The sequence below is a fragment of the Triticum urartu genome, chromosome 2A (genome assembly GCF_056163025.1).
Source record: "Triticum urartu cultivar PI428250 chromosome 2A, HENAU_Tu73, whole genome shotgun sequence".
NCBI classification, from domain to species: Eukaryota; Viridiplantae; Streptophyta; class Magnoliopsida; order Poales; family Poaceae; genus Triticum; species Triticum urartu.
The window spans coordinates 466,648,169-466,720,257 of record NC_141874.1 but is presented as its reverse complement, the minus strand read 5'-3'; positions in this window follow the sequence as shown (position 1 = coordinate 466,720,257).

The window sequence follows — 72,089 nt, the reverse complement described above, 5'->3', positions numbered from 1 at the left end:
CTCCTTTAGCAGATATGTTCAAATTTTGCCAATGCAAAACATCCGGGCACTTCTTCTGAAAATTCCGGGTCAATAGACCAGCTTCATAGTCAATTTGTTGACATTTGCTTGTTGCAGAAAAATATTGTAAAGCATAATCCATTTGACTCAGCTTCCAATGCTTAATAAAAAATATTGGTCTTGAAATACTCATGTGATTTTCAGCCGGCTTGTAGAACTTGCCAGTTTATCATTGCCAAAATTGCCGGTTTGTAAATATTGATGGCACCGGGTCATAATTATTGCTAACATCAAGCTTGAAAGCGTACCTTCCTTATATGCATATCACTTGTAGCCCCCAAGTCTTAAGAAGGGAGCGCAGTAACAACTTAAGACTTGCTTTAATATAAATGTTGCAACCTTGAAGAAATCCAGGTTGTTCATCTCAATCACTAGTCAAAATTGAATATTCCACATATGTAGGCCCCAAGTGCCGAGTTGTCATGCTTGCAGCAACCTGGGACTTGTAATTGCCTGATTCTCATAAAAACTTCAACCAGTGTAGCCCCCAAGGGACCGGGTCATTATGCAATAATGAGCAGGGACTTTGCAGATATGATCATTGAAAATAACATCATATGATGTATCCTCCATCATAGGTCTAGAACCCATGACCACAAGGTTAAGAGTCTTGTGCTCTACCAACTGAGCAATGGACCCTTCAATATAATGGATTAAAGCTTGTGTACTTTGAATTTTTGACAGGAGCAATTAGTAGCCCCCAAGGGCCGGCTCATTACAATGTGATGAGTCGGGTCTTCAATAAGGCGAGCAAAAAATGACTTTGCATTAGCCCCTAAGTGCCATGGTGCATGCTGGCAGTGACATGGGACTTGCATATTTGATGTAATCTCAATTTGAATAATGTAGCCCCCAAGTGCCGGGTCGTAAGCCTGCAGCGACTCAGGACTATTCCTTCCATTGTAGAATAAATCATATCCATTGATAAAATTAATAGCCATTGCGCTGAAGCGACTTTGAAAACCTCAATCATAATCCTGGTTATTGGTAACCATAATAAAAATCCAGCCATGTTGGCTATTCAAGATTTGAATAACACAATTCGGTATGAAAACATCAATCATTCAATATCATCATGACAATCTAGCCAAGTTTGGCTATTAAAGATTTGAATACCTTATCGGTTGACAAGTAAATTCAGAGTTCAATACAAAGCGACTCTTGGCCGATGGCGACTTAATGCGCATCCATTGTACTCCGGGATTTTTGTAACCCAGTGGCTTATAACCTTTGTAAAAATCAATAATTGATAGTCCTTTTGAAACACCAATTTCAATCTTTGATGATGGGCTTGAACTTAATCATTTATGTAAGTCATAGCTCTTCAAATCCTGCACAGAGTTTAAACAACATATGCCCTGGCGACATAACGTCAAAAGCCAGGGCGGGTAACAACCCAAACATAATATAGTCTTATGCAATTATGGAAAAGACTAGCATTAAGGCCATTCAAGCCTAAACATACTAGCAACTTTAAATTAAAAGCCAGGGCAGGTTATCAAACCTCGCATATTCATATAACCAGGAAAACATACCTCTAGGATTGATTTATACTGCTGGCTTACATTGCCATACCCAGTGAAGGTAACAATCCAATGATTTATAAGCACATGATTCCAATGGCGCAATTCAAAATATACTGGCAACTTAACGTCCAAGGCCAGGGCGGGTTATCAAACCTCACATATTCATCCATCAATTTAAAAATATACCTCGAAGATTGGCTCAAATTGCCGACTTACATCGCCACATCCAGTGAGGGTGTCAATCCCAAATATTTATAAGCGCGTAACTCCAATGGCGCAATCCAAATATATACTGGCGACTTAACGTCAAAAACTAGGGCGGGTTATCAAACCTCGCATATTCATCCAACAATTTAGAACATACCTAGAGAATTGGCTCAAATTGCTGGCTTACAGCGCCACATCTAGTGAGTATGACAACCCAAGTATTCATAAGCACATAATCCCAATTGCGCAATCCAAAGTATTCTGGCGACTTACAGTCCATAGCCAGGGCGGTTTACCAAACCCAAAATACTCATACGATTATTGAAAGACATACCTATAGATTAATACCATGGTGATGCCTTGATAATTATAATACGGAGCCAGTATCAACCGGAAGTTATGAAATATCATCATTTTGATTGCTCAAGGCAAAATATCCTGGCGACCAGGTATTTTCAGAAGCAGCCGGCATCTCATTGTGATGGAAGTCCAGAGCTGACCACGACAAGGGCAGCCTCAGCAAGGGCCGGTTCGTCGCAGAGGTGACACCATATTGGAGAAGTGTGCAAATAAGGCCGTGGCAGAGCTCGTACTTAGAGGCAGAGGCGCAATAGTTTTGAAGCGGCAGAGCCCATGCTCAGAGGCAAAACGACGAACCGTTGAGAAGCCGTGGTCTGACGAGGCCGCTACGACAGAGGTGGGTCATAGCATATGTAAATCGACATGTCAACCACATATTAATAGTGCTATCATTTGGTTTAGAGGCTTCTTCAACAACAAGGAACAGACAGGGCTGCGTGCATGAGGTCATGGAGGCTTGAAAGCAGCGGCTCTAGGCCGAGGCCAGCAGAGGCGGACACGGTGGACCAGAGCAGGGACGAGTCGGAGCGGGCCGGAGTGGGAACCACTCGGAATCGAAGTCCAATGGCTCAAGTCAGGTGGTGGCTTACTACTGCGATGCGTGGCGGAGGTGATCCGACGACGAAAACTAGTCGGCGACGGTGACTTAGGGGAAGCGAAGTTCGTCAGCGACTTCATGGGAGGCAGCTCGCGACCCGTGGTTGCAAAGGGCGGAGCTGCGACTTGGCGGCTCGAACCATGGTCCCAATCCTGCAGGTCAATATTGGTTTGACCATAGTCTTCGTGTGGAAACAATGATAACTTGTCCGTGACTACTTCATTGGCGACTTGCAGTATGTTGATCTCGGCGACTTGTGGTGGCGTGCAGACGCCGCCTTCCTTCTCAAACCGACGCAACCCTAGCTTCTCAAGAATTCTTCTTCATCTTCGCGAGCTTCTCGATCTCCGAAAGAAATCCCTCCAAGAACTCAACACCACCGTGCGCAGGCCCCACGGTGGGTGCCAACTATCATGGATTTGTCACGGCAGATGTCCTAGTGTGAGGACTCAGTCGTGAGGCCAACGCATCTATGTGGTAGCTTGAGAGGGGTTGAGTGGGATGAGAGACATGAGGTTTTTTACCTAGGTTCGGCCCCTCGCGGTGGAGCTAAAAGCCTACATCCTGCTTCATTGATATTAATCATGATGAACTTGATTACAAGGGTGCTCCATCAACTGAGCTATTGACTTGTTTGCCTAACCCTAATCTATCCAACTCATGGAGCTTGTCCCTCTTGGGGTGCCCTGTCCCTCCTTATATAAGTTGGAGGGGCGGGTTACATGTGGAGTCCTAGTAGGACTAGGACTACTCTATTACAAGTGGAATCCCAATCTTGCTTCCTTTGTAAGAGAATATTCCTTATGCCTTAAACCGGCCGACCATAACATGAGTTGGCCTTCCATGAACCGCCTTCTGGGCCACCGGGTCTTGTCGCTCCTCTGACCTGCCCTGCCGGGTCACCAATGAGCCGCCAACTCTAGGCGGGTTACTAGTCAGTCGCCCGGTCAGGGCAGGTCACCAGTGAGTCGCCAAGTCCGGCCGGGTCATACATCCGGTCGGGTTACACCGCGGGGTATATCCCCGACATAGTGTAGAGGCCAACAGAAAAATAAAAGCACATGAGTAGACCAAGGATTGGAATTCAAAAAGGACTGCTGAGTGTAAAGAAAGTACATCCAAGTAGAGGTTCATTTTATATTGATTAGATTTAATTCTTTCTTAGTAGAACAATTTCCATGAAAAAATGGATGGAGGGACACACACATCAAGAAATGATGAGTGAAAATGATTGGAATTCAAAAAGGACCGCTGAGTGTAAAGAAAGTACATCCAGGTAGAGTTGCATTTTATATTGATTAGATTTAATTCTTTCTTAGTAGAACAATTTCCATGAAAAATTTGATGGAGGGACACACACATCAAGAAATGATGAGTGAAAACTAGGGATTAGTGTAAAATGTTAATGGTGTTACAAATCAATCTCGAACCTCAATACAAGTGCTCTTCAACTATCAAACACTTCTATGAGAGTATGTTCATATTTTCACCATGTCATTCCTTTAGCTACAGTTTGTCTACAATGTGATAAAATTCCAAAGCTAATGTCTTAACAAATCAAATCGCATAACGAGTTTCAAGAAATGAAGTGTTGAACAAAAGCACCGAACATAAGATTGTATGTTAAGTTTAGCCGCGCAAATGCGTGGGTCACAACGCTAGTTATTCAAAACAGGGAAGCCACTAGCCGGGTTGCTAAGTGGGCAATTGAGCTGGGACCTCATAATTTGAAGTATGTGCCAAGAACAACCATCAAGTCTTAAGCTTTGGTGGACTTCATAAATTACTAGACAGAGTTGCAAACACCCGAGGAGAGACCTGACAACACATATTGGACAATCCACTTTGATGGGTCTAGGCAGTTGGAAGGCTCGGGGGCTAGAGTTATCTTGACTTCCCCACGGGGTGACAAATTTTGTCATGTTTTAAGGTTAATGTTTCCTTGTACTAACAATGCGACTGAGTATGAGGCCTTGCTCCATGGGCTTCGTATGGCCAAGGAGATCAATTTAAGTTGGGTCAGATGTCTGGGCGACTCAGACTTGATGGCACATCAAGTCTCAGGAAAGTGGGATTCTAAAGACCCGCTCATGGTGGCTTATCGCCGGGCGGTCGATAATATTGCTGGTCACTTTAAAGGCTATCAGGTGGATCACCTTAATCGACGGAAAAACGAGGCGGCTGATGCACTGTCCCGGCTTGGATCTCAATGTAAGCCGATGCCCCCGAATGTGTTCCTTAATGTCTTACACAATCCTTCTAAGTTACCATCTAAGGAGGATCTTGCTATACCTAACCCGAAAGGATAGTTGGTGGCGGCTCTTCATGCTATTCCTGACTGGATGCTGCCTTATCTGGCTTATCTCACTCGTGGTGAGTTACCTGAGGATGAAAACTTGGCACGACAGATCACACAACGCTCCAAGGCTATGACTATTATCAATAGCGAGTTACATCGATGTAGTGTCACTGGTGTCTTTCAATGTTGTCTCTCTCCTGAAGAGGGCCATGAGATTTTGCAAGAGATACACATAGACGACCGTGGTCATCATGCCGAATCACGATTGCTGGTGGCTAAGGCGTTTCGTCATGGATTTTTCTGGCTGACAGCTCATGCAGACATAGAGGATATTGTTAGTAAGTGCAATGGATGTCAAAAATTTGCAAGACAAGCTCATGTGCCAGCTCAAGAATTACAAATGATCCCAATCACTTGGCCGTTTGTAGTCTGGGGGATTGATATGGTTGGAACTTTCAAGAGGTCTAAGGAAAGAAGACCCACCTTCTGGTGGCGGTTGACAAGTTTACCAGGTGGGTTGAGGCAGAGCCGGTCAGTAATTGTGAGGCGGCTACAGTGGTTCAATTTGTCAAAAAGCTGATTTTTTGCTTTGGTTATCTTCATAGCATCATCACTGATAATGGGACGAATTTGTCTAAGGGTGCCATGAAAGAATTCTGTCAAAGAGAGCACATCCGGCTTGATGTTTCATCACTTGCACATCCTTAGTCCAATGGTCAGGCATAACGTGCTAACTAGGAGATCTTGAGAGGAATCGAACCCCAGCTCATGGTTCCCTTAAAAAGGACTCCAGGTTGTTGGGTGGAAGAGCTTCCTTCGGTTCTTTGGATCATCAGGACCACTCCCAACAGTTCAACGGGTTATACACCCTTCTTCATGGTTTATGGTGCTGAAGCAGTTCTCCCAAGCGATATTCGTCATGACTCGCCCAGAGTGGCGGCTTATGTGGAGGCTGACAATGGGATGGTGCACCAGAACGCTTTGGATGCTCTTGAGGAAGAGGCTTATCTTGCGGCGGCTCGTTCAACAATCTATCAGCAAGACCTACATCGCTATCACAGCCGTAGGGTTCGAAGCCGGACCTTTCAGGAGGGTGACTTAGTGCTCCGTCTGATTCAAGATCAGACAGGGATGCATAAGCTTTCACCTCCTTGGTAAGGACCCTTTTTGGTCAGCAAAAACCTCAACAATGGTTCATACTACCTCATTGACATACGTGAGAACAAAGATTCACGCACATCTGACACTACAAAAAACACTTCCATGATGATACATGTTTGTCACGGTAGGTCACGTTTTCTGTCATGCATGTACATCCATGACGATTTTATGACAGAATCAAGATAGTCATACCTGTTTTGTCGTAGAAGTGTTCCATGACATTAGCAAAATTATCATCACGGAAGTGTCCACTTCCACGACGATAAATCACGCGTCATAGAAGTGCTTTCGTCAAGGGTGACCAACACGTGGCATCCATCGTAACGGGTCGCCGTTAAGCTATTGGGTTCCGGTTTGGATCCGATAACCCGTTAATAGCTGGGACCAATGAGGATTTTCCACGTGTAAAATTATCATTGGCTATAGCAACCACATGTCAGCACCCGAAAAGGACAGATGTCAACTGCCCAATGGATAGGAGACGCCTATGATACGTCGACATGTTGCAAGGCCCAACAACGGCCCATTTAGGTTAAAAAGGCTGGCCTAGTCAAAATTAGCGGCCTGGGCCATTAACGGCCTGCTTGTAGATGGCCCATTCGCAGTTAAGGCCCGTACCTCTATTGTCAAATCGGCCCATCAACGACCCATTCTAAACTAGTCATCATCGCGGCCCATGGTCACTTCTGGCCCATTAACAGTCCGCTAAGTATTTGGGCCAAATTATGGCCCGATGTGTTTCCAGCCTATTAAAGGTCCTGCTTCATTTGGGTCAATTTATTGGCCATTGAAAGTTTCGGCCCATAAATGACCGTGAAGGATTTGGGTCATATTTGGCCATGTCTGACATTCGGCTTGTTAGAGGCCCAATGTAGATTTGGGCCACTTCTAGCCTGTTGTGATTTTCGGCCTATTAACATCAGACGAAATCCATGGGCCATATGTGGCCCAATGTCACATCGGGCCTATTAACGACTCATATAAAACCGATACTAATCAAGCCTGACCGAACTTCTGGCCTGTTAAAGGCCCATGTAGTAGGTCGGCGCATTTATGACCCGTCTAAATTTCGGCCTGTGAATGATCCAGATTGCAAATGGGCCACCACGAGCTGAGATACATTTCAGCCTGCTAATGACCAGTGGGTTATTTGGCACAATTAGGGCCCAATCTCACTTTTGGCATATTAAAGGCCCATGTTATTTATGGGCTCGAGATATTTACACATGTTAATGACCTATTGTTACTAAGGGCCCAAATTATGTTTAGGCCTGTTAAAGGCCCACTAGGGGCACATGCCTACCAAAAATATGAAAGCTTATGCTGATTTAGGCCCAGATATTTTTAGTGGGCTACATGAAAATTACGACACATAATCGTTTTTAGCCCAATTGGAATGGGCCTAACGAATGTTGGCACATTGGGATCCTACGGAGCTTTCGGCCGATTACATTACTAAGATAAACCTACACTATACAAAAATAGCGTCATAATTTCTACAATGTTTGGCAGCACGATAAATGTTGTATCACAACCAAAATAAATTCCAGCCATACAACAAAAGGCCTGTTGGCATAAAGTTTACAGTCCTTGTAGATAAAAGCACCATCAGATGTATAGAAGCACAAATCATTTGACCTGAGTGCTAATGTTTCAGGCTGTAGAATCTGATCGAGCAGCATGATCTTCCCCTTTTTCCTGCCATTACTCTTGAACAACGGAGTAGATGTCTGATAGTCTGGTTTCAAAACCATTCATATCTTGACGACATTTGTCAACCAATATTCTTGTTTCCGAAACGACGTCCATTAGGGATTGGACTTGTGTCTGAAGCGCAGATATATCACTCTGTCTAGCCAGAAGATTTTGTTCAGTAGGCAATTTGGATGAGGTTACCTTGATAACCAACCCAGAATTAGGCAGGAAGGTGTTTTTTGCACTATTAGTGGAGAGGTACTGACGCACTGCAGCAAGAGGTGACATTGTGCCTGTGGTAGCCTCGTCACCTTCAGGTGGTTGTGGCTGTTCAATCATTTTTTCCATAGCTTGCTGAAAGTTTGAAATAGTAGATTAGTGTACCAGATAAGTTACTAATGAGACAAAAACAAACAAAGTAGGTTTCACATTTATACATAACTTATTTTGGTGAACTACTGTAATACATTGGCATGTATTGTAGTGCCAACTACATAATAAAATCACTTTCGGAACATATGTCCATGTAGCATGCCTACTGTATTGTCCATTTCCTCACACTCATTGACATGTAAGGTTAAAGAGACATGGTTTAAAGTAAGATGAACATAGTATGACATCATTCATATCATGGTCAAACAAATATAAAACAAACAAGCTATTGTATCATTGTGTGGGCACGTGAACATGACAACTAGATTACAGATCAAGACCAAAAGAATATCCTTCATCCCTTTTAAACCGTGTAAGGTGAAATGATACGTTAAGAAAATTGTGTATAAAAGTGAACAGAGTAACTGACATTGGCTGCAAACCAAGCAGTTAAATGAACACGTCATAGTAACAAGCAGTTCAAAGGCAGGAGGAGTAAGGACTTACAATAGCGGCTTGAACTGGTGTGCTCATGCCCTTCATCTTGCTGGTGTGGCAATCCTTAAAGATTTGCACTACATTCGGTTCAGGTTCTTTTTGGTCCGCACGGGCTTTTCTCTGTATTTGGAACAAGTCAATATATATACGATAATATGGCACAGAAAAAAGAAGGAAGTAGCAGCTATTTACAAGAGCCTCGCAGTGTGCAATATAGCTACGAGATCTTGTTGCCTGTTGAAATTTCACTTTAGAAAGGTTGGTCTTGTTCTTCAAACAGTTAGCCTAGAAGAAGATACATTTGTAAGGCACATACGTAAATACAAGTTGAATATGTGATTTGATCACATACATATACCCTACCTGATACTTTGGATCAGACCAGTGTTTAACAAGGGTTGTCCAGTCTTCATATGTAATATATTCCACTAGAGATGTTTGGGCGATTTCATTGTTAGCCTTGCCTTCAAAGTGAGTTTTTCTAAGGTGATATCAATACTGTCGTAGAGCAGACTAAAAATATGAGTGCATGCTTGTTTAGTTGCATCATCTTTCGGATCCAACTTGAACCTCATCTCTTGAAAAAAGAATGTGAGTCTTATTAGGAGGAAGCTAGAAAGTATGGGACAAAGCAAGACAATATTACAAATTGCGATGAATAACATTACTTACGGATAAATGGTCACGGAAGGTGTTAAACTGGGTATCGTCTTTCTCATTCATGTACTGGATCCACGTTGGGAGGTTACGTGCATGACACCTAACGGCAACAGCTGCCTCTGATACTAACTTGGTTGACTCTATAGCATCATGTTGCCTTTTTAAACCTGCCTCAAAATGGATCTCCATTCTTCCTCCTTTAGATTTTGTTAATCTGTCAAGCATTATCCCTAATGCTGTTTCCGCTTGCACTGTGGTGCTAGTTCAACAGCGAATATGGAAAGTGTTAGTGCACATCAAACTGTGAGAGTACATATAAAGGAGCATGCAACTGCAACTTGACTCGATTAGGTACCGTCTTGGTGTTGATGCTCATGAGGTTCATCTGATCTTGCCAAGTCATGTTGTGTCAGCAGTGCTTCGGAAGTAGTGTTAGGTGTGAAGTGATAACCCGCAAGTATAGGGGATCGCAACAGTTTTCGAGGGTAGAGTATTCAACCCAAATTTATTGATTTGACACAAGGGGAGCCAAAGAATATTCTCAAGTATTAGCAGCTGAGTTATCAATTGAACCACACTTGGAAACTTAATATCTGCAGCAAAGTATTTAGTAGCAAAGTAATATGATAGTAGTGGTAACGGTAGCAAAAGTAACGGTAGCAGTTTTGGTTTTATAGTGATTGTAACAGTACGTAGCAACAAAAAAGTAAATAAGCGAAGAACAATATGTGAAAAGCTCGTAGGCAATGATCAGTGATGGATAATTATGTCGGATGCGATCAATCATGCAACAGTTATAACATAGGGTAACACAGCACTAGCTCCAGTTCATCAATGTAATGTAGGAATGTATTCCGAATATAGTCATACGTGCTTATGGAAAAGAACTTGCATGACATCTTTTGTCCTACCCTCCCGTGGCAGCGGGGTCCTATTGGAAACTAAGGGATATTGAGGCCTCCTTTTAATAGAGTACCGGACCAAAGCATTAACACATAGTGAATACATGAACTCCTCAAACTACGGTCATCACCGGTAAGTATCCCGATTATTGTAACTTCGGGGTCAATGGATCATAACACATAATAGGTGACTATAGACTTGCAAGATAGGATCAAGAACTCACATATATTCATGCAAACATAATAGGTTCAGATCTGAAATCATGGCATTCGGGCCCTAGTGACAAGCATTAAGCATAGCAAAGTCATAGCAACATCAATCTCAGAACATGATGGATACTAGGGATCAAACCCTAACAAAACTAACTCGATTACATGGTAAATCTCATCCAACCCATCACCGTCTAGCAAGCCTACGATGGAATTACTCACGCACGGCGGTGAGCATCATGAAATTGGTGATGGAGGAAGATTGATGATGACGATGGCGACGGATTCCCCTCTCCAAAGCCCCGAACGGACTCCTGAGAGAGTTTAGGGCTTGGCGGCGGCTCCGTATCGTAAAATGTGATGAATCCTTCTCTCTTATTTTTTCTCCCCGAACATGAATATATAGAGTTGGACTTGAGGTCGGAGGAGCACCAGGGGGCCCACAAGGTAGGGGCGCGCCTAGGGGGTAGGCGCCCCCACCCTCGTGGACAGGGTGTGCGCCCCCTGGCCTTGATTCTTTCGCCAGTATTTTTTATATATTCCAAAAATAATCTCCATTGATTTTCAGGTCATTCCAAGAACTTTTATTTCTGCACAAAAATAACACCATGGCAATTCTGCTGAAAACAGCGTCAGTCCGGGTTAGTTCCATTCAAATCATGCAAGTTAGAGTCCAAAACAAGGGAAAAGTGTTTGGAAAAGTAGATACGTTGGAGACGTATCAACTCCCCCAAGCTTAAACCTTTGCTTGTCCTCAAGCAATTCAGTTGACAAACTGAAAGTGATAAAGAAAAACTTTTACAAACTCTGTTTTCTCTTTTTGTTGTAAATATGTAAAGCAAACATTCAAGTTTTCAGCAAAGATTATGAAATAACCATATTCACAATAACATTTAGGTCTCATGTTTACTCATATCAATGACATAATCAACTAGCAAGCAATAATAATAAATCTCGGATGACAACACTTTCTCAAAACAATCATAATATGATATAACAAGATGGTATCTCGATAGCCCTTTCTAAGACCGCAAAGCATAAATGCAGAGCACCTTTAAAGATCAAGGGCTGACTGGAAATTGTAATTCATGGTAAAAGAGATCTAGTCAAGTCATACTCAGTGTAAACTAACAACAATACATGCAAATGACAGCGGTGCTCTCCAACTGGTGCTTTTTAAGAAGAGGATGATGACTCAACATAAAAGTAAACAGATAGGCCCTTCGCAGAGGGAAGTAGGGACTTGTAGAGGTGCCAGAGCTCGGTTTTGAAATAGAGATGTATAATATTTTGAGCGATATACTTTTATTGTCAACATAACAACTGAGAGATCTCGATATCTTCCATGCTACACACATTATAGGCGGTTCCCAAGCAGGATGGTAAAGTTTATACTCCCCACCACCAACAAGCATCAATCCATGGCTTGCCCGAAACAACGGGTGCCTCCAACTAACAACAATCCTGGGGGAGTTTTGTTTGCAATTATTTTGATTTTATTTGAGCATGGGACTGGGCATTCCGCTGACCAGCCATTTTCTTGTGAGTGAGGAGCGAAGTCCACTCCTCTTGAGAATAACCTGCTTAGCATGGAAGATACAGACAACCCTAGTTGATACATGATCTATTCAAGCATACAAAACAGAATTTTTATTTGAAGGTTTAGAGTTTGGCACATACAAATTTACTTGGAACGGCAGGTAGATACAATATATAGGAAGTTATGGTGGACTCATATGGAATAACTTTGGGGTTTATGGAGTTGGATGCACAAGTAGTATTCTCGCTTAGTACAAGTGAAGGTTAGAAAGAGACTGGGAAGTGACCAGCTAGAGAGCGACAATAGTCATGAACATGCATTAAAATTAATCAACACTGAATGCAATCATGAGTAGGATATAATTCACCATGAACATAAATATCATGGAGGCTATGTTGATTTTGTTTCAACTACATGCGTGAACATGTGGCAAGTCAAGCCACTTGAATCGTTCAAAGGAGGATACCACCCTATCATACCACATCACAACCATTTTAATAGCATGTTGGCACGCAAGGCAAACCATTATAAACTCCTAGCAAATTAAGCATGGCATAAGCAACTATAATCTCTAATTGTCATTGCAAACATGTTTCATTCATAATAGGCTGAATCAGGAATGATGAACTAATCATATTTACAAAAACAAGAGAGGTTGAGTTCATACCAGCTTTTCTCATCTCAGTCAGTTCATCATATATCGTCATTATTGCCTTTCACTTGCATGACCGAATGGTGTGGATAATAATAATAGTGCACGTGCATTGGACTAAGTTGGAATCTGCAAGCATTCAATACATGGGAGAAGACAAGGTAATATGGGCTCTTTGTTAGATCAACAATAATGCATATGAGAGCCACTCAACATTTTCATTATGGTCTTCTCCTCTCGACCCCCAAAGAAAAGAAAAGAAACAAAACTATTTACACAGGAAAGCTCCCAATAAGCAAAAGAAGAACGAGAAATCTTTTTGGGTTTTCTTTTTAATTATTACTACTATAGGCATGGAAAGTAAAATTAGCTAAAAGTTACAACAAATGTTTTTCCTGTTTTTCTTAAGGTTTTTCAAACACACAAGAAGAAAGCTTAAAAATAAAATAAACTAGCATGGATTATACAATGAAAAAGTATGAGCACTGACAACTGGCATGAGTGTGTGAACATGAATGTAATGTCAGTGAGAAATACATACTCCCCCAAGCTTAGGCTTTTGGCCTAAGTTGGTCTATGCCCGTGGATCAAAGTTGTAGCTGGGGTCGTACTGAGATGCAGTGGCAATTGCCTCATGAGCTGTAGCTTCGAGGCGAGCTGCCTCCGTCCTCCTCTCATACTCGCTCGCCTCCTCCCTGGTTATAACATATCTCCCTTTTGTCTAAAAGTCAAAGAAAGTAGGAGCAGGGAGAACAACGTGGAAGGTGCGCCGTCTGTCATAGATTAGTCGGTACTGGAGGAACTGACCGTTCCTCTCAACAAAATGATGACGAAATTATAATCTAGATAAGCAGGAGGAAACTCAATATCATCCCCACGTATGGGTATACCAAGAAAGTTAGCTACACGAGTTGCATAAATTCCACCGAAGAAATCTCCATTAATACTATTATTATGCAACCTACGTGCAACAATGGCCCCCAAGTTATATTGTCTATCTCCTAATACAACACTCTTGAAAACACTAAGATCGGGAATGCACATGTTACATGCCTCGTCCTTACCGTTAATGCATCTACCTATAAAGAGAGCAAAATAATGTATGGCAGGAAAATGAATGCTCCCTATGGTAGCTTGTGTTATTTCTCTAGATTCCCCCACAGTGATACTAGCAAGAAATTCTTTAAATTCATATTTGCGAGGTTCACTAGCACTACCCCACTGTGGGAGTTTACAAGCAGTATTCAAATCTTCTAAGTCCATGGTATAAGATTTATCATAAAGATCAAACAGGACAGTTTGAGAATTGCGTGATGATGTAAATTTAAATCTTCTCACAAATGAATCAGTTAAGTAGAGGTATTGCCGGCACTTATCTGCCTCGAAGCTCTCCAGATCAGCGTTACACACATATGCGTAAAATTCTTCCTTGATGCCTGCCCGAACCATGAAATCCTCTGACGGCCATTCACAAGGCCGCACTTGAGCCTCCCTTGGTAGTTCATTATCCGGCTCGCGTATTGTGGGCCTCAGGCCTTGGTTCCTTGAGGAACCACCTTGGTACATTTTCCTAAACATATTTCTTCCTATGAATTTTTTCTGAAATATTTAGTGTCTCAAAATAAAAGTGAACCAAACTCAACAAAATTGATAGTAACTACTCCTACAAGTGCCTAGAGGCTATATCATGCATTAAAACTACTTTTGACCACATAAATTTGACATGCAAGCTCAAGAACAGGGTCACCTAAGAAGCAAAAAAATTGCAATAAATAAAACACTAGAACAAAAACTAATTGGACCATTGGAGGAGTCACATACCAAAGAACAATCCCACGAAGTAGTTTTGTGAATGGAGCTTTGAGCAAGGAGATCGAAAATGGCAGCAAAATGAGCTAGAACATGGGTTTGAGCTGGTGGATGATTTTTTCTAGAGCAAGACGAAGTGTGTGGGTGCAAGGATAAGTGGAGGGGACCCATGTGGGGTCCACGAGGCAGGGGGCGCGCTCGGGGGGGGGGGGGGTAGGCGCGTCCCCCTGATGTGTTCTTCGTGCCAAAAATTCTTAAATATTCTGGAAAAGAATCATGTTTCATTTTCAGGGCATTTGGAGAACTTTTATTTTTGGGGTATTTTTTATTGCAAGGATAATTTAGAAAACAGACAGAAAATACTATTTTCACTTTATTTAAATTAAATAACAGAAAGTAAAAGGAGGGTGCAGAAGGTTGTGCTTTCTAACTTCATCCATCTGATGCTCATCAAAAGGAATCCACTAACAAGGTTGATCAAGTCTTGTTAACAAACTCATTCTGAATCGCATGAAACCAGAGAAATTTTGAATAAAACTAGGTTACCTCAACGGGGATATGCATGTCCCCAACAATAAGAATGTCATATTTCTTCTTGATAGTAGGAATAGGAAATTCAAAACCTCCAATAGTAATTGTTGAAATTTTTCCAATAGAATTGATACTGTGGACTTGAGGTTGTTTCCTCAGAAAGTATACCATATGCTCATTACCATTAACATGAAAAGTGACATTGCCTTTGTTGCAATCAATAACAACCCCTGCAGTATTCAAAAAGGGTCTACCAAGGATAATCGACATACTATTGTCCTCGGAAATATCAAGAATAACAAAGTTTGTTAAAATAGTAACGTTTGCATCCACAACAGGCACATCCTCACAAATACCGACAGGTATAGCAGTTGATTTATCAGCCATTTGCAAAGATATTTCATTAGGTGTCAACTTATTCAAATCAATTCTATGATATAAAGAAAGAGGGATAACACTAACACTGGCTCCAAGATCACATAATGCAGTTTTAACATAGTTTCTCTTAATGGAGCATGGTATAGTTGGTACTCCTGGATCTCCAAGTTTCTTTGGTATTCCACCCTCAAAAGTGTAATTAGCATGCATGGTGGAAATTTCAGCTTTCGGTATATTTATTTTATTAGTAATAATATCCTTCATGTATTTAGCATAAGGGTTCATTTTAAGCATATCAGTCAAATGCATACGCAAAAAGATAGATCTAATCATTTCAGCAAAGCGCTCAAAATCCTCATCATCCTTTTTCTTGGATGGTTTAGGAGGAAAAGGCATGGGTTTCTGAACCCATGGTTCTCTTTCTTTACCATGCTTCCTAGCAACAAAGTCTCTCTTATCATAACGTTGATTCTTTGATTGTGGGTTACCAAGATCAACAGCAGGTTCAAATGTCTACATCATTATCATTGCTAGGTTGAGCATCAACATGGACATCATCATTAACATTATCACTAGGTTCATGTTCATTACCAGATTGTGTTTCAGCATCAGAAATAGAAATATCATTGGGATTCTCAGGTGTGTCTACAACAGGTTCACTAGAAGCATGCAAAGTCCTATCATTTCACTTCTTCTTCCTTTTAGAAGGACTAGGTGCATCTACATTAGTTCTCTGAGAATCCTGCTCAATTCTCTTAGGGTGGCCCTCAGGATAGAAAGGTTCTTGAGTCATCTTACCCCTGCTAGTCATAACTCTAACAACATTATCATTTCTCTTATTATTTAATTCTTTGAGCAAATCATTCTGAGCCTTAAGTACTTATTCTACTTGAGTGGTAACCATAGAAGCATGTTTACTAATAAGTTTAAGTTCACCTTTAACTCTAGACATATAATTACTCAAGTGTTCAAGAATATCAGCATTGCGATTCAATTGTCTACCAACATAAGCATTGAAGTTTTCTTGTTTAACAATAAAATTATCAAACTCATCTAAGCATTGGCTAGCAGACTTATAACAAGGAATATCACCTTCATCAAATCTATAGAGAGAATTTACCTTTACTACCTATGTCGGGTTATCAAGACCATGTATTTCTTCAATAGGTGGTAAATTCTTAACATATTCAGCTTTAATACCTTTTTCTTTCATAGATTTCTTTGCCTCTTGCATATCTTCAGGACTGAGAAATAGAATACCCCTTTTCTTCGGAGTTGGCTTAGGTGTTGGTTCAGGAAGTGTGCAATCATTTTCATTACTCAACATATTATTCAATAGCAATCCAGCTTTATCAACAGTTCTTTCCCTGAAAACACAACCAACAAAACTATCTAGGTGGTCTCTGGAAGCATCGGTTAGTCCATTATAAAAGATATCAATTATTTCATTTTTCTTGAGAGGGTGATCAGGCAAAGCATTAAGTAATTGGAGAAGCCTCCCCTAAGCTTGTGGGAGACTCTCTTCTTCAATTTGCACAAAATTATATATTTCCCTTCAGGTAGCTTGTTTCTTATGAGCGGGGAAATATTTAGCAGAGAAGTAATAAATCATATCCCGGGGGCTACGCACACAACCAGGATCAAGAGAATTAAACCATGTTTTAGCATCACCCTTTAATGAGAATGGAAACAACTTAAGGATAAAGTAATAGTGAGTTTTCTCATCATGAGTAAACAGGGTGGCTATATCATTTAATTTAGTAAGATGTGCCACAACAGTTTCAGATTCATAGCCATAAAAAGGATCAGATTCAACCAAAGTAATTAACTCAGGATCGACAGAGAAATCATAATCCTTATTAGTAATAAAGATAGGTGAAGTAGCAAAAGCAGGGTCATGTTTCATCCTAGCATTCAAAGACTTTTCTTTAAGCTTAGCTAATAACTTCTTAAGATCAGATCTATAATTGCAAGCTAAGAAGTCTCTAGTAGTTTCTTCATCCATAACATAACCCTCAGGCACAACAGGCAATTCATATCTAGGAGGAGAATCTTCATCATCACTGTCGGTGTCAAAACCGGCGGATCTCGGGTAGGGGGTCCCGAACTGTGCGTCTAGGCCGGATGGTAACAGGAGGCAAGGGACACGAAGTTTTACCCAGGTTCGGGCCCTCTTGATGGAGGTAAAACCCTACGTCCTGCTTGATTAATATTGAAGATATGGGTGTTACAAGAGTAGATCTACCATGAGATCAGAGAGGCTAAACCCTAGAAGCTATCCTACGGTATGATTGTATGTTGTGATTGTTGTCCTACGGACTAAAACCCTCCAGTTTATATAGACACCGGAGAGGGTTAGGGTTACACAAGGTCGGTTACAATGGAGGAGATATCCATATACGTATTGCCTAGCTTGCCTTCCACGCCAAGTAGAGTCCCATCCGGACACGAGACGAAGTCTTCAATATTGTATCTTCATAGTCTAACAGTCCGGCCAATGGAGATAGTCCGGCTGTCCGGAGACCCCCTAATCCAGGACTCCCACAGTAGCCCCTGAACCAGGCTTCAATGACGATGAGTCCGGCGCGCAGTTGTCTTCGGCATTGCAAGGCGGGTTCCTTCTCCGAATACATTACAGAAGAAGTTGAATACGAGGATAGTGTCTGACCCTGCAAAATAAGTCCCACATTTCACCGTAGAGAGAATAATGTTTTTTCGCAGATCTAATTTGCTGGCTTGTTTTGACAGCATGACGTTATGTCATGGCCCGGTGATTATTCGAATCGTTTCTTTTAACCAGCCCTGCGCATAACGCAAGGCAGTTTTTTGACACGTCTTGTCAAAGCAGAGATCGTGTCCCCTTATTACGGGATTCTCATCAATACGGGCGTGGGTAACCCAACTGCGCCATCAATTGCGGTGCTTGGGGGATAAGCGAGTTTTACTAGGCAAGTGGGGACGTTTAATTTTATCCGCCCATATAAAGGGATAAGGATTCGCCTTTCTATCCACGCCTTCTTCCTCCTCTGCTCATCCGCTCCCGCATACTCGAGCTCTAGCGCCCAAGTCCTCACTTCCATCTCAACCTTCTCCAACCATGTCCGGAGCAGGAGGCAAGTGGATGGTCTCCTCCGTCACGGAGGGAGACATCAAGAAACTGAGGAGAGCCGGATACCTGCACGACGACATCACGCACCGGCTCCCAGATGAGGGATAGCTCATCCCCACCCCCGAGCCCCATGAGAGGGTGGTATTCCTCACCCATTTCCTCCGCGGACTAGGATTCCCTCTCCATCCCTTTGTCCGGGGGCTCATGTTTTATTATGGCCTGGATTTCCATGATCTAGCCCCAAACTTCATCCTCAACATCTCGGCGTTTATCGTCGTGTGCGAGGCCTTCCTCCGCATCAAGCCCCACTTTGGCTTATGGCTGAAGACCTTCAATGTCAAGCCGAAGGTAGTGAGCAGCCGCCAGGCGGAGTGCGGAGGCGCCATGGTGGGCAAGATGCCCAACATCACATGGCACGAGGGCACCTTCGTGGACACCATAAAGGGGTGGCAATCGGGGTGGTTCTATATCACCGAGCCGCGCGACCCCGCATGGGTAGCGGCCCCCGAGTTCCGATCCGGCATCCCCATGCGGCTCACCTCCTGGAAAGAGAAGGGCCTGTCCTGGGGTAATTCAAAAGAGCTGACCGGACTCCAGTCATGTATTCAGAACATGGTGGATAAGAAGCTCAAGCTTGTCAACATAGTCCAGGTTATGCTCGTTCGCCGGATACTCCCGTGCCAACAACGGGAGTTTACCTTGTGGGAGTTCAATCCGGCGCAGCACCAAACTCTGAACAGGCTCTTCGACACAACTCATGAAGATGCCTGGAGGGTGCTGTTCAAGGGCGCCGCGGTCCGTCCCCCCATTACCGAGGATCGCGGATTCAGCGTGAAGCGCCACGCTAGTGCGGTAAGTTGTTTTACCTCTTACAGGATATTTGTTATATATATATATAGATTGGCTCTATGCGGGATCTAAACTCCCGTAATTTTGACAGGACTGGCAGAAGATGGCTAGACAGATCGACTGTCCGGCTCCCTTGCCCGAAGGCCCCGCAGACGCTCTTCTGACGAAGATGTTGACTCCAGCCCCCTATAAGGTGCCGGAGAATACCAAGAAGGCCAAGGGAGCTCGAAAGAGTTCCCGACGCCAGGTGTCGTCGGACTCACCGTCCGATGACTCTGCGGCGCACTCTTCCCCCGAAGACGAGGAAGAGGAAGAAGAGGCTCCCCCACCGACTGGAGGAGATAGGAAAAGGAAGGCCGCCCCAACTGGGGAGGCCGAAGGGTCCAAGAAGGGAAGGACGCTCTTTCCGGACAGCTCCACCGCCGCCGACGACAGTGAAGACGAGTGGTTGCCTAGGGGCAAGCCCCAGGGGAGATCGTAAGTGTTCGGATACCAAAGTAACCCATAGGATTCCTTTGTCGCATTGCTTTCCCGAATGCCGAACTCAATTGTACAGGCCGCCCCGAGCCAATATCGAGGTATCCTCGGACGGCTCCCTGGGTGCGTCGGACATGGATAGCGATCCAGTCCCGACGGCCACCTCCCCTCATCCAGCCGATGACACCGAGGTGATGTCTCAAGAGGCACCGGATTGAGGGGGGACATTCCCAGAGGCGCCGCAAGGCGACCTTTCGGACTCCGGGAGCCGAGGGGACGGGGTCCCCGAGAGCTCCGAGTTCGGCCCTCAGCCGAACACCGTGCCGGACCCTCCAACGGATCCGAGCTTGGGCAGGCGGTCCCCTTCTAAGGAGGGTGAGACGCCTGTGCCGGTGACCTCTGTCCACCCAGAGGTGCTGGACACTATGTTGGAAGCGCTTCGCAGTGCTTCCATCGAGGAGGAGCACCGCACTATCATGAGTGCGGTGATCCAGAAGGTTTATTCTGCCAAGAGCGGATTGACTGAAGCCTGTACTAGCCTTCTAACAGGCTTCGAGGTAAGTGTTTTAAAATGTAGTAGAAGTGTTACCGCATAGAGAGTAGCCCCTGATGCTTTGTGTGGTGTTCACAAAGAAAAGCCGAACAGAGGATCAAATAATATTGCAGCAGTCTAATATAAGTATGTCAATATGCATATGCACGCTTCGCTGCTGGTGTCCGCCGCACTAACTGCGGAGGTCGCCGTACTAAAGGAGGCCCTCGAGGGGTCCCAGAAAGAGCTCGGCCTTGCTAAGAGGCAGCTCGAGGAGAACAAGGGTAAGTAATACCCCGTCTATAGATATATGCATATAAAAAGGAATGCGATTGCAAAATGACAGGATCATTGTATGTTTTGCCAGGGGCCACGACCGAGGTGGTGTTGGAAATATGCCCTAGAGGCAATAATAAATTAGTTATTATTATATTTCCTTGTTCATGATAATCGTTTATTATCCATGCTATAATTGTATTGATAGGAAACTCAGATACATGTGTGGATACATAGACAACACCATGTCCCTAGTAAGCCTCTAGTTGACTAGCTCGTTGATCAATAGATGGTTACGGTTTCCTAACCATGGACATTGGATGTCGTTGATAACGGGATCACATCATTAGGAGAATGATGTGATGGACAAGACCTAATCCTAAGCCTAGCACAAAGATCGTATAGTTCGTATGCTAAAGCTTTTCTAATGTCAAGTATCATTTCCTTAGACCATGAGATTGTGCAACTCCCAGATACCGTAGGAATGCTTTGGGTGTATCAAACGTCACAACGTAACTGGGTGACTATAAAGGTGCATTACAGGTATCTCCGAAAGTGTCTGTTGGGTTGGCACGAATCGAGACTGGGATTTGTCACTCCGTGTAAGCGGAGAGGTATCTCTGGGCCCACTCGGTAGGACATCATCATATGCGCAATGTGACCAAGGAGTTGATCACGGGATGATGTGTTACGGAACGAGTAAAGAGACTTGCCGGTAACGAGATTGAACAAGGTATAAGGATACCGACGATCGAATCTCGGGCAAGTAACATACCGCTAGACAAAGGGAATTGTATACGGGATTGATTAAGTCCTTGACATCGTGGTTCATCCGATGAGATCATCGTGGAACATGTGGGAGCCATCATGGGTATCTAGATCCCGCTGTTGGTTATTGACCGGAGAACGTCTCGGTCATGTCTGCATGTATCCCGAACCCGTAGGGTCTACACACTTAAGGTTCGGTGACGCTAGGGTTATAGAGATATTAGTATGCGGTAACCCTAAAGTTGTTCGGAGTCCCGGATGAGATCCCGGACATCACGAGGAGTTCCGGAATGGTCCGGAGGTAAAGAATTATATATAGGAAGTGCTATTTCGGCCATCGGGACAAGTTTCGGGGTCATCGGTATTGTACCGGGACCACCGGAAGGGTCCCGGGGGTCCACCGGGTGGGGCCACCTGCCCCGGGGGGCCACATGGGCTGTAGGGGGTGTGCCTTGGCCTATATGGGCCAAGGGCACCAGCCCCAAGAGGCCCATGCGCCAAGAGAGAAAAAAAGGGGAGAGTCCTACAAGGGGAAGGCACCTCCGAGGTGCCTTGGGGAGGATGGACTCCTCCCCACCCTTGGCCGCACCCTTCCTTGGAGGAAGGGGCAAGGGCTGCGCCTCCCCTCTCCCTTGGCCCTATATATAGTGGGGAAAAAGGAGGAGCAAACCAATCTAAGGCCTGGCGCCTCCCTCTCCCTCCCGTGACACATCTTCCTCCTCCCGCAGCGCTTAGCGAAGCCCTGTTGGAATCCCGCTACTTCCACCACGCCGTCGTGCTGCTGGATCTCCATCAACCTCTCCCTCCTCCTTGCTGGATCAAGGCATGGGAGACGTCTCCGTTCCGTACGTGTGTTGAACGCGGAGGTGCCGTCCGTTCTGCACTTGATCATCGGTGATTTGAATCACGACGAGTACGACTCCATCAACCCCGTTCACTTGAACGCTTCCGCTTAGCGATCTACAAAGGTATGTAGATGCACTCCCCTTCCCTCGTTGCTAGTCTCTCCATAGATAGATCTTGGTGACACGTAGGAAAATTTTGAATTTATGCTACGTTCCCCAACAGTGGCATCATGAGCTAGGTCTATTGCGTAGATTCTATGCACGAGTAGAACACAAAGTAGTTGTGGGCGTTGATTTTGTTCAATATGCTTGCCGTTACTAGTCTTACCTTGATTCGGCGGCATCGTGGGATGAAGCGGCCTGGACCAACCTTACACGTACTCTTACGTGAGACCGGTTCCTCTGACAAACATGCACTAGATGCATAAGGTGGCTGGCGGGTGTCTGTCTCTCCTACTTTAGTCGGATCGGATTCGATGAAAAGGGTCCTTATGAAGGGTAAATAGCAATTGGCATATCACGTTGTGGTTTTTCGTAGGTAAGAAACGTTCTTGCTAGAAACCCTAGCAGCCACGTAAAACATGCAAACAACAATTAGAGGACGTCTAACTTGTTTTTGCAGGGTATGCTATGTGATGTGATATGGCCAAAAGGATGTGATGAATGATATATGTAATGTATGAGATTGATCATGTTCTTGTAATAGATGATCATGGAGCCCCAAGATGGAGATCAAAGGAGCTACATGATATTGGCCATATCATGTCACTATTTGATTGCATATGATGTTTATCATGTTATGCATCTTGTTTACTTAGTACGACGGTAGTAAATAAGATGATCCCTCATTAAAATTTCAAGAAGTGTTCTCCCCTAACTGTGCACCGTTGCTACAGTTCGTCGCTTCGAAGCATCACGTGTTAATCGGGTGTGATAGATCCTTTCGTTCACATACAACGGGTGTAAGAAGTTTTACACATGCAAAAACACTTAGGGTTAACTTGACGAGCCTAGCATGTGAAGACATGGCCTCGGAACACAGAGACCGAAAGGTCGAGCATGAGTCGTATGGTAGATACGATCAACATGATGATGTTCACCGACGTTGACTAGTCCGTCTCACGTGATGATCGGACACGGCCTAGTTCACTCGGATCATGTAATCGCTTAGATGACTAGAGGGATGTCTATCTAAGTGGGAGTTCATAAGATGAACTTAATTATTCTGAACATAGTCAAAAGGATTTTGCAAATTATGTCGTAGCTCACGCTATAGTTCTACTGTTTAGATATGTTCCTAGAGAAAAAAATTAGTTGAAAGTTGATAGTAGCAATTATGCGGACTAGGTCCGTAAACCGGGGATTGTCCTCATTGCTTCATAGAAGGCTTATGTCCTTAATGCACCGCTTAGTGTGCTGAACCTCGAACGTTGTCTGTGGATGTTGCGAACATCTGACATACACGTTTTGATAACTACGTGATAGTTCAGTTAAACGGTTTAGAGTTGAGGCACCAAAGACGTTTTGAAACGTCACGAAACATATGAGATGTTTTGAGGGCTGAAATTGGAATTTCAGGCTCATGCCCACGTCAAGAGGTATAAGACCTCCGACAATTTTCTTAAACTGCAAACTAAGGAGAAAAGCTCAATTGTTGAGCTTGTGCTCAGATTGTCTGAGTACAACAATCACTTGAATCAAGTGGGAGTTAATCTTCCAGATGAGATAGTGATGTTTCTCCGAAGTCATTACCACCAAGCTGCTTGAGCTTCGTGATGAACTATGATATATCAGGGACATATATGATGATCCTTGAGATATCTGCGATGTTTGACACCGCGAAAGTAGAAATCAAGAAGGAGCATCAATTGTTGATGGTTGGTGAAACCACTAGTTTCAAGAAGGGCAAGGGCAAGAAGGGATACTTCATGAAACGGCAATTCAGCTGCTGCTCTAGTGAAGAAACCCAAGGTTGAACCCAAACCCGAGACTAAGTGCTTCTGTAATAAGGGGAACAGCCACTGGAGCATAATTACCCTAGATACTTGGTAGATTAGAAGGCTGGCAAGGTCGATAGAAGTATATTGGATATACATTGTGTTGATGTGTACTTTACTAGTACTCCTAGTAGCACCAGGGTATTAGATACCGGTTCGGTTGCTAAGTGTTAGTAACTCGAAATAAAAGCTACGGAATAAACGGGGACTAGCTAAAGGTGAGCTGACGATATGTGTTGGAAGTGTTTCCAATGTTGATATGATCATGCATCACACGCTCCCTCTACCATCGATATTGGTGTTAAACCTAAATAATTGTTATTTGGTGTTTGCGTTGAGCATAGACATGATTGGATTACGTCTATCGCAATACGGTTATTCATTTAAGGAGAATAATGGTTACTCTGTTTATTTGAATGATACCTTCAATGGTCTTACACCTGAAATGAATGGTTTATTGAATCTCGATCGTAGTGATACACATATTCATGCCAAAAGATAGTAATGGTAGTACCACCTACTTGTGGCACAGCCACGTAAGTCATATCGGTATAAAATGCATGAAGAAGCTCCATGTTGATGGATCTTTGGACTCACTCATTTTGAAAAGTTTGAGACATGCGAACCATGTCTATTGGTGTGTATGCATGAAGAAACTCCATGCAAATGGACCGTTTGGACTCACTTGATTTTGAATCACTTGAGGCATGCAAATCATACCACATGGGCAAGATGACTGAAAGCCTCGGTTTCAGTAAAATGGAACTAGAAAGCAAATTGTTGGAAGTAATACATTTTGATGTGTGCAGTCCAATGAGTGCTGAGGCATGTAGTGGATATCGTTATGTTCTTTCTTCACAGATGATTTGAGTAGATGTTGAGTACATTTACTTGATGAATCACAAGTCTGAATTATTGAAAGGTTCAAGTAAGTTCAGGGTGAAGTTGAAAGATCGTCGTGACAAGAGGATAAAAGATCTATGATATGATCATAGAGATGAAAATCTGAATTACGAGTTTGGCACAAAATTAAGACATTGTGGAAATTGTTTCACAACTAATACAGCCTGGAACACCATAGTGTGATGGACCATAGTGTGATGGTGTGTCCGAACATCATAACTGCACCCTATTTGGATATGATGCATACCATGATGTCTCTTATCGAATTACCACAATAGTTTATGGGTTGAGCATTAGAGACAACCACATTCACTTTAATAGGGCACCACGTAATTCCGATGAGATGACACCGTATGAACTATGGTTTAGAGAAACCTAAAGCTGTCATTTCTTAAAAGTTTGGGGCTGCGACGCTTATGTGAAAGAGTTTCAGGATGATAAGCTCGAACCCAAAGCGGATAAATGCATCTTCGTAGGACACCCAAAACAGTTGGGTATACCTCCTGTCTCAGATTTGAAAGCAATAAAGGATTGTTTCTAGAATCGGGTCCTTTCTCGAGGAAAAGTTTCTCTCGAAAGAATTGAGTGGGAGGATGGTGGAGACTTGATGAGGTTATTGAACCGTCTCTTCAACTAGTGTGTGGCAGGGCACAGGAAGTTGTTCCTGTGGCACCTACACCAATTGAAGTGGAAGCTTATGATGGTGATCATGAAACTTCAGATCAAGTCACTATCAAACATCGTAGGATGACAAGGATGCGTACTACTTCAGAGTGGTACGTAATCCTGTCTTGGAAGTCATGTTGCTAGACAACAATGAACCTACGAGCTATGGAGAAGCGATGGTGGGCCTGGATTCCGATAAATGGCTTGAGGCCATATAATCCGAGAGAGGATCCATGTATGAAAACAAAGTGTAGACTTTGGAAGAACTACTTGATGGTCGTAAGGCTGTTGAGTGTAGATGGATTTTAAAAGGAAGATGGACAATGATGGTAAGTATCACCGTTGAGAAAGCTCGACTTGTCGTTAAGATGTTTTCCGACAAGTTCAAGGAGTTGACTACGGTGAGACTTTCTCACTCGTAGCGATGCTAAGAGTCTGTTGGAATTATATTAGCGATTACTGCATTGTTTATGAAATCTTGCAGATTGGATGTCAAAACATTGTTTCCTCGACGTTTTTTGAGGAAAGGTTGTATGTGATACAAACCGGAAAGTTTTGTCAATCCTGAAAGATGCTAATAAGTATGCAAAGCTCCAGCAATCCTTCTAGGGACTAGAGTAAGCATCTCGGAGTTGGAATGTATGCTTTGATGATGATCAAAGATTTTGGGTGTATACAAAGTTTATGAGAAACTTGTATTTCCAAAGAAGTGAGTGGGAGCACTATAGAATTTCTGATGAATATATGTTGTTGATCGGAAATGACGTAGAATTTCTGGAAAGCATATAGGGTTATTTGGAAAATGTTTTTCAATGAAAGCCTGGATTAAGCTACTTGAACATTGAGCATCAAGATCTATAAGGATAGATCAAAACGCTTAATAGTACTTTCAAATGAGCACATACCTTGACATGATCTTGAAGGTGTTCAAGATGGATCAGTCAAAGAAGGAGTTCTTGCCTGAGTTATAAGGTATGAAGTTAAGACTTAAAGCTCGACCACGGCAGAATAGAGAGAAAGGACGAAAGTCGTCCCCTATGCTTAAGACATAGGCTCTACAGTATGCTATGCTGTGTACCGCACCTGAAGTGTGCCTTGCCATGAGTCAGTCAAGGGGTACCAAAGTGATCCAAGAATGGATCACAGGACAGCGGTCAAAGTTATCCTTAGTAACTAGTGGACTAAGGAATTTTCCCGATTATGGAGGTGATAAAGAGTTCGACGTAAAGAGTTACGTCGATGCAAGCTTAACACCTATCCAGATAGCTATGAGTAGAGATACCGGATGCATATAATGGAGCAACAATTTAGAATAGCTCCAAGTAGAACAGTTATTTGGAATAGCTCCAAATAGAACGTGGTAGCTACATCTAGGAGATGACATAGAGATTTGTAAAGCACACACGGATCTGAAAGGTTCAGACCCGTTGACTAAAACCTCTCTCACAAGCAACATGATCAAACCTAAAACTCATTGAGTGTTAATCACATAGTGATGTGAACTAGACTACTAACTCTAGTAAACTCTTGGGTGTTAGTCACATGGCGATGTGACCTGTGAGTGTTAATCACATGGCGATGTGAACTAGATTATTGACTCTAGTGCAAGTGGGAGACTGTTGGAAATATGCCCTAGAGGCAATAATAAATTAGTTATTATTATATTTCCTTGTTCATGATAATCGTTTATTATCCATGCTATAATTGTATTGATAGGAAACTCAGATACATGTGTGGATACATAGACAACACCATGTCCCTAGTAAGCCTCTAGTTGACTAGCTCGTTGATCAATAGATGGTTACGGTTTCCTAACCATGGACATTGGATGTCGTTGATAACGGGATCACATCATTAGGAGAATGATGTGATGGACAAGACCTAATCCTAAGCCTAGCACAAAGATCGTATAGTTCGTATGCTAAAGCTTTTCTAATGTCAAGTATCATTTCCTTAGACCATGAGATTGTGCAACTCCCGGATACCGTAGGAATGCTTTGGGTGTATCAAACGTCACAACGTAACTGGGTGACTATAAAGGTGCATTACAGGTATCTCCGAAAGTGTCTGTTGGGTTGGCACGAATCGAAACTGGGATTTGTCACTCCGTGTAAGCGGAGAGGTATCTCTGGGCCCACTCGGTAGGACATCATCATATGCGCAATGTGACCAAGGAGTTGATCACGGGATGATGTGTTACGGAACGAGTAAAGAGACTTGCCGGTAACGAGATTGAACAAGGTATAAGGATACCGACGATCGAATCTCGGGCAAGTAACATACCGCTAGACAAAGGGAATTGTATACGGGATTGATTAAGTCCTTGACATCGTGGTTCATCCGATGAGATCATCGTGGAACATGTGGGAGCCATCATGGGTATCCAGATCCCGCTGTTGGTTATTGACCGGAGAACGTCTCGGTCATGTCTGCATGTCTCCCGAACCCGTAGGGTCTACACACTTAAGGTTCGGTGACGCTAGGGTTATAGAGATATTAGTATGCGGTAACCCGAAAGTTGTTCGGAGTCCCGGATGAGATCCCGGACATCACGAGGAGTTCCGGAATGGTCCGGAGGTAAAGAATTATATATAGGAAGTGCTATTTCGGCCATCGGGACAAGTTTCGGGGTCATCGGTATTGTATCGGGACCACCGGAAGGGTCCCGGGGGTCCACCGGGTGGGGCCACCTGCCCCGGGGGGCCACATGGGCTGTAGGGGGTGTGCCTTGGCCTATATGGGCCAAGGGCACCAGCCCCAAGAGGCCCATGCGCCAAGAGAGAAAAAAAAGGGGAGAGTCCTACAAGGGGAAGGCACCTCCGAGGTGCCTTGGGGAGGATGGACTCCTCCCCACCCTTGGCCGCACCCTTCCTTGGAGGAAGGGGCAATGGCTGCGCCTCCCCTCTCCCTTGGCCCTATATATAGTGGGGAAAAAGGAGGAGCAAACCAATCTAAGGCCTGGCGCCTCCCTCTCCCTCCCGTGACACATCTTCCTCCTCCCGCAGCGCTTAGCGAAGCCCTGTTGGAATCCCGCTACTTCCACCACGCCGTCGTGCTGCTGGATCTCCATCAACCTCTCCCTCCTCCTTGCTGGATCAAGGCATGGGAGACGTCTCCGTTCCGTACGTGTGTTGAACGCGGAGGTGCCGTCCGTTCTGCACTTGATCATCGGTGATTTGAATCACGACGAGTACGACTCCATCAACCCCGTTCACTTGAACGCTTCCGCTTAGCGATCTACAAAGGTATGTAGATGCACTCCCCTTCCCTCGTTGCTAGTCTCTCCATAGATAGATCTTGGTGACACGTTGGAAAATTTTGAATTTATGCTACGTTCCCCAACAGGTGGCGACCCTGAAGCAAGCACTGTCCCAGGCCGAAGAAAAGGCGGCCCAGGAGCGCACCGAGCGAGAGAGGCACGAGGCTCGGGTGGGCGAGGTGCAGCAAGAGCTCCAAGCTCTCGTGACGAAGCACGAGGTATTGGAGCTTGATTTGAAGACGAGAGAGTCTGAGCTTGCCGCGGCCCGTGAGAGCGCGAAGAGTGCCAAGGCCGAGGCCTAGAAGGCCCTTCAGGAGATCGACGCGATGAAGAAGATAGCGGCGGGTAAGGATTTCTATATGCAAAGCAAGCATGCAATGGTGAATTACCGATTACTTACCCGAATCCGGAGCTCTTCAGGAGCATTCGCAGATTTGCCCCGCAGTGTGTCCGATGCCACACTATTCTACCAGGCCGAGGACGGAAGCTCGACAGAGAAGCTGTTCTGGTCTCAGTATGCTGAGGCCGAACATCTGGTGCCAATGAGCGACCAGCTGAAGCATATGGCCGAGCTACATAAGGCGGCCGATCAGGCCATGAAGGGCTTCATAGTCCCGTTGTGGCCTGGCGACGCCCTTCCGAACAACTTCTTCGGCCTGGTGAGGCGGCTTGTGGATGCCTGCCCACGGCTGGAGGTCGTCAAGCGATCCGTCTGCATTGAAGGTGCACGCCGGGCCTTCGCCCGTGTGAAAACGCAGTGGGTTAAGCTAGACGCCGTGAAGCTTATCAAGGAGGGGCCGCCGGAGGGCAAGGAGCACCGCCACCCCGAGATGTACTACGAGGGTGTTCTGCCGAGCGTCCGTCTTATCGCGGATGAGTGTTCGCAAAATGTAATATTTGAATGACACTTGCTCGTTTTGTCCTGTATGTATGAAAACTTGTATTGTTTTTGCTATGCAACGCTTGTGTGAATTTAAAATATTACCTTCTATTTGGCTATTATCCAATCTGAGAGATGGCTAGTCCTCGGCTTCTGCCCCCATGCCACGAGTGCCGGGGTGTTCGGGATAAACCTGAGCACTCTTGTTCCCATGTTTGGGTCCTTCGAGGGAGGTGCTCAACACAACGAACAAGGGAACCAGACTAATAATGCTTTATCGCTCTCACTTAGCCATAGAATTCTATAATTTTAAATTTCGGCGAAGCCCCTGGTATTCGGAAGGCCGAATTCGGGGCGTGATACACGCCTGTAAGCCGGACGGAGCCGGCCCCTCACCCTAAGCGGCATAAGTCTTTAGCGACTCGAAAAACCTCGCCGAACAGGGACCAGTCTCCCGCCTTATCATGACAGTCAGTTTTAGCTTTCTCTACTGAGGTGCTCGGCCTGGCAGAACCGGGGCACAATCATAGTAGTTCTCCTAGCGCTACCTTAGCCGATAGAGCGGAACGTAAGGTACCAAAACATAGGAGCCGGGCAAACCCAACATTTGACCAAAGACATGATTCGGAGCTGATGCATATAATGCTATAAGTTCGGGGTGCCGCACTTGTGAAAGTGTTCAGACTTTTCACACCATATTGTGGGTACGTAAGCCCCGGGTGCACTGGCCGTACCAGAGTGTACGGTTGCTAGGCGTCATTAATGACACATAGATATGTATACATATAAAAAAATGCGATAATAATCATAATGTCATGCATTGTATTAAAAAATTGCATTAAAGCAGAGCGATACAGATAGTGTAATGAGCAGAAGAGTAGGACTATGTCCCTTCCAAGGGCGAGCTGAGGAATTATGTGAAATCTGTAATCCACCTGGGAATTCCATAGTCGTCGGCCTCCTTGGTTGCTGTATCATGTGTTCAGCAATAGAGCTGCCGGACAGTGTTTCCAGAGATTGAAGTCCTGAAAGAAAAAGAAAAGTAACCAAACGGGAAGCCCCTGGTGCGGTTTAGGCCGCATTTTGGGACGTGCAGTAGTTGTGCCTCCCCCTCCCCATCTGTGCACATGGTATTTTTAATGCATAATGATGTATGCGCGGCATGAACAACGTCGTTGGGCTGGGCTTGGGGTGGCCGCCGTATTGCTACGCGAGCTCAGTTCGTGCCAGGCGGTCTGTTTGCCGATTTCCTCGAGCACGCTTGAAGGTGTCCGGGCTTTGAAACGCCGAACTGGTAGATTGCCTTGAAAGGCTGCTTTGCGCTTCTGCTACGAGGGCCGCGGTGTGCTCCTCTGTTCGGAGAGAGCGCTCTGTGTTTCCATTGACTGTAATAACTCCGCGAGGTCCTGACATCTTGAGCTTGAGGTATGCATAATGTGGTACCGCATTGAATCTAGCGAATGCGGTTCGTCCGAGCAGTGCGTGATAACCACTGCGGAACGGGACTATATCGAAGATTAACTCTTCGCTTTGGAAGTTATCCGGGGATCCGAAGACCACTTCCAGTGTAATTGAGCCTGTGTAGTGGGCCTCTACACCTGGAATGATGCCTTTAAAGGTCGTCTTTGTGGGTTTGATCCTTGAGGGGTCTATACCCATTTTGTGCACCGTGTCCTGATAAAGCAGGTTCAGGCTGCTGCCGCCGTCCATGAGGACTCGAGTGAGGTGAAATCCATCGATTATTGGGTCTAGGACCAGTGCGGCGAATCCGCCGTGACGGATACTAGTGGGGTGGTCCCTGCGATCAAAGGTGATCGGACAGGAGGACCAAGGGTTGAACTTCGGGGCGATTGGCTCCAGCGCATATACGTCCATGAGCGCACACTTCCGCTCCCTCCTCGGGATGTGGGTTGCGTATATCATGTTCACCATCCTCACTTGTGGGGGAAACCTCTTCTGTCCTCCAGTGTGCGGCTGCCGGGGTTCTTCCTCGTCCTCGCTATGCGGCCCCTTGTCCTTGTTTTCGGCAGTTAACTTGCCGGCCTGCTTGAACACCCAACAATCCCTGTTGGTGTGATTGGGTGGCTTGTCTGGGGTGCCGTGTATTTGACACGAGCGATCGAGTATACGGTCCAAGCTGGACGGACCCGGCGTACTTTGTTTGAATGGCTTTTTCCGCTGACCGGGTTTAGAGCCTTTGAATCCGGCATTGACTACCGTATCCTCAGTACTTTCGCTGTTAATGCGGCGCTTATGCTTGTTGCGACGTGACCTGCTGTTGCCGTCCTTGGTATCTGAGGTACCATGGTTCTTTGATATGTTGTTACTGCGAGCCAACCAGCTGTCTTCTCCCACACAAAAGCGGGTCATGAGCGTCGTGAGGGCTGCCATAGATTTCGGCTTTTCCTGACCGAGGTGCCGGGCTAGCCACTCATCTCGGATGTTGTGCTTGAAAGCCGCTAAGGCCTCCGCATCTGGAAAGTTGATGATTTGGTTTTTCTTTGTAAGGAACCGAGTCCAGAATTTCCTGGCCGATTCTTCTGGCTGCTGAATTATGTGGCTCAAGTCATCGGCGTCTGGTGGTCGCACATAAGTGCCCTGAAAGTTGTCGAGGAATGCGGCTTCCAGATCTTCCCAACAGCTAATGGAGTCCGCTGGCAAGCTATTAAGACAATGCCGTGCTGGTCCTTTGAGTTTTAGTGGGAGATACTTGATGGCATGTAAGTCATCACCGCGGGCCATGTGGATGTGGAGGAGGAAGTCCTCAATCCATACCGCGGGATCTGTTGTGCCGTCGTATGATTCAATGTTTACAGGTTTGAAACCTTCTGGGAATTGATGTTCCATTACTTCTTCTGTGAAGCATAAGGGGTGTGCGGCGCCTCTGTATTGGGCTATATCGCGATGCAGCTCGTATGGGTCCTGCCCACTATGTTCGGCCCGACCGGATTTGCTTTTGCAGTATCCGGCGTGACGATTACCGTCTCGTAGAGTGGTGCGCCCTCGTGATCCATAGATCGATATTGAATGCTTTGCTTTGTCCTCCAATATGTCTCGCAGGTCTGACGTATCTCACCATGCCTTTTTATTTGGATGGCGTTGGGGCGGAGGCTGAGCTTTCGACATGAGTGCCTCTCTGTCGCGGCCACGAGGTGGCCAATCAACCATATCATACGCTTTTTCCTCCAGTCGAGGTAGTAACATGCGCCTTGGGTAACTCTTGGAGGGACGCTCGAGTTTATATTCCTCGGCTGCGAGGACTTCAGTCCATTTGTCAGCTAGCAGATCTTGATCAGCTTGAAACTGCTTCTGCTTTTTCTTCAGGCTATTTGCCGTGGCCATAAGCCTGCGCTTGAAGCGCTCTTGTTCGACGGGATCCTCTGGTACGGCGAATTCATCGTTGCCGAGGCTTGCCTCGTCTTCGGAGGGGCGCATGTAATTGTCATCCTCCTCCTCTCCGCCAGCCGCTCTCTCAGGAGAGCTGGCTCCTTCATCCTCCTGATCTAACTCTTGCTGGAGGGGGTTTTCATTGTCTTCGGCGCTATCCGGAGTGTTATTATCTCGTGTGCCGGTATCACCACTTTTGCTTTGGCGGGACTTAGAGCGGCGCCGCTGACGTCGGCGCTTGGGTTGCTTCTTGGAGGGGTCATCCCCCGCTATCTCGTCGCCGTTGCCTTCGTTGGGTGTATCCACCATGTATATGTCATACGATGAGGTGGCTTTCCAGTGCCCTATAGGTGCTGGTTCATGTTCGTCTCCTACATCGTCGTCCATACCGTCGATGTCTTCAGAGTCAAAGTTGAGCATGTCGGTTAAATCAACGACAGTGGCTACAAAGTGGGTGGTGGGTGGGCATCGAATTTATTCGTCGTCCGCATCCTAGTCCTGTTGGCCATGATCCGACCAGGGCTCTCCTGACAAAGAGAGAGACCTTAGTGAATTCAGAATGTCGCCGAATGGCGAGTGCTGAAAGATATCCGCAGTGGTGAATTCCATGATCGGTGCCCAGTCGGATTCGATTGGCAGGGGCGCGGATGGTTCGGGGTCTGGAAGAGAGTCCGGCACCTTGGAGTCACGGGCTGCGCAGAGGATTATGCTGGTGTTTGGCTCGATCGCCGTCGAGATTGCAGCCCCTGAGGCGGTGTCTAGCCACCCGTTCTTGATTGGCGCAGTTGGCTCCGAGCTAAGGGTCGGAGCTGGTGTGGGCGCGGCCTCTGGAGTACCGTCCGGTGGCAGAGCTAGGTCATGCCCATCGAGACAGTGCGGCGCGCCCGGCTGTGGCTCGAATCCGTCGAAGATCAAGTCTCTGCGGATGTCGGCCGTGTAGTTCAAACTTCCAAATCTGGCCTGATGGCCAGGGGCGTAGCTTTCAATCTGCTCCAGATGGCCAAGTGAATTAGCCCGCAGTGCAAAGCCGCCGAGCACGAAGATCTGTCCGGGGGAAAAGTCTCACCCTGGACCGCATCGCTATCGATGATAGTAGGAGCCATCAAGCCTAACAGCGACGACACAGAGGAAATCTCAATGAAAGCACCAATGTCGCTGTCAAAACCGGTGGATCTCGGGTAGGGGGTCCCGAACTGTGCGTCTAGGCCGGATGGTAAGGCAAGGGACACGAAGTTTTACCCAGGTTCGGGCCCTCTTGATGGAGGTAAAACCCTGCGTCCTACTTGATTAATATTGAAGATATGGGTGTTACAAGAGTAGATCTACCACGAGATCAGAGAGGCTAAACCCTAGAAGCTAGCCTACGGTATGATTGTATGTTGTGATTGTTGTCCTACGGACTAAAACCCTCCAGTTTATATAGACACCGGAGAGGGTTAGGGTTACACAAGGTCGGTTACAAAGGAGGAGATATCCATATACGTATTGCCTAGCTTGGCTTCCACGCCAAGTAGAGTCCCATCCGGACACGAGACAAAGTCTTCAATCTTGTATCTTCATAGTCTAACAGTCCGGCCAATGGAGATAGTCCGGCTGTCCGGAGACCTCCTAATCCAGGACTCCCACAATCACTTTCTTCAATATTATCAGTTTCAATAATTTCATTCTCTCTAGCCTTAGCAAGTTGTTCATCAAGAAATTCACCTAGTGGCACATTAGTATCAAGCATAGAAGTAGTTTCATCATAAATATCATGCAAAGAAGAAGTGGCATCATCAATAATAAGCGACCTATCAGAATCAATAGCATGTGTAGGTGTTGCAAGTTTACTCAAAACAGAAGGTGAATCAAGTGCAGAGCTAGATGGTAGTTCCTTACCTCCCCTCGTAGTTGAGGGAAAAATCTTGGTTCTTTGATCTTTCAAGTTCTTCATAGTGATCAGCAGATATAAATCCCAAGTGACTCAAAGAGTAGAGCTATGCTCCCCGGCAACGGTGCCAAAAAATAGTCTTGATAACCCACAAGTATAGGGGATCGCAATAGTTTCGAGGGTAGAGTATTCAACACAAATTTATTGATTCGACACAAGGGGAGCCAAATAATATTCTCAAGTATTAGCAGCTGAGTTGTCAATTCAACCACACCTGGAAACTTAATATCTGTAGCGAAGTATTTAGTAGCGAAGTAATATGATAGTAGTGGTAACGGTAGTAGTTTTGGTTTTATAGTGATTGTAAAAGTAGCAACGAAAAAGTAAATAAGCGAAGAACAATATGTGAAAAGATCATAGACAATGGATCAATGATCGATAATTATGTCAGATGCGATCAATCATGCAACAGTTATAACATAGGGTGACACAGAACTAGCTCCAGTTCATCAATGTAATGTAGGCATGTATTCCGAATATAGTCATACGTGCTTATGGAAAAGAACTTGCATGACATCTTTTGTCCTACCCTCCCGTGGCAGCGGGGTCCTATTGGAAACTAAGGGATATTAAGGCCTCCTTTTAATAGAGTACCGGACCAAAGCATTAACACATAGTCAATACATGAACTCCTCAAACTGGTCATCACCGGCAAGTATCCCGATTATTGTCACTTTGGGGTTAACGGATCATAACACATGATAGGTGACTATAGACTTGCAAGATAGGATCAAGAACTCACATATATTCATGAAACCATAATAGGTTAAGATCTGAAATCATGGCACTCGGGCCATAGTGACAAGCATTAAGCATAGCAAAGTCATAGCAACATCTATATCAGAACATAATGGATACTATGGATCAAACCCTAACAAAACTAACTCGATTACATGGTAAATCTCATCCGACCCATCACCGTCCAGCAAGCCTACGATGGAATTACTCATGCACGGCGGTGAGCATCATGAAATTGGTGATGGAGGAAGGTTGATGATGACGATGGCGACGGATTCCCCTCTCCGGAGCCCCGAACGGACTCCAGATCAGCCCTCCCGAGAGACTTTAGGGCTTGGCGGCGGCTTCATATCGTAAAACGCGATGAATCCTTCTCTCTTATTTTTTCTCCCCGAACACGAATATATAGAGTTGGATTTGAGGTCGGAGGTGCACTAGGGGGCCCACAAGGCAGGGGGCGTGCCCCCACCCTCGTGGACAGGGTGTGGCCCCCCTGGCATTGATTTTTTTGCCAATATTTTTTATATATTCCAGAAATAATCTCCGTTGATTTTCAGGTCATTCTAAGAACTTTTATTTCTGCACAAAAATAACACCATGACAATTCTGCTCAAAACAACGTCAGTCCAGGTTAGTTCCATTCAAATCATGAAAGTTAGAGTCGAATGGAAGGGCAAAAGTGTTTGGATAAGTAGATACGTTGGAGATGTATCATGAAGGCAGCTTGGGAACTGGCCAGTTGCGGAGCAAACGAATGAGTAACTCGCTGAGATGCCGGTACAGTTGAAGCGGATGCTGCAGCTGGTGGAGCAGGTGATATTGTGTTTGTAGATTTAGCCGATGGACTTGGACCTTCTACTGCACTATAAGTACCAGCAGAATCTTGAGGGTAGATCCTTTTCCATTGCACCTGACGAGGAACACCATTCCCTACTATATTCTTTTCCTTGCTCTTTTTTGACTTTGCCATGTCAAGCCGTACCCACAACACAAAAGAATAAAACCGCTCTTCAGAACTCATTGATGCATGATACAGACAAGCAATACTTTGATTTAAGACAACTGTATGAGGATGGAATATGTAAGAAAAACAGGACGGCATGACATATTCACAGCTATGGTGTGTAAAGTAAGTAGAAGGATTTTCAAGAAAATAGAAGTAATGCAAGCTAGACACCATATGAAAGATGCAACCAATATCACTCTTCCAAGTTAAAAGTGTCTTGTCATAAGTGGCATTTCGAAAAATTAGAAGCAGTACAACCTAGAAATCAATGCAAGATGCAACCACTATCAAACTGCCATGTTAAAAGCATCCAATCATGAGTGACTGATGCAGGACACACAACAGCAATACTTTGATGTAAGAACATGGTATGATAGTGTGACGCCCCTAATTTGACCGTACACTAATCATACACGCAAACGTGTACGATCAAGATCAGGGACTCATGGGAAGATATCACAACACAACTCTACAAATAAAATAAGTCATACAAGCATCATATTACAAGCCAGGGGCCTCGAGGGCTCGAATACAAGAGCTCGATCATAGACGAGTCAGCGGAAGCAACAATATCTGAGTACAGACATGAGTTAAACAAGTCTGCCTTAAGAAGGATAGCACTAACTAGGATACAGATCGAAAGAGGCACATGCCTCCTGCCTGGGATCCTCCTAAACTACTCCTGATCGTCGTTAGCGGCCTGCACGTAGTAGTAGACACCTCCCGAGTAGTAGTAGTCGTCATCGACAGTGGCATCTGGCTCCTGGACTCCAACGTCTGGTCGCAGCAATCGGGTATAGGAAAGGGGGAAAAGGGAGAGCAAAGCAACCGTGAGTACTCATCCAAAGTACTCACAAGCAAGGAACTACACTACATATGTATGCATTTGTATCAAACGGAAAAGGGGTAACATATGTGGACTGAACTGCAGAATGCCAGAATAAGAGGGGGATAGCTAGTCCTGTCGAAGACTATGCTTCTGGTAACCTCCATCTTGCAGCAGGAGAAGAGAGTAGATGGTAAGTTCACCAAGTATCAGCACATAGCATAATCCTAACCGATGACCCTCCCCTCGTCGCCCTGTGAGAGAGCGATCACCGGTTGTATCTGGCACTTGGAAGGGTGTGTTTTATTAAGTATCTGGTTCTAGTTGTCATAAGGTCAAGGTATAACTCCGGGTCGTCCTTTTACCGAGGGACACGGCTATTCGAATAGATCAACTTCCCTGCAGGGGTGCACCACATAACCCAACACGCTCGATACCATTTGGCCGGACACACATTCCTGGGTCATGCCCGGCCTTGGAAGATCAACACGTCGCAGCCCTAGCTAGGCACAACAGAGAGGTCAGCACGCCGGTCTAAATCCTATGGCGCAGGGGTCTGGGCCCATTGCCCTTTGCACACCTGCACGTTGCGAACGCGGCCGGAAGCAGACCTAGCCTAGCAGGCGTTCTAGTCCAATCTGGCGCGCGCCGCTCAGTCGCTGACGTCACGAAGGCTTCGGCTGATACCACGACGTCGAGTGCCCATAACTGTCCCCGCGTAGATGGTTAGTGCGTATAGGCTAGTGGCCAGACTCAGATCAAATACCAAGATCTCGTTAAACGTGTTATCTTGAAATAACCGTGAACGCCGACCAGGGCCAGGACCACCTGTCTCCTAGATGGTCTCAACCTGCCCTGTCGCTTCGCCACAAAGATCCACACAGAGGGCCGTTGGGACAAAGGTCCTTTCAGCCCCCAATCCGTGAATCACTCGCGGGTGCTCCACGAGCCGACCCGACTTTAGTCACCACATGTATCATGTATAAAGTATATAGTATATACCTGTGATCACCTCCCGAGTGATCATGGCCCGATAGTATAGCATGGCAGACGGACAAGAATGTAGGGCCACTGATGATAAACTAGCATCCTATACTAAGCATTAGGATTGCAGGTAAAGGTAACAACAGTAGTAGCAAGGACAGGCTATGCATCAGGATATGATTAACAGAAAGCAGTAACGTGCTACACTACTCTAATGCAAGCAATAGAGAGAAGAGTAGGCGATATCTGGTGATCAAGGGGAGGGCTTGCCTGGTTGCTCTGGCAAGAGAGAGGGGTCGTCAACACCGTAGTCGTACTGGGTAGAAGCGGCATCAGTCTCGTAGTCTAGCGAGAGAAGAGGGGGAAGAAACAATAAATATTAAGCAAACAGATGCATAGCGATGCATGACATGACAAGTAGCGGTGCTAGGGGTGCCCTAACGTAGTACTAGGTGATACCGGGAAAGGGGGAAACATCCGGGAAAGGATTCCTGGTGTTTCGTGTTTTCGGACAGATGAGCCGGAGGGGAAAGTTGCGTCTTCGCTATGCTAGGGATGCGTGGCGGACGAACAGGCTGCGTAACCGGATTCGTCTCGTCATTCTAAGCAACTTTCATGTACAAAGTTTTTCCATCCGAGCTACGGTTTATTTTATATTAATTTAAAAAGGATTTAACCATTTTTAGGAATTAACAGATTTAATTTAATCCAAAAATAGGTTTACTACATCAGCATGACGTCAGCATGACATCAGCGGTCAACTGTGACCGTTGACCGGTCAAACTGATAGGTGGGGCCCGTTCGTCATTGTCTTAGACTAACTAAGCAGGTTTAAATAGTTTAATTAAGTCATTAGGTTAATTTAGCAGATTTAATTAAGTTAATTAATTCTCTAATTAATTAATATTTTTATAATTCTTTTTTCTTTATCCTAAAACGTTCAGGGGCGGGGCCCCACTTGTCATTGGCCTATAGGCCAAAGCGGGCATGCGGGCATGCGGGTGCGGGCGAAGCCGCAGCTGCTACATCTTGAGCTTGCGTTGGTTTTCCCCGAAGATGAAGGGATGATGCAGCAGAGTAGCATAAGTATTTCCCTCATTTTTTGAGAACCAAGGTATCAATCCAGTAGGAGGTCATGCTCAAGTCCCTCGTACCTGCACAAAACGATAGCTACTCGCAACCAACGCGATTAGCGGTTGTCAATCCCTTCATGGTCACTTACGAGAGTGAGATTTGATAGATATAATATTTTTGGTATTTTTGGTATAAAGATGCAAAGTAAAAAGTAAAAGCAAAGTAAAAAGCAAAGCAAGATTAAAGTGATGGAGATTGATATGATGAGAATAGACCCGGGGGCCATAGGTTTCACTAGTGGCTTCTCTCAAGAGCATAAGTATTGTACGGTGGGTGAACAAATTACTGTTGAGCAATTGACAGAATTGAGCATAGTTATGAGAATATCCGGGCATGATCATGTATATAGGCATCACGTTCGTGACAAGTAGACCGAAACGATTCTGCATCTACTACTATTACTCCACTCATCAACCGCTATCCAGCATGCATCTAGAGTATTAAGTTAAAAACAGAGTAACGCCTTAAGCAAGATGACATGATGTAGAGAGATAAATTCATGTAATATGAAATAAACCCCATCTTGTTGTCCTCGATGGCAACGATACAATACGTGCCTTGCTGCCCCTTCTGTCACTGGGTAAGGACACCGCAAGATCGAACCCAAAGCTAAGCACTTCTCCAATGGCAAGAACTACCAATCTAGTTGGCCAAACCAAATGGATAATTTGAAGAGACTTGTAAAGATAACTGATCATACATAAAAGAATTCAGAGAAGATTCAAATATTATTCACAGATAGACTTGATCATAAACCCATAATTCATCGGTCTCAACAAACACACCTCAAAAAGAAAATTACATCGAATAGATATCCACAAGAGAGGGGGAGAACTTTGTATTGAGATTCAAAGAGAGAGAAGAAGCCATCTAGCTTCTAACTATGGACCTGAAGGTCTGAGATAAACTACTCACACTTCATCGGAGAGGCTATGATGATGTAGAAGCCCTCCGTGATGACGGCCCTCTTCTGGCGGAGCTCCGGAACAGGCCCCAAGATGGGATCTCGTGGATACAGAAAGTTGCGGCGGTGGAATTAGGTTTTTGGTTCCTGTTCTGATCGTTTGGGGGTACGTGTGTATATATAGGAGGATGGAGTACGTCGGTTGTGCACCGAGGGGCCCACGAGGCAGGGGGCGCGCCCTAGGGTGGGGGCGCCCCCCACCCTCGTGACCGCCTCTTTTGTTCCTTGGAGCAGGGTCCAAGTCTCCTGGATCACGTTCGGTGAGAAAATCACGTTCCCGAAGGTTTTATTTTGTTTGTACTACGTTTGATATTCCGTTTCTTCGAAACACTGAAATAGGCAAAAAACAGCAATTCTGGGCTGGGCCTCCGGTTAATAGGTTAGTCCCAAAAATAATATAAAAGTGGAAATAAAGCCCAATATAGTCCAGAACAGTAGATAATATAGCATGGAGCAATCAAAAATTATAGATACGTTGGAGACGTATCAGGCATCCCCAAGCTTAATTCCTGCTCGTCCTCGAGTAGGTAAATGATAAAAAGAGAATTTTTGATGCGGAGTGCTACTTGGCATAATTTCAATGCAAATCTTCTTAATTGTGGTATGAATATTCAGATTAGAAAGATTCAAGACAAAAGTTTATATTGACATAAAATAATAATAATACTTCAAGCATACTAATAAAGCAATTATGTCTTCTCAAAATAACATGGCCAAAGAAAGTTATCCCTACAAAATCATATAGTCTGGCTATGCTCTATCTTCACCAGACAAAATATTTAAATCATGCACAACCCCGATGACAAGCCAAGTAATTGTTTCATACTCTAACATTTTCAAAACTTTTTCAATCTTCACGCAATACATGAGCATGAGCCATGGATATAGCACTATAGGTGGAATAGAATGATGGTTGTGGAGAAGACAAAAAGGAGAAGATAGTCTCACATCAACTAGGAATATCAATGGGCTATGGAGATGCCAATCAATAGATATCAATGTGAGTGAGTAGAGATTGCCATGCAACGGATGCACTAGAGCTATAAGTATATGAAAGCTCAAAAAGAAACTAAGTGGGTGTGCATCCAACTTGCTTGCTCATGAAGACCTAGGGCAATTTGAGGAAGCCCATCATTGGAATATACAAGCCAAGTTCTATAATGTAAAATTCCCACTAGTATATGAAAGTGATAACATGAGAGACTCTCTACTATGAAGATCATGGTGCTACTTTGAAGCACAAGTGTGGTAAAAGGATAGTAACATTGTCCCTTCTCTCTTTTTCTCTCATTTTTTTATTTGGGCCTTTTCTCTTTTTTATGGCCTCTTTTTATTTGGGCTTCTTTGGCCTCTTTTTTATTTTTTATTTTTTTTCGTCCGGAGTCTCATCCCGACTTATGGGGGAATCATAGTCTCCATCATTCTTTCCTCACTGGGACAATGCTCCAATAATGATGATCATCACACTTTTATTTTTCTTACAACTCAATACTTAGAACAGAATATGACTCTATATGAATATATCTGGCGGTGTACCGGGATATGCAATATGACAATGATGAATGTGTCATGATGAGCTAGATGGTGGAAAGTTGCATGGCAATATATCTCGGAATGGCTATGGAAATGCCATAATAGGTAGGTATGGTGGCTGTTTTGAGGAAGGTATATGGTACGTGTATGATACCGGCGAAAAGTGCGCGGTATTAGAGAGGCTAGCAAAGGTGGAAGGGTGAGAGTGCGTATACTTATTGCAAAAATCTAGAAGTTATCAAAGAAAAGTATTACGCGCATGCTCCTAGAGGGATAGATTGGTAGGAAAAGACCATCGCTCGTCCCCGACCGCCACTCATAAGGAAGACAATAAATAAATAAATCATGCTCCGACTTCATCACATAACGGTTCACCATACGTGCATGCTACGGGAATCACAAACTTTAACACAAGTATTATTTAAATTCACAACTACTCAACTAGCATGACTTTAATATTATCACCTCCATATCTCAAAACAATTATCATGCTTCAATCTTTTCTTAGTATTCAACACACTGAAAAGGAAGTTTCACAAATCTTGAATACCAAGCATATTATTATTAAGCAAATTACCATGCTATTAAGAGACTCTCAAAATAATTTAAGTGAAGCATGAGAGATCAATAGTTTCTTTAAAGGGATAATTGATTTTATGCCCCTAGTTGGGTCACACTCAGCAGGTTTAACCCTAGTTCCCGAAAACACTTGTTCCTGCCCAAACCACTTTGCTCCTCTTATGCTTTTGCCCTTTGACCGTTTGACCATCACTTTGAAAACTTCATAAAAAATTCATACTAACTCAGAACAATTCAAATAAGATATCAAAATGTTCAGAAAAGCATCACCTATATGTGGATGTCATTTGCATTCATGAAAAAAGTGTTGCCAGTCCCCATTTTAGTTTTAGCTCATATCATCTTAGCATGAACAATAAAATCTAAAAAAATTCCAAAAATTCTAATAAAATTTGGTGGCAAACTTTGATCAATGTTTTGAGTGCTTGCCAAGTTTAATAAGGGAATGACATTCATGGAAGTGGTGGCAAAAAAACAAAAATCAATGCTCCAAAATTTCATTTTCTTACCACGACTTCCACGAATGTCATTCCCTTATGAAACTTGGCAAGCACTCAAAACACTGGTCAAAGTTTGCCACCATTTTTTTTAGAATTTTTATATATTTTTTAGATTTTACTGTTCATGCTAAGATGATATGAGCTAAAACTAAGATGGGGACCGGCCAACACTTTTTTCATGAATGCAAATGACATGCACATATAGGTGATGCTTTTATGAACATTTTGATATCTTATTTGAATTTTTCTGAGTTAGTATGAATTTTTTATGAAGTTTTCAAAGTGATGGTCAAACGGTCAAAGGGCAAAAGCATAAGAGGAGCAAAGTGCTTTGGGCAGGAACAAGTGTTTTCGGAAACTAGGGGTAAACCTGCCGAGTGGGACACAACTAAGGGCACCAAATTAATTATCCCTTCTTTAAAACAAATCCACCACCGTGCTCTAAAAGATCTAAGTGAAGCACATAGAGCAAAATTATAATGCTCAAAAGATATAAGTGAAGCACATAGAGCAAAATTATCTAGCTCAAAAGATATAAGTGAAGCACATAGAGCAAAACTACTTATCTCAAAAGATATAAGTGAAGCACATAGAGCAAAACTACTTAGCTCAAAAGATATAAGTGAAACACATAGATTATTCTATAAAATTTTAATTCACGTATGGATCTCTCAAAAGGTGTGTACAGAAAGGATGATTGTGGCATACTAAGGCACAAATAATACAAGACGCTCCAAGCAAAACACATATCATGTTGGTGAGTAAAAATATAGCTCCAAGTAAATTACCGATGGAAGTGGACGAAAGAGGGGATGCCTTCCGGGGCATCCCCAAGCTTTGACTTCTTGGTGTCCTTGGATTATCTTGGGGGTGCCATGGGCATCCCCAAGCTTAGGCTCTTGCCACTCCTTGTTCCATGATCCATCAAAAGAATTCACCAAAAACTTGAAAACTTCACAACACAAAACTCAAAATAGAAAACTCGTGAGCTCCGTTAGCGAAAGAAAACAAAAGACCACTTCAAGTTACTGTAATGAACTCATTATTTATTTATATTGGTGTTAAACCTACTGTATTCCAACTTTTCTATGGATTATAAACTATTTTACTAGCCATAGATTCATCAAAATAAGCAAACAACACGCGGAAAACAGAATCTGTCAAAAACAGGACAGTCTGTAGTCATCTGTAGCTAGCGCAAGATATGGAACCCCAAAAATTCTAAAATAAATTTCTGGACGTGAGGAATTTATCTATTAATCATCTGCAAAAAGAATTAACTAAAGAGAACTCTTCAAATAAATATGACAGCAGTTCTCGTGAGCGCTAAAGTTTCTGTTTTTTACAGCAAGTTCAACAAGACTTTCCCCAAGTCTTCCCAACGGTTCTACTTGGAACAAACACTAATTAAAAACAAAAAACACAACCAAAACAGAGGATAAATAATTTATTTATTACTGAACAGGAACAAAAATCAAGGAACTAAAATAAAATTGGGTTGCCTCCCAACAAGCGCTATCATTTAACGCCCTTAGCTAGGCATAAAAGCGAGGATAGATCTAGGTATTGCCATCTTTGGTAGGCAATCCATAAGTGGATCTCATGATAGTTTCATATGGTAATTTTATTTTATTTCTTGGAAAGTGTTCCATGCCCTTTTTAATGTAAATTGAAATCTAATATTCCCTTCCTTCATATCAATAATCGCACCAACCATTCTAAGGAAAGGTCTACCAAGAATAATAGGGCAAGAAGGATTGCAATCTATATCAAGAACAATGAAATCTACAGGCACATAATTCCTATTTGCAACAATAAGAACATCAATAATCCTTCCCATAGGTTTCTTAATAGTGGAATCCGCAAGATGCAAGTTTAGAGAGCAATCATCAAAATTACGGACATCTAGCAAAACACACAAAGTCTTGGGAATAGTAGAGACACTAGCTCCCAAATCACACAAAGCATAAAACTTATGATCTTTAATTTTAATTTTAGTAGTTGGTTCCCACTCATCATAGAGTTTTCTAGGGATAGAAACTTTCAACTCAAGTTTTTCTTCATAAGATTGCATCAAGGCATCAACAATATGTTCGGTGAAGGCTTTATTTTGACTATAAGCATGTGGAGAATTTAGCACGGATTGCAACAAGGAAATACAATCAATTAAAGAGCAACTTTCATAATTAAATTCCTTGAAATACAATATAGTGGATTTACCAACATCTAGATTTTTATTTCTTTCAATCCCACTTTCATCAATTTCATCATTAGGATCTAAATACTCTGAATTTTTAGAACGCCTTCTAGGTAAAGGAAGATCATATTCAGTTTCATCAAGATTAATATTGCAAAATAAAGATTTAATTGGAGACACATCAATAACTTTTAGATCTTCATCTTGATTTTCATAGGAATTGGAGGAACACGCTTTAATAAAGGCATCTTTGGAAGCACGCATCCTAGCGGTTCTTTCCTTGCACTCATCAATGGAAATTCTCATGGATTTGAGAGACTCATTGATATCATGCTTAGGAGGAATAGATCTAATCTTTAAAGAATCAATCTCAAGATAAATTCTATCAACGTTTCTAGCCAAATCATCAACTTTAAGCAATTTCTCCTCAAGCAAAGCATTAAAATTCTTTTGTGAATTCATAAACTCTTTAACACTAGTCTCAAATTCAGAGGGCATCTTATTATAATTTCCATAAGAGTTGTTGTAGGAATTCCCATAATTAGTAGAAGGATTACTAGGATATGTCCTAGGATTAAAATTCCCTCTATAAGCGTTGTTACCAAAATTATTCCTACCAACAAAATTCACATCCTTAGATTCATTGTTATTCTCAATCAAAGTAGACAAAGGCATATCATTGGGATCAGAAGAAACACTCTTAGTAGCAAATAATTTCATAAGTTCATCCATCTTTCCACTCAACACATTGATTTCTTCTATCGCATGCACTTTTTTATTAGAAGATCTTTCAGTATGCCATTGAGAATAATTAACCATAATATTATCTAGGAGTTTAGTAGCATCTCCTAAAGTGATTTCCATAAAAGTGCCTCCCGCCGCCGAATCTAAAAGATTTCTAGAAGCAAAATTCAATCCGGCATAAATTTTTTGTATAATCATCCACAAATTCAAACCATAAGTAGGGCAATTACGTATCATTAATTTCATTCTCTCCCAAGATTGTGCAACATGTTCATGATCAAGTTGCTTAAAATTCATAATATCGTTTCTAAGAGAGATGATCTTAGCGGGAGGAAAATACTTAGAGATAAAAGCACCTTTGCACTTGTTCCATGAATCAATACTATTCTTAGGCAAAGACGAAAACCAAGCTTTAGCACGATCTCTAAGTGAAAAAGGAAATAGCTTCAATTTAACGACATCATTATTGACATCTTTTTTCTTTTGCATATCACATAAATCAACAAAGCTATTCAGATGAGTAGCAGCATCTTCACTAGGAAGGCCGGAGAATTGATCTTTCATAACAAGATTCAGCAAAGCAGTATTAATTTCACAAGATTCAGCATCGGTAAGAGGAGCAATCGGAGTGCTAAGGAAATCATTATTATTGGTATTGGTGAAGTCACACAATTTGGTAGTATCTTGAGCCATCATGACAAACAAGCAATCTAACACACGAGCAAACAAAAGCTAGCGGGTAAAAGAGGCAAATAGAGAGGGAGGATAGAGAGAGAGGGCGAATAAAATGGCAAGGGTGAATTGAGGGGAGAGGAAAACGAGAGGCAAATGGCAAATAATGTAATGCGAGGGATAGGGATTGTGATGGGTACTTGGTATGTTGACTTTTTGCGTAGACTCCCCGGCAACGGCGCCAGAAATCCTTCTTGCTACGTCTTGAGCTTGCGTTGGTTTTCCCCAAAGAGGAAGGGATGATGCAGCAGAGTAGCGTAAGTATTTCCCTCAGTTTTTGAGAACCAAGGTATCAATCCAGTAGGAGGCCACGCTCAAGTCCCTCGTACCTGCACAAAACTATAGCTACTCGCAACCAACGCGATTAGGGGTTGTCAATCCCTTCACGGTCACTTACAAGAGTGAGATATGATAGATATAATATATTTGGTATTTTTGGTATAAAGATGCAAAGTAAAAAGTAAAAGCAAAGTAAAAAAGCAAAGCAAGATTAAAGTGATGGAGATTGATATGATGAGAATAGACCTGGGGGCCATAGGTTTCACTAGTGGCTTCTCTCAAGAGCATAAGTATTCTACGGTGGGTGAACAAATTACTGTTGAGCAATTGACCGAATTGAGCATAGTTAAGAGAATATCCAGGCATGATCATGTATATAGGCATCACGTCCGTGACAAGTAGACCGAAACGATTCTGCATCTACTACTATTACTCCACTCATCAACCGCTATCCAGCATGCATCTAGAGTAGTAAGTTAAAAACAGAGTAATGCCTTAAGCAAGATGACATGATGTAGAGAGATAAATTCATGCAATATGAAATAAACCCCATCTTGTTATCCTCGATGGCAACGATACAATACGTGCCTTGCTGCCCCTTCTGTCACTGGGTAAGGACACCGCAAGATCGAACCCAAAGCTAAGCACTTCTCCCATGGCAAGAACTACCAATCTAGTTGGCCAAACCAAATGGATAATTCGAAGAGACTTGCAAAGATAACTAATCATACATAAAAGAATTCAGAGAAGATTCAAATATTATTCATAGATAGACTTGATCATAAACCCACAATTCATCGGTCTCAACAAACACACCGCAAAAAGAAGATTACATCGAATAGATCTCCACAAGAGAGGGGAGAACTTTGTATTGAGACTCAAAGAGAGGGAAGAAGCCATCTAGCTACTAACTATGGACCCGAAGGTCTAAGGTAAACTACTCACACTTCATCGGAGAGGCTATGATGATGTAGAAGCCCTCTGTGATGACGGCCCTCTTCCAGCGGAGCTCCGGAACAGGCCCCAAGATGGGATCTCGTGGATACAGAAAGTTGCGGTGGTGGAATTAGGTTTTTGGCTCCTGTTCTGATCGTTTGGGAGTACGTGTGTATATATTGGAGGAAGGAGTACGTCGGTGGAGTACCGAGGGGCCCACGAGGCAGGGGGTGCGCCCTAGGGGGCGCCCCCACCCTCGTGACCGCCTCTTTTGTTCCTTGGAGCAGGGTCCAAGTCTCCTGGATCACGTTCGGTGAGAAAATCATGTTCCCGAAGGTTTTATTCCGTTTGGACTCCGTTTGATATTCCGTTTCTTCGAAACACTGAAATAGGCAAAAAACAGCAATTCTGGGTTGGGCCTCCGGTTAATAGGTTAGTCACAAAAATAATATAAAAGTGGAAAATAAAGCCCAATATAGTCCAAAGCAGTAGATAATATAGCATGGAGCAATCAAAAATTATAGATATGTTGGAGATGTATCAGCAGCCCGCCTGGTAGCTAGGCGAGGCCGGAGCGGGGCCTGCTCGGCGCGGCCGAGCCGTGGACAGTGGTAGGAGGCAGGGGGAGGCCAGTGCGGGGGGGGGGGGGGGAGGCAACGGTGGGTCTACTGTTGGTTTCTACATGACAATTCCCTAGTGAATATTTTCAACATCTCCAACATTTTAGTTTTTGCAATTTGAAGAAATTCTGTTTTGACTTTATTTTAAATTTTGAATTTGAACTTGGTTTGGATTAAGTGAGGTTTAGCAAACTAATTGCGATGACGTGGCACCATTAACAGGGGATTACTGTAGCTTAATTATCCGGGCATCACAGATAGATAGATGTAGTGTATTCTAGACACAGAAATGCATGTCATATGCACATGTATAACGTATAAACTCAGTAGGTGCAATTTAATCAAAATAGAAGAAATACAGGCTATACAACATATGCAACATGAAACCAATTATCACACTGTCATCTTAGAGCAAGCACCTGCGATGGTGGAGTACGGGAGATGAGCTCATCATGTAGACTTGGGACTTCAACTGCATTAGCAGTAGCAGTGGAAAATCTAGAGAGTCTCTGTTTGCGTCGGTCCAGAGGACCACCAACATCCCCTAACTTACTATTTTCCTTCCTCTTTTTTGATATTGCCTTATGAAGTCAAAACCATAAGAAGATGAATAAAATTAGCTCTGCATAACTGGTTGATGCATGATACAAACGAACACTACTTTGATGTAAGGCAAGCGCAGGATAGGAGGATGGAATATATACAAAAGGGCAGCATTCCATATTCACACGTACGATAGGAGGATGGAATATGTATGAAAAACAGTAAGCAGAAGGCATTTCAACAAAATTAGAAGAAATGAAGGCTAGGCACCATATGAACATGCAACCAATATCACTCTATCAGGTAAAAAGTGTCTCATCGTAAGTGTCATTTCAAGAAATTAGAAGCAGTACAAGCTAGAAGACAATGCAATGCAACCTACATCACACTCCCAATTTAAATGTGTCTTATGGGTAAGTGATTGTTGTAGGTATAAGTTGTAAGCTACATAGATGCAATTCAACAAAATTAGAAGCAATACAAACTAGACACATACGGAACAACAATCACATATAACAGTTCCAAGTTAGAGCAAGTACCTGTGATGGTGGAGTAGGGGAGATGTGCTCATCATCTACACAGCTACGTTGATTGTCCAGCCTTGTGTTGTCTTGCGAATCTTGTTGGGAGGATGGCAAAGTAGAATCTGTAGAGACCCTTTGTTTGAGTTTCTCTGAAGGACAACCATCATCCACTGCGTACTAATTTCCTTCAGATGTATTGATTTTGCATTGTGAAGTCAAACCGATAAGAAAAAGGAATAAAATTCGGTCTTCAGAACTCATTCATGCATGATACTGACGAACACTACTCGGATGAAAGGCAAACACATGATACGAGGATGGAATATGTATGAAAAACAGGACGACATGACATATTCACACCTATGATGTGGTAACTAAGCAGAAGGCATTTCAACAAATTAGAAGCACTGCAAGCTAGACACCATATGAAAGATCCAACCAATATCACTCTTCCATGTTCAAACTGTCTGGCGTTTCAACAAATTAGAAGCAGTACATGCTAGAAATCACATGCAAGACGCAACCAATATCACTATGGCGACTTAAAGGTGCCTTATCATAAGTGACTGATGCGGGATATGCAAGAACAATAGTCTGATGTAAGGACATTGTGTGATCAGATATAGTATGTTCTAGAAACAGGAACACATGTCATATTCACACGCATTATGTGTAAAGTAAGAAGATGCAATTCAACGATGTTAGAAGCAATACAATCTAGAAATCGTACGCAACATGCAACCAAATATAATAGTGCCAAGTTAGAGCAAACACATGTGATGGTGGAGTAGGGGAGATGTGCTCATCATCTACACAACTACGTTGACTGTCTAGCCTTGCGTTGTCTTGTGAATCTTGTTGGGAGGATGGCAGAGTAGAATCTGTAGAGACCTCCATTTCAGTTCCTCGGAATGACCACCATCATCAATGCCTTACCAATTTCCTTCCACTTTATTGATTTTGCATTGTGAGGTCAAACCGACAAGAAAAGGGATAAAATTTGCTCTTCAGAACTCATTCATGCATGATACTGGTGAACACTACTTTGATGAAAGGGAAAGTCATGATACGATGATGGAATATGTACGAAAAATTGGATGGCTTGACATATTCACACCTATAATGTGGTAACTAAGCAGAAGGCACTTCAATAAATTAGAAACACTACAAGCTAGACACCATATGGAAGGTGCAATCACTATCACTCTGCCAAGTTAAAATTGTCTTGTCATAGGTGACGTTCGTCAAACTAGAAGCAGTACATGCTAGAACTCAAATTCAAGATGCAAACCAGTATCATACTGCCAACTTAAAGGTGTCCCATCATAAGTGACTGGTGTAGGATACACAAGAAGAGTAGTTTCATGTAAGAACATGGTGTGATAGACAGATATAGTATGTACCAAAAACAGGAAGGCGTGTCATATTCACACATATCATGTGTAAGCTAAGCAGATGCAGTTTACATTAATTAGAAGCAATACAAGCTAGACACCGTATGCAACATGCAACCAGATATCACACTGCCAAGTTAGAGCAAGCACCTTGGATGGTGGAGTAGGGGAGCGGAGACTTGGAACTTGTAATGCACTAGCAGTACAAGGAGAATCCGTACAGATGCTCCATTTACATTGCTGCAGAGGACCACCATCATCGCCTTCCTTAATCTTTTCCTTCCTCTTTTTTGATTTTTCCTTGTCAAGTCAAATCCACAAGAAAAAGGAATAAAATTTGCTCTTCAGAACTCATTGATGCATGATACAGACGAACACTACTTTCATGTAAGGCAACCACATGATAGGAGGATGGAATATGTATGAAAAACATGACGGCATGACATATTGACATGTATGATGTGTAAAGTGTAAACTAAGAACAAGGTGTTTGAACTAGTTAGAGGCAATGCAAGCTAGAAACCATATGAAAGATGAAACCAATATCACTCTGCCAAATTAAAAGGGTGGCCTCATAAATGTATTTGACCAAATTTGAAGCAGTACATGGCAACAGGCTAGAAATAATATGCAATATGCAACTAATAAAGGTGTCTCATTGTAAGTGATTGATGCAGGATACAGAAGAGAAGTAGTATCATGTAAGAACAAGGTTAACAGATAGATGTAGTATGTACCAAAAATAGGAAGACATGTCATATTCATAGGTATAATGTGTAAACTAAGCAGATGCAATTTACCCTAATTAGAAGCATTACAAGCTAGACACTGTATGCAACATGCAACCACATATCACATTGCGAAGTTAGACCAAGCACCTGCAATGGTGGTGTAGGGGAAATGCGGTCTTCAAGTACAGAGCTACGTTCAATATCTTCATTTAGGCTTGATGTTTCTTGAGAATCATGTGGGGATGATGAAACTGCACTCTTTATAAGAGTAGTGCGTATCATACTAACCCACGGGCGTGACTGTCCCATCATAAGTGATAGATGTAAGATACAGAAGAACAGTAGTTGTAGGATCGAAAGTATGTCTAGGGGGGGGGTGATTAGACTACTTGACCAAATAAAAATCTATCCTTTTCCCAATTTCAGTCCTTGGCAGATTTTAGCTATCTTAGCACACGTCAAGCAATCTTAGCACAAATCAAGCGAGCATGCAAAGAGTCTATGAGCAGCGGAAAGTAAAGCATGCAACTTGCAAGAATGTAAAGGGAAGGGTTTGGAGAATTCAAACGCAATTGGAGACACAGATGTTTTTGTCGTGGTTCCGATAGGTGCTGCTATCGTACATCCACGTTGATGGAGACTTCAACCCACGGAGGGTAACGGTTGCGCGAGTCCACGGAGGGCTCCACCCACGAAGGGTCCACGAAGAAGCAAGCTTGTCTATCCCATCATGGCCATCGCCCATTAAGGACTTGCCTCACTAGCGGTAGATCTTCATGAAGTAGGCGATCTCCTTGCCCTTACAAACTCCTTGGTTCAACTCCACAATCTTTGTCGGAGGCTCCCAAGTGACACCTAGCGAATCTAGGAGACACCACTCTCCAAGAAGTAACAAATGATGTGTTGATGATGAACTCCTTGCTCTTGTGCTTCAAATGATAGTCTCCTCAACACTCAACTCTCTCTCACATGATATGGATTTGGTGGAAACATGATTTGAGTGGAAAGCAACTTGGGAAAGTCTAGAGATCAAGATTCATATGATAGGAATGGAATATCTTGATCTCAACACAAGTGTAGGTGGTTCTCTCTCAGAAAATATAGGTTGGAAGTGTAGGTATGTTCTGATGGCTCTCTCCACGAATGAAGAGTGGGTGGAGGGGTATATATAGCCTCCACACAAAAACTAACCGTTACACACAATTTACCAATCTCGGTGAGACCGAAGTGAAAAACTCGGTCGGAACGATTTAGCACACCTAGTGACTGTTAGGGTTTTCGGTGGGACTGAGATGCAACTCGGTAGGACCGATATGGTTAGGGTTAGGGCATAACGTAATCTCGGTGTGACCGATTACACAAACTCGGTGGTACCGATTTTGGTAATAAGCTAACCAGAGAGTTGGTCAGGTAAACTTGGTGGGACCGATCACTCATTTCGGTGGGACCGAAATGTTACGAAAGAGAAACAGAGAGTTTACATTGTAATCTCGGTGGGACCGATTGCTCATCTCGGTAGGACCGAAACGTTATGAAGGGAAACAGACAGATTACAACCCCATCTCGGTGTGACCGAAATCCCTATCGGTGAGACCGATTTGCCTAGGGTTTGTGGCAGTGGCTATGACATTTGAAACTCGGTGGCGCCGGATAGAAAGAATTGGTAGGGCCGAGTTTGACTTTTGGTTTAGGTCATAGGTGGATGTGGGAAGGTAGTCGAGAGTTTTGGAGCATATCACTAAGCACTATGAAGCAAGAACCTCATTAAACAACACCTCATCCCTCCTTGATAGTATTGGATTTTCCTACAGACTCAATGTGATCTTGGATCACTAAAATATAAAATGTAGAGTCTTGAGCTTTGAGCTTGAGCCAATCTTTTTGTCCTTAATATTTTGAGGGGTCCACATTCCTCATCCATGCCATGCCATACATTGAGCTTTTCCTGAAATATTAACCTTGGAATAGCATTAGCTCAGTGAGCTATATGTTGTTAGGAATTACCAAAACCACCTAGGGACAGTTGCACTTTCAATCTCCCACTTTTTGGTAATTGATGACAACATATAGATGAAAGCTTCGACAAATGATAATAAGAGTGAAAAACATTGTCGCTTTGAGAAGTATGTGAAAAGCAAGAGCTCCCCCTAAATTTGTGCATAGTTTATGATTTGCTTTGAACTGCAAATGCACAGAGAATTAGGCTCATGGGTTACTCTTCCATGTCACATACATCTTGGTGGAGCACTCAAAATGATAATAATTAAATACATGCACTCATCACCAAGCAAAGTGAATGATCATATAGGGATAAAAAGATAATATCATCCAACAAGCATTAAGGTAGCATATGATCAAACACATGATCATCCAAGTATCACACAGACAAAAAGTATCTCAAACAGGCAAAGCAAATAAAGTTCAACCACCAAAGAGAGAATAAAAAGAAACACTCTCTCTCGAAGCCTATGATCTATACATTTTTCTCCCCCTTTGGCAACAAGTTACCAAAAAGTTCCTAGAAAATGCATAGCACTAAATCGTCTCTCAGGCTTGGTCTTCAGTTGGTGGTGTCTGGATAACTCCAAGAACGAAGGCTTCAGTCGAAGTAGATGGAGCTGATGGAGTAGGTGCTAGAGCTAGTGGCACAGAAGCTGTAGATGGTGCAGATGACGTGGCTTCGGTGTCTGGAACAGGCACTGCAGCAGACCTCTGAGCTCTAGGCACTCTGGCAAATGCATCAGTGGTTGTATTGCCCTTCCTCTCCTGCATATCATCTTGAAGTTGCTCCACAACAGACTGAATCTCAGTTACCTTCACATCCAAGTCATAGAACTTTTGTTCCACGATTCTTTCCAAGCTCTCCTGGTTTTGAGTCAGTGTGGCCAGTCCCTTCTCAATCCTCAGAGTGGATGCAATCAGGTAACCAAGATGATCTTGCTTGCTCTTCAGGAGATACTGAGATGCTTCTTCAGTAGTTGGCATCCTTGCAGCCTTTTCAGCTTTTTCCTTCTCCTTCTTGGCTTGTGCGTGCACAGAAGATGGTTCATCCTCATTCATAACCATAGTGTTGTCCTCAAAGTCTGGATAGATAGGCATGTGCTCCTTGTCCAGCAGATATGTACCAGTGCCCATCTTGGAGTTGTTCAGCTCCTGGATCTGTGGGGCATACCCACAACTCCTCTTCTGATCTGCAGCTGTCCTCTTGATAGTTTCAACTATTAGGCTCATGACTTTGAACTTCTGTGGGACATCAAAGATGTGAAGCAAGTTAATTGCATGGCCTCTGATCATCTTGTGATCACCTGACTTTGTCAAGAGAGTGTGCCCGAGGATCCAGTTGATGGTTGGCAAGCCTGATAGAAGGTAATGTACAGATCCAAACTTATGTGTCTCAAGAGCAGCATCTGGGATCTCCTTGTACATGTGTGCCATTGTGTTGTGATCCTTCTTCCTGTTGGCATAGACATCCAAGTCATCTTCACTCTCTTTTGGGGCATTGATCAACTTCTCCCATTCAGCAACTGTGGACTGGTACCTCGTTCCTTCAGACATCCAGACAATCCTTCCATCTGGGTAGAAATGAGCTGTGGAGTAGAACTGCATGATGAGCTCATCATTCCATTTTATGAGCTTCTGAGCCACAAACTCATCGACTCCACAAGCCTTGAAACTGTCATGTACACCTGGATAGTGATCCTCATTCTCCTTGATGTAGTCCCAGTCGACCCATCTCATGTCACACACTATGGGCTTCTTGTCAAGCAAGATGGTCTCATAGAAGTCCTGCTGTTCCTTTGTATGGAACCTGTAATCCACAGTAGTCCTCCTCCTGGTGGCATATGGATCTGACTCTCTCCATAGCCTCAGACTCGAGTCCTTCCTTATCTTCATGTTCTCAGCTACTAGATGAGCATCATTGTGATCTGGGATTTTTGGCTTCAGCTTCCTCAAGACATGTGACTCATCATCTTCTTCTTCCATTTCAGCTTCAGGCACTGGGGCCTTGTTCTTTTCCTCAGCAGGGATGTTCCTGGTGCTCCTCTTCGGTTTTGGCTTTGGAACTGGAGCAGCAGCCTTTGGAGTAGTCTTAGGCTTAGATGGAACAGCCCCTGCCCTGATGGCATCACCCATAAGCTTCTGAGCTTTGGGTGCTGGTGCAGCATCTTCTTCCTCTTCCTCTTCAGACTCTCTCATGATTGAGGATCTCCCAAGCACTCTAGCAGTGGTCTTTTTGACCCTCTCCTTCCTCTTCTTCCCTTCTGCAGCAGCCTCTTTGGGTTCAGATTCCAAAGGGACTTGAGTAGATGCTCTGGCCTTAGACATTGGAATTCTCTTTGCGGAAACCTTTTGCTTCATGCCTGGCTTGGTGGCAGCAGCAGTGCTATACTCCTTCTTAACCACTTTCTTCTTGGAAGTGGCCTCATCCTCAACTGCCACATAGTCTTCATCCTCAGATTCAGAGGTCTTCTTCTTTCTGGCCCTGGTGGCAGCTTTGGGTGAGCTGCTTGGGGTGCTCCTGCTACCATCATCTGAACCGCTAGAGGGACTAGTTCCCTCACTCAGGTGAACCTGCTCCTCTGACCTGTTCTGGCTGTCACTCTGATCAAACATATTGTAAACACCGACAGCAGACCCTGTGAATAGATATAGATGAGATAGAGTCGATGAGCATGACAAAATGCAGAGGTTTTTGCAAAAGAATGAGTCAAAAACTTAGTTTTAGTTTTCCACAGAAAGCATTTCGGATCAACCGATTTGTAAACTAGGCGATACCGAAGCAGCTGTTGGAATCTACACTAGTGAACTCGGTCAGACTGAGTCACAGTTCGGTGGCACCGAGACTGCTAGGGTTTCACAAAGTCCTGAACTCGGTCACACCGATTTTCAATTCTCGGTCAGACCGAGAACCACATGTGTAATGGCCTAAGCCGAATCGGTGGTACCGAGTTCCACAACTCGGTGGGTCCGAGATGGTTTCGGCGGAAACCTAACCCTAAATTCTTGATTCACGACTAAACTACGGAGTGTTTTGACTAGATAGAATGATCTCAATCGTGGCAAGATACATGGCAAAGCAATGTGCTGGGGAATCAGAGATAGAACAACACAGTGCTCGAGTTCATACCCTAGTTCGGCGATGAACTCGCTACGGCGACAACGACGGGGTTGATTCCCGTTGACGGTGGCGGAGACCGGCGGCAGGAGGCGGCTGGCGACGAGGAAGATGATCCGGAGACCCTGGAGGCAAATCGGGCTAAGCGCGGGTCGAGGAGGTTCGGAAAGTTTTCCAAAATTTGACCCGTGGGTATATATAGCCCGACCCTATCGGTGTGACTGAGTGTAACAACTCGGTGGCATCGAGATTCATAACTGCAAGCAGTTACTGAAACTCGGTGTGACCGAAAGGTTCGAATCGGTTGCACCGAGGTAGAAAACCTAGATCGACTTAGTGATCTCGGTATGACCGAAATGGGTGAATCGGTCAGACCGAAACGCACAAAGAAGTTTTGGAAGTTTAAGTCTATGACGAATCGGGGACTCCGAGTGCTCCTCACAGAGAGTGGTTCGAATCTGAATTGATCAAATTTTGTGATGCAGCATGAATAGAGTTTGAGACGAGAAAAGCATAGATAGCTAGAGAAGGTTCTTAGGCATTCTTGTCCATCCACTTGGTCAAAAGAAAAAGAAACCAATCAATCAAAAGAACAAGTGGATGTCCTCGAATGAGTTAATTATGCAACCAACATGCTCACACAATAAAATGGCAAATGAAATATGTGGCAAAGCATGCACAAACAATTGTAGCATCTATCAAGCAATTGGTGATGACTAGGTCATCTATATATGAGTATATTGACTTAGGAGTACTAGGTCATCTATATATGAGTATATTGACTTAGGAGTCAAATGAGAACATTTGATCATAGGTCATACTCACCGTTTAAGCACAAGTGGGATTACCACTTTTACATAAAGCATTGTTGTGTTCACATCATTAGAGTTGCTTTGACTCAATTGTTAGAGTAAAGCTCCCCCTAGATGTGAGATCCCCCCTAAGAGGGATGAACTAACCTTGGGTTTTGTCGATGATGACTTCATGTAGGTGTTGAAGATGTGGATGCTCTATGTTGATGTAGATCATTTGAAGCTATCCTTTGGAGTGAGTTGCACTTTCAATACCTACACGGGTTAGTCCCACAAGGAACAAACAAGGATATCCATAGACATAGAGTGATGCACACACAAGATGATGTCTATGAAAGCTTTAGGTTACCTTGTCCCTTGTCTTACCAACAAGAGGGTTTGTGACTCCTTGAACTAGTGCAACATGTGGAAGTTGATTGCACTTGTTCTTGCCAAAATGATAAGAGTGAAGTATATTGGCGGAGTCACCCTCAAGAACTCTCTATTTCTTCTTCTTCGGGATCCACACCATCTCGATGGGAATCCTCGGAGTTGTAGTTGTAATTGACGAAGTGGAACTTGATGTGTCTTGGGAACCCACTTGACCAAGGCCTTAGGAGCTTCTTAAAATGCATCAATTTCCTCTTGAAGCTTGTCCTTGCCTTTTTGCTTATGGTCTTGTGGTGGAAGATCATCTTGAGATTTGTGTCCCTTTGGATGAAGTAGGATCATACTTCTCTTGTTGAGGAACAAACTTCGTCTTGGGGTATTGATCTTCTTCCCACTCAACTCCACTGGCATTGAACTTTCGTTCAAAACCAATACCTTGATTCTTCCGGTGCCTTCCTTGCTTGCGTACAATTTCCTCGAATTGCTTACTCCCGACAAGGCTCTTGTAAACACATTTCTCTATAATTCCCTTCAATATGCTATTTTCTTGCTCAAGTGTAACTTGGCTAAGAGAATCATTAGTGGAATCAGGAGAACTACTAGAAGCAACAACATTGGATTTAGCATGATTATCGTTACTACTAGAAGAAGAATCTTTCTTGTTCTTGTTACTAGACTTGACTTGAGGCATGTAAGTGGATAAGAGTAAACGCTTGGCAATGTAAGAAGAACTTTTCTTGCGAAGATCATCATTGATTGCCTTTAAGAACTCATGCTCTTGCTCAAGATTGAGCTTCTCAAAACGTAATTTCTCATGAGTCCTTAAAAGTTCTCGATGATCTCCTAAGATAGTTTCATGAGCTAACTTAAGAGTGTTTAGTTCTTTAGTTAGAGACTCAATCTTCTCCTTATCATTGTCGTTCGTTTCATTATAGTATTCATCACTATAGTTGTCAACAAGTAACTCATCAGCACCTAACAAGTCATCTTCATCACTATTGAAATCAACATACTCGGGGTGTGATACCTTTGGAACTTTGGCCATGAAGCATCTTCCAATTCCTTCATTTGGTGAATCAAATATGTCGTAGGAGTTGGTTGACACAAGTGCTAGTCCAGCAACACCTTCATCTTGAGTATATTCGGAGTCGGAGTTATAGCTTCTCTCGGAGTCATTGTCGGAGTCGGAGCCGGATACCCATTCACCAACATGAGCTTGATGTCTTCATTTTTTGTAGCTCCTTGATGACTTGTCCTTCCTTTCCGAATCCTTGCTTCTCCGAGGGTGTCTTCGTTCATATCGATCATACCTAGTCCTTCTCTCCCTTGATGGTGATTCTTCTCTTCTGCTTCTTCTTTTGGGAGAATCTTCTCTTCTCTTGTGGGGAGCCGTACACTCATTGGAGTAGTGTCCAGGTCTTCCACAATTGTAGCAGTTTCGCTCTCGACTAGAAGATCTTTTTTCATTGTAGGACCTTGACTTGGAACTTCTTTCCTTGCTTCTACTCTTTTAGAACTTGTTGAAGTTCTTCACCATTAGGCTCAATTCTTCATTGAAGGTTTGTTTCTCACTTGATGATGTGGGAGCTTCACATGAGGCTTTGTAAGCACCACTTGACTTGTTATGGAGCTCCTCCTTATCCTTGAGTGACATCTCATGAGCAACAATTCTTCCAATGACTTCCATTGGCTTGAGATCTTTGTAATTTGGCATCATTTCGATCAATGTGCATACGGTATCGTATTTTCCATCCAAGGCTCTTAGGATTTTCTTGATGATGAATTTGTCGGTCATCTCTTCACTTCCTAAGCCGGCAATCTCATTTTTGATAAGAGCAAGCCTAGAGTACATTTCAGCGACACCTTCACCATCCTTCATTTTGAACTTGTCAAGTTGACTTTGAAGCACATCCAACTTGGATTCCTTGACGGAGTCGGTACCTTCATGCATGTCAATCAAAGTATCCAAAATTTCCTTTGCATTCTCAAGACGGCTGATTTTGTTGAATTCTTCGGGGCACAATCCGTTGAAGAGGATATCACAAGCTTGAGCATTGTATTGTAGCATCTTCAACTCATCCGCAGTAGCTTCACGATTCGGTTCTCTCCCATCAAAGAATTCACCTTGCAAGCCAACACACACAATAGCCCAAACAGCGGGGTTATGTCCAAGAATATGCATTTTCATCTTATGCTTCCAACTAACAAAATTTGTACCATCAAAGTAAGGACCTCTACGGTGATAATTTCCCTCGCTAGACGCCATACTCTCCTAGGTTGTGAAACCAAGGCTATGACCACCAAATGCTATGGAAATCAAAGCAAATGGAGACCAAAGCTCTGATACCACTTGTAGGATCGAAAGTATGTCTAGAGGGGGGTGATTAGACTACTTGACCAAATAAAAATCTATCCTTTTCCCAATTTTAGTCTTTGGCAGATTTTAGCTATCTTAGCACACGTCAAGCAATCTAAGCACACATCAAGCAAGCATGCAAAGAGTCTATGAGCAGCGGAAAGTAAAGCATGCAACTTGCAAGAATGTAAAGGGAAGGGTTTGGAGAATTCAAACGCAATTGGAGACACGGATGTTTTTGTCGTGGTTCCGATTGGTGGTGCTATCGTACATCCACGTTGATGGAGACTTCAACCCACGGAGGGTAACGGTTGCGCGAGTCCATGGAGGGCTCCACCCACGAAGGGTCCATGAAGAAGCAACCTTGTCTATCTCATCATGGCCATCGCCCACGAAGGACTTGCCTCACTAGCGGTAGATCTTCACGAAGTAGGCGATCTCCTTACCCTTACAAACTCCTTGGTTCAACTCCACAATCTTTGTCGGAGGCTCCCAAGTGACACCTAGCCAATCTAGGAGACACTACTCTCCAAGAAGTAACAAATGGTGTGTTGATGATGAACTCCTTGCTCTTGTGCTTCAAATGATAGTCTCCCCAACACTCAACTCTCTCTCACAGGATATGGATTTGGTGGAAAGATGATTTGAGTGGAAAGCAGCTTGGGAAACGCTAGAGATCAAGATTCATATGGTAGGAATGGAATATCTTGGTCTCAACACAAGTGTAGGTGGTTCTCTCTCAGAAAATATAGGTTGGAAGTGTAGGTATGTTCTGATGGCTCTCTCCACGAATGAAGAGTGGGTGGAGGGGTATATATAGCCTCCACACAAAAACTAACCGTTACACACAATTTACCAATCTCGGTGAGACCGAAGTGAAAAACTCGGTCGGAACGGTTTAGCACACCTAGTGACTGTTAGGGTTTTCGGTGGGACTGAGATGCAACTCGGTAGGACCGATATGGTTAGGGTTAGGGCATAACGTAATCTCGGTGTGACCGATTACACAAACTCGGTGGTACCGATTTTGGTAATAAGCTAACCAGAGAGTTGGTCAGGTAAACTTGGTGGGACCGGTCACTCATTTCGGTGGGACCGAAATGTTATGAAAGAGAAACAGAGAGTTTACATTGTAATCTCGGTGGGACCGATTGCTCATCTCGGTAGGACCGAAACGTTATGAAGGGAAACAGACAGATTACAACCCCATCTCGGTGTGACCGAAATCCCTATCGGTGAGACCGATTTGCCTAGGGTTTGTGGCAGTGGCTATGACATTTGAAACTCGGTGGCGCCGGATAGAAAGAATCGGTAGGGCCGAGTTTGACTTTTGGTTTAGGTCATAGGTCGATGTGGGAAGGTAGTCGAGAGTTTTGGAGCATATCACTAAGCACTATGAAGCAAGAACCTCATTAAACAACACCTCATCCCTCCTTGATAGTATTGGATTTTCCTACAGACTCAATGTGATCTTGGATCACTAAAATATAAAATGTAGAGTCTTGAGCTTTGAGCTTGAGCCAATCTTTTTGTCCTTAATATTTTGAGGGGTCCACATTCCTCATCCATGCCATGCCATACATTGAGATTTTCCTGAAATATTAACCTTGGAATAGCATTAGCTCAATGAGCTATATGTTGTTAGTACCAAAACCACCTAGGGATAGTTGCACTTTCTGTAGTTTAATGTAAGAACATGGTGTGATAGGCAGATGTAGTATGTACCAAAAACAGGAAGCATGTCATATTCACATGTATAATGTGTAAGATAAGGAGAGACAATTTAACAAACTATGAGCAATACAAGCTAGGAACTATACGCAACATGCAACCAGATATCACACTGCCATGTTAGAGCAAGCACCTGGGTTGTGGAATAGGGGAGATGAGATTTGGAACTTGCACTGCATTAGGAGTAGCAGGAGAATCTGCAGAGATCATCTGTTTCGGTTGCTCCAGAGGACCACCATCATTCCGTGCATTTGTTCTTTTAGATTTTGCCTTGTCAAGTAAACACACAATAAAAAGGAATGAAATTCACTCTTCCAAATTCGTTGATGCATGATACTGACGAACACAACTTTTATGTAAGGCAACCACATTATAGGAGGATGGAATATGTACGAAAAATCCTAAGCAGAAGGCATTTCAACAAATTGGAAGCAATGCAATCTAGACATCATATGAAAGATCCAACCAAAATCACTCAACCAAGTCATATGTGTCTCATTATAAGTGGCGCTTCAACAAATTAGACGCAATACATGTTTGAAATGATATGCAAGATGCAACCAATATTACGCTGTCAATTTGAAGGTGTCTCGTCAGAAGTGATTGATGAGGGATACACAAGAAAAGTAGTTCGATGTAAGAACATGGTTAATAGAAAGACGTAGTATGTACCAAAAACATGAAGGCATGTCATATTCACAGGTATAATGTGTTAACTAAGCAGATGCAATTTACCCTAATTAGAAGCATTACAAGGTAGACACCATATGCAACATGCAACCACATATCACATTGCCAAGTAAGAGCAAGCACCTGCGATGGTGGTGTAGGGGAATTGCAGTCATCAACTAGATCTACGTTGACTATCTTCATTTAGCCTTGCTGTTTCTTGAGAATCATGTGGGGAGGATGACATTGCACTCTTTAAACAAGTAGCGCTTCTCACATTAACCCGCATCAAACTGTCTCATCATATGTGATTGATGAGGGATACAAAAGAGCATTAGTTTGATGTACGAACATGGTTACTAGACATATGTAGTATGTATCAAAAACAGGAAGGCATGTCATTATCAAAGGTGTAATGTGTAAAGTAAGCAGATGCAATTTACCCAAATTGGAAGCAATACAAGCTAGACACCATATGCAACATGCAATCACATTTGACGGCACCAAGGTAAAGCAAGCACCTGTGATGGTTGTGTGTGGCAATTGAGATCATCAACTGCAGAGCTACGTTTACTGTCTGCATATGCTAACACTACACCCTTTAGAGCACTGAAACACTTAGTGCTTATCTTCGAATTATACTGGAGCGACTTCTGTCTTTTCTTTCATGTATTCGTCAACACTGCATCAGAGTCTGAAATACCCATGCATAAAAAAGTGTGAGTATGGGTGAAGTGTGTGCACAAGTAGTATAGTGTAAAAGTAGCAGATAGCAGGTCGGTGAGAAATAAATGATGGGAGACATATGATAGCTCTACAACATGCACACAAAATTACTAGATTCTAGGATTTTGAAATATGAGCACAGGGATGGCTGGGAAATGCAGATGCTCCTCTAGCACACCACAAGGTGTGGTCCTATGAAAATAGCAGTCGACTAAAAACAAATAGGTCAGTCCATTTTTTCTGCACCGCCAGATGTACAAAGAACGGGCAGATCGCCTTCATCTACCTCCAGCCAGTCAGTGTTGACGATCTTCCTCGAAATGCCAGCGACCACCGGCCTAGTCCCCTGCCTCCGCCCTCCCCTTGACCTCACCGCACCGCCGTGCTTGGCACCGCCCCCAGCCATCCCTTCATGCCCCGCCGACCTCCAGATCAAGCGCAAGTAGCTCCTGCGCCCCACACCCCTATGATAGACATCAATGCGCCGCTTCCCCAGCAAATAGGCGAACTAGGTGCTCTGCGCCTAAGCGGGTGCTGCTTCTTTTAATTGCGAATCAACTGACCCTGAATTGAAATCCAGGTGGGCTACTGACCTCTAGCCAAGGTGAAATAGTAAATGGGAGGAAACCTTGTGCATTTAGTATCACGAAGGTGCAATAAGAAGCGCTCAACTAGTTTCTTTCATGGGATGAATACAGTGTGAGCAGAGACATAAGATTTGCACGAATAAGGGAAGATGGGTACCTCTTTCTGCTGGGTGTCGTGTCCTCCTTCTGTTTTTTCAATGATCTTCTTGTGGTTCGCTGGAAATGAGAAGTTGTGGAGGACGGTGGAGCCTTGGACGGACCCATGGCCAGGTTGTTGAGTGTGGTGCGGTGGCGGTCTGTCTATGGCAGGGAACCAAATCCGAGGTGGCGAACGATAGCGTAGCAGGAATAGCTCCCATGCGGTGGACGGTTGCGACAGTGGAGCAGTAGCGATGAGGCGTAGGACAGTGTGGTCGAAGTGGTTCTAGTACGACGCACGTCGGTGTCAGCATCGCTGATGCAGCTCTGCATCAACTTCAGCTGCTAAGTCCTTGAGGGCGTTGGTTGCGGTTGCTTTGGAAGACGATGTCGGGGTACCGGCTCTGGCATGATGGAGGAGGGCGGTGGTGGATTGGGCGTGATAGGGTGGAGGATGGAGGAGGCTGGGTTTCGCGGCTGGTGAGAGGGCGTTTTGGCGCCCACGGAGTATGAATGGGGAGACAGAGGGAGGGGAACTAAGGGGGAACAATGTTTTGGTTTGGGACGCGCTTGTTTGAAATTTGGGGAAAGTTGCAAACTTTACCCCCATCTAAAATTTCGGACATATTGCGGGTTGGGGGTAGGACAGTAATCTCAGGTGTCCCAAATGGTGGGTGATGTCGCTTGAAGCTACGTCAGTATTTCCCCAAAGAGGAAGGGATGATGCAGCACAACGGCGGTATGTATTTCCATCAGATGTGCAACCAAGGTTATCGAACCAGTAGGAGAACCAAGCAACACAACGTAAACATCACCTGCACACAAATAACAACTACTCGCAACCCAACGTGTAAAAGGGGTTGGCTTCAATGACAAGGTATCCGGCGCGTAGATCTGACTTCGGCATCGCAAGGCGGGTTCCTTCCTCAGAACTCCAAGATAGTCTTCGCACGTATCGACCTGTCCGGACCTGTAACACAGACCACACACAACCGTAGAGAGAATATAATATTCCAAGAGTCCAATCCGCTCACAACTTTTTTACAACATGACATCACGTCTGCCCGGTCACTATATCGAACCGTTTTGTCTGCCATTCCGTGTTTCGAGATGCGATTTCCATTGGCACGTCTTTTCAAAGCAGAGATCGTGTCCCCTTATTGCGGGATCCTCATCAATACGGGCGTGGGTAACCCAACCATGCCATTCATACAGCCCTTGGGAGTAGGCGAATTCCAAGGCGAGTGGGGAGGCGTTCAATATTCACTTCCTTTATAAGGAGATAAGAATCCCTTTTCTTCACCCACGCCTTCTCTCTTCCTCTGCCCTTCCACTCTTAAGCTCTAGCACCCAAGTTCTCATATGTTTCCCACTCGAGCAAGCACCCAACCATGTCTAGAGCCGGAGGTCAAGGCAAGTGGATGGCCTCCTCCGTCAAGGAGGAGGACGTCGCCAAGCTTCGGGCGGCCGGGTATCTGGTGAAGGGAATCGCCCACCGCCTTCCCGCCTAGGGACAAATCGTTCCCATGCAGAAGCCCAACGAGAGGGTAGTATTCATCCCTCATTTCCTCCACGGGTTAAGGTTTCCACTCCACCCCTTCGTCCGCGGGCTGATGTTCTACTACGAGATAGACTTCCATGACCTAACCCCAAACTCCTTTCTCAATATCTCAGTGTTCAACATCATGTGTGAAGCCTTCCTCCGCATCCAACCCCACTTCGGGTTGTGGCTCAAAATCTTCAATGTGAAGCTGAAGGTGGTGGATGGCTAGCACGCGGAGTGCGGAGGCACCATGGTGAGCAAGCTGGCCAACGTCTCCTGGCGAAAAGGCACTTTCGTGGAGTCTGTCAAGGAATGGCAGAAACAATAGTTGTACATTATAGAACCCCATGATGCACCTGGGCCGCGGTTGCCGAATTCAGCTCCGGAGCTCCCATGTGACTCACCTCCTGGGTTAAGAAGAGCCCGAACTGGTGTTCGTCAGACGAGCTGACAGCGCTGCAAAGGCGCATTCAAAGCATGGTGGACAAGGATGCCAAACTTGTCAATGTAATCCAGGTGATGCTAGTTCGCCGAATTCTCCCCTGCCAAATCCGAAGTCACTCTCTATGGGTGTTTAATCCGAAGAAGCACCAAACCCTAGAGAGGCTCTTCGAAACAAACCATGAAGATGCCTGGAAGTTGCTCTTCAAGGGCAATGAGACATCGCCGGCCACAACCTCAGACCGTGGGTACATCGTTAATCGCTCCGCCAGCAAGGAAAATCTTTACTGCATCCTTTACTTGCTTGTTTCAAGGATGATATCTAAGCTTTTATTATCATGTCTTCTTCAGGAGTGGATGGAGAAGGCGAAGCGGATCCAATGTTTGACTCCGTTTCCTGAAGAACCGGTCATCCCTTGTTTAGCGAAGATGCTGGTGCCGGCGCCCTATAAGGCACCGGAGAAGAAGGCCACAGGGAAGGCCAAGGGGGTCTGGAGTGGCCCCCACCACAAGGGCGCTTACAAGACCTGCTCCTCGTCCGCCGAATACGACGATGATGATGATGATGAGGAGAACAACCCTCCCTCTGATGAGGGGAGGAAGAAGAGGGCGACTTCCACAAATCTGGAGGTGGAGACGTCCAAGAAAGGGAAGAGCTCCCTTGCAGATAACTCCGCGTGGGACGTCGACGGTAGTCCGGAGAGACGCACCTGCACTAAGCTTTGAGTCGCATCATAAGTGCTAAAACTCATATCCGCCCATAAACCAAGTCTTTCCTCTTTGTTGTATTGATATAATTAGTTATGCTAGTACAGTCCAGCCCACGACAGCTCCCAGCGATCCTCATCACGAGGTTCGCTGGACTCAAAGGCGATGGCTAGCGATTCACCGCAGGCCGCTCACTCCCCCAAGGCCAAGGACGATGCGGAGGTGCTGTCCCAAAGGACTGTTCCAGGCAGGGGAGAGGCTCAGGAGGTACCAGAAGGCGAAACCCCTCAGCCGGACTCAATTTTGGAGACCGATGCGGCTTCGAAATCTGGCACACAACCTTCTTCGAAAGAAGGGGGGATGCCTATTCCACCGGTGACTCCTATCCAACCAGAGGAACCAGACAATCTGCTAGAAGCGCTGCGAGGTGCTTCCATTGCGGATGGGCACCATGTCCTTATGGGCACAGTAATTGAAAGGGTTCAGTCCGCCAAGAGCAGACTAACCGAAGCCTGCAGCAGCCCACTGACAGGTTTTGAGGTAAGCGACGCAAGAAAGAGAAAATCCCAATGTAGACAGTAGCCCCTGAGACACTGTTCGGTGTTCGGAAAGAAAAAGCCGGACAGAGGATCAATCTCTTATTGCAGGAAACTAACTAATTTTTTTCTGAAATGTAAACACAGGTTTTGCTGTTGGCTACAGCCTCGCATACTGCCGAAGTCTCCGGACTAAAGCATAAACTGGCGGAGGCCGAGGAGGAGCTGGGCCAGGTGAAGAGGCATCTCTAGAAAAAACAAGGCAAGTAATAACATGTTATGTATTCGAAAAAAGGTAAAATGATATCCAGTGCCGAAATGCCATGATGTGTACAGAGGCGACGACCGAGGTCGAGGCCCTGAAAAAGGCCCTGGCCAAAGCCGAAGGGAAGGCTGTCAAGGAGCAGGCTGCTCGGAAGAAGCTCAAGGCCCGGGTCAACGAGGTCCAACAGGAGCTCGAGGATGTGGTGAAGAAGTGCATGGCCTTGGAGCATGATGCGTCGGTTCAAGAGACCGAACTCGCCAAGGCTCGTCAGAGTGCGGAGGCAGCCCGGAATGAGGCCCAAGGTGCCCTCCAGGAGATCCAGGAGGCCAGGAAGATCGTGGCGGGTAAGGCATTCAATATGCAAAGCAAGAATGTGAAGATGAAATATTGTTACTAACCCGGATTCGGAGTTCTCCAGGGGATTTTACTGATCTGCCATGCAGTGTGGCTGACACCGCAGAACTCTTCCGAGCTGAAGAAGGGAGCTCCACGGAGAAGCTGTTCTGGTCGCAATATCTTGCGCCAGAACATCCGGTGCCCTTCAGCGATTACCTAAAACAGCTGGTCGAGCTGCATAGGGTTGCCAAACTGGCCATGAAGGATTTAATTGTCCGGTTGTGGCTAGCCGAAGCTATACCCGACAGTTACTTTGTCCTCGTGAAGCGACTGGTGGGTGCCTGTCCTCGGCTGGACGTCGTCAAGTGGTCCGTCTGCATCGAGGGCGCATGTCTGGCCTTCTCCTATTGCAAGGTCTGGTGGGCGAAGCTGGACGCTGTCAAATTAGCGATCGAGGGGCCGCCGGAGGGCAAGGAGCACCGCACACCCGAGCGATACTTCGGCGATGTCTTGGAGGGGTCCCGCATTGTTGCGGATCATTGTGCGAAAGACACTATCTTTGAATGAATGAATTCGAGCTCCCTCTACTTTGTATGATAAAACAAAGTGATTGTGCAATATAATGCTTGTTATGTTTTTTTAATTTTTACTTCCTATGCGGCCGTGTTGTATGAACTCTGAGGGTTAACCAGTCGTCGGCTTCTGCCCCCACGTAGGTAGTACGGTGGTGTTCCAGATGGAATCTAAACAATCTTGATCCAATTAGATGGTCCTTGAAGGAGTTGTTTAGCGCAACAAACCAGGCAACCAGACTATGCAGCTGTAACGCCCTCACTTAGCCATAGGAGTTTGACAATAAAAACATGGGCGCAGCCCCTAGTATCCGAACTAGAGTGCTATAAGCGTCTGATCGGGAAGTACCAATCATTCATGTAATGCGGAACAAATCTCCAACGATTTGTAACCTCCGAACAGCTGACCGACTCTCGCTACATCATGACAGTCATTTTTTGGCTTTCTCTACTGAGGTGCTCGTTTGGTCAAACCAAGGAACAATCCCAGTAGTTGTCCCTTTACTACCTTAGCCGATATAGCGCAACGTAAGGTAGCAAGCACAGGAGCCGGGAAACCCAACTATTGACCAAAGACATGATTCGGAGCCAATGCATATAATGCTAAATTCAGGGTGTCGAACTATACTTATAAAAAGTGGTTGGACTTTTGTTGCCGTAATGTGGGGTGCTATGAAGCCCCTGGCAAACATCAAATGTACCAAAGTGTATGGGTGCTACCTGATAGGGTTATCCACAGGGGAGCTGAGAGAAAAAAGAGAAAGAAAACAGAAAAGGTGCAAAGGTAAAAAGCTGGGGTCCTAAAGCTCCAGCCGCAAACTGTTCTCATTGTAATTTAATTAGTACGTCAAGGCGCATTGATATAGGTAGTGCGATAAGCAACATGTTATTTGTCATGCCGAAACCAAGGGAGAGCTACATGTGGGTCCTGAAAAATAGGTAGAGTTATCGTTAACGGAATCACCTAAAAAGTCCCCCATATGTCTATGTTTCTCGCCGTCTTGGTGTGTTTATCCTTCAAGAGGACCGTTGACCAGACCACCAGATGGGGCCTGTGGGATTGAGACCTGAAAAGGAAACAAGTAAAAGTGAAAGTATGTGTGTATCCGATGTTGGTTGAGCCGTATTATGGACCACAAGCTAGCTATGCCTCCGTCGATGCCCATGGGATTTTGAGTGCGTAGTTATGTACGTGCGGCACGAATGCCACCACTTGATCGGGACTGAGACGGAGGCCGGATTGCTAGGTGAGCTCCTGACGAGCTGAGCTCTCCTGCTGCAGAGTAGTTCGGACCCTCTTAACGGTGTCCGTGGGCTCGGTAGCCGAATTAAGGTTCTGCTTGAGAAGGCCGCTCTGTGCTTCTGCTACTAAGGCAGCTGTGTGCTCTTCTATACGGAGGGAGCATTCCGTATTTCCATTGACCGTTATGACGCCGCGTGGACTGGGCATCGTGAGCTTGAGATAAGCATAGTGTGGTACTGCGTTGAATCGAGCAAACACAGTTCGTCCGAGTAGTGCGTGATAGCCGCTGTGAAAGGGGACGATATCGAAGATTAAGTCCTCGCTTTGGAAGTTGTCTGGAGATTCAAAGACAACCTCTAGTGTGATTGAGCCCATACAGCAGGCCTCTACACCTGGTATGACTCCTTTGAAGGTAGTCCTGGTGGGCTTGATCCATGATGGGTTAATACCCATTTTTCGCGCTGTATCCTAATAGAGCAGATAGAGGTTGCTACCTCCGTCCATAAGGACGTGAGTCAGGTGGAACCCATCAATTATTGGGTCTAGGACCAGTGCGGCTGAGCCACCGTGAAGGATACTGGTCGGATGATCCCGGCGATCAAAAGTGATCGGCCATGACGACCATGGATTAAATTTTGGGGCAACTGGCTCTATCGCGCAAAAGTCCCTGAGCGCACGCTTGCGCTCCCTCTTGGGGATGTGGGTAGCGTATATCATGTTCACCGTTTTGACCTGAGGGGGAAACTTCTTCTGTCCCCCTGTGTTCGGTTGCTGGGGCTCTTCGTCATCGTCCTTGCTTTGCGATCCCTTTTCCCTGTTCTCGGCATTTAATTTGCCGGCCTGTTTAAAAACCCAACAATCTCTATTTGTATGATTGGGTGGTTTGTCCGGGGTGCCATGAATCTAGCACGGACGATCAAGTATGCGGTCCAAGCTGGATGGGCCTGAATTGTTCTTTTGGAATGGCTTCCTCCGCTGACCGGACTTAGAGCCACTGAATCCGGCATTCACCGTCGTATCCTCGGTGTTGGCACTGTTGTTTCGACGCTTGTATCTGTTGCGTCGAGACTTGTCTTTGTAATTTTTAACTTCAGGGGTCCCGGTGTCGCTTGCATTGTTTTTGCTACGAGCCAACCAACTGTCCTCGCCCGCACAAAAGCAGGTCATGAGTGCCGTGAGGGCCGTGATGTCTACTACACAACCTTCTTCTTATAGACGTTGTTGGGCCTCCAAGTGCAGAGATTTGCATGACAATAGAAAATTTCCCTCAAGTGGATGACCTAAGGTTTATCAATCCGTAGGAGGCATAGGATGAAGATGGTCTCTCTCAAGCAACCCTGCAACCAAATAACAAAGAGTCTCTTGTGTCCCCAACACACCCAATACATTGGTAAATTGTATAGGTGCACTAGTTCGGCGAAGACATGGTGATACAAGTGGTATATGGATGGTAGATAAAGGTTTTTGTAATCTGAAAATATAAAACAGCAAGGTAACTAATGATAAAAGTGAGCACAAACGGTATTGCAATGCGTTGAAACAAGGCCTAGGGTTCATACTTTCACTGGTGCAAGTTCTGTCAACAATAATGACATAATTGGATCACATAACTATCCCTCAACATGCAACAAAGAGTCACTC